Source organism: Gossypium hirsutum, chromosome D03 (assembly GCF_007990345.1).
Source record: "Gossypium hirsutum isolate 1008001.06 chromosome D03, Gossypium_hirsutum_v2.1, whole genome shotgun sequence".
NCBI lineage: Eukaryota > Viridiplantae > Streptophyta > Magnoliopsida > Malvales > Malvaceae > Gossypium > Gossypium hirsutum.
Genome location: NC_053439.1, coordinates 740345 through 798903, shown reverse-complemented (window position 1 = coordinate 798903; position 58559 = coordinate 740345). Strand labels below are relative to the sequence as shown.

Here is a 58559-nt window from a genome sequence, read left to right as displayed (position 1 = left end):
ATGGCCGATCATTAATTAAGAAAGTATAATTTTAGAAGCAAATTCCAAAGGTATTGACAATAATAGCATTTTCATTATATTCTTTATTACGAAAACTATTGTGAATCTTATCTTTTTGCTCACTCTTTTCGAGAAAACGGCTACTAAAAAATGTTTCGGTATGGATTCGGGTTAAGTCTCGATCGATCTGTTTAAGTCAATTTAAATGATTCGTTTTATTGTTTAGAAAGCACAATGATTTAAATAAAAAAAATTCGAATAAGTCAGTGACTATTTTATAACTTTTAAAGTTTCAAAGCGTAAATTTAATAATAATTTAGTGACCTCGGATGCAATTTACTCAGTAAAAAAATTTATTTAAATTTAATTGTAAAGATATAAATATTGATGTAAAATTATTTATATATATTTATTATTATTATTTCTAAATAGTAGAATGAACCAGGGCGGCTCAAGTCGGGATTCTCACGGGAAGCCACCTAGCTCATAAACACCTCGAAACCCGAATCCTTTTATTTTGGAATTGTTGAGATGATTTTGGGTATTTTTTTTAATACAATGGTTAAACTATAATAATCATTCCATCTCTAAAGTAGACGACTTTATACTTTTAAACGTGTTTGAATCTATGCCCTTTTAAGTAGTTTTAAAAGTAATGATGCCGATTCAAATAAGACTCAGTTAGCCATTAATTGCTTGTGTTTAACAACTCGTTCATTTTTTTTCCTTCTAAGTTGCAACGGTTCTTATAGAATCGATTATTACAAGCACCGAATTGAGTAGTTAACAAAACAATTAACTCAAATCCAGATTAATTAGAATAAATCAGGTGAAAAACCCATACATTTACATAGGGGCGGATCTTGACACTATATTTTGGGACCTAACTAAAATTTTCAAAAAATTTAAGAGTTTAATAAGTTTTTTTTAAATCGGGGTGTAATTAAATTTTATACGAGATTAAAGATAATTTTTAAAAAATTCAAAATAATTTAATTAAAACTTAAAAAAAATTAAAACCATAAACAAAATTTCAAAAATTAAAAAAGGAAAAATGAAAACTTTCAAATAATTACCATTACGGTCTACCCTGTATTTACATAATGTAAAATTCAAACACGAGATTTCAAAATTCATGAAACCTCAACTTTAAAATATTCATTTAAATTATTTAAAAATAATAAAATTTTATTCTTATTTAAATTTAATTATAAAATATATAAATTTTACTATAATTTTTTATTATTTAAATAATAAAACCGACAATTCCAACTCGAAAAATCTAAACCCAAACTCGTTCTAACCCATGAAAAACTCTATAAGCCCAATGGTATCAACGTTTTGTTGAGGTGGGAATATATAAGCATTCCACGCCACGACGATAATTTACGAAAGTAACGGAGACTTGCCCCAGACAACAACGAAAGGAAAACCCGATCCAAAACTCTCTCCGAAAAAGGGGAAAAAAGTAAACCGGAAAAAATATGTTGCAGAGACCCGCTCGACGCTGTGAAGGCACCGCTATGGGCGCCATAGTTCTCGACCTCCGTCCCGGTCTTGGCGTCGGACCTTTCACTCTCGGTTCGTTTCCCTCTTAATGATTTTTTTTAAAAATTTTTTCATCGGCGATGTATATATTTGAAATTGTATAATACGACGCGAATTTGAATCGGATGATTAATTGCGATATGTTTTAATCAAATTATTAGGTTTTGTTTATCTCAAGAGCTAATTTTTTTGTTGGTAAATTCGAATAGTTCGTTATGGATGAAAACGATCGGAATTGAATCGTTTTTAATCCTTTTTAACGACATGGAAAGGGATTGTTGCTAGGTTTTATATTGTTTTCAGTGTAATTGTTTACTCGAAAAGTTGAAATTGGTGCTGTTTATTTCAGGGATGCCTATATGTGAAGCTTTTGCTCAAATTGAACAACAGCCTAAAATTTACGATGTTGTTCATGTGAAGTATTATGATGAGGTTTGGACTAAATCATTAAATATATATATGTTTCTTGTCATGTTGTGTTTCAGTTATTTGGTGAATTTTTTAATGTGGAATTTAGATTGACCTAATATCTTTACAGTCCATTACAATTGCAATTGTTTCTTTGATTTGGCTAAAGACATGGTTTAGTATATACTGCGTTTAACTATATCGTTCCGACAAGTTTAACTTTCATGTTGGGCTTATTATGTATTGGTGTGCAGGAGCCATTAAAGCTTGATATTGTTATAAGTTTTCCAGATCATGGCTTCCATCTCCGTTTTGACCCATGGTCTCAGGTTTTATTTTCAATTAACACGCACAAATACATATCTGTGTCTGTGTGTATTTCAATTTAATACTTTCATTTTTTTTTTCTTCCTCATGATTTCCTTATGGCACATTTGTTTATTTTGATTTGGATAATGTACTAGAGGTTGCGCCTTATCGAAATTTTTGATATCAAACGTCTTCAAATGCGCTATGCCACTTCTTTGATAGGGTAAGTTAAGCACTAAGATTTATTTGTGCATTTCATAATTGCATGTTTTGATAGTGAACCGGGTTTCTGCATACAGAGGACCATCTACTCTTGCTACCTTTGTAGCTGTCTATGCACTTTTTGGTCCAACCTATCCGGGAACTTATGACAAGGATAGAGGTGTTTATACCCTATTCTACCCAGTACGTGCGTTGGTTATTTGATTGCTAGACTGCTTTTTATTTTGGTTTCTCGAAATATTTGTCTCCAGATGTGCAGCTTCTTATCTTGTTATTTTTCAGGGTCTTTCTTTTGCTTTTCCTATTCCAAGTCAGTATTCAGATTGCTGTCACGATGGGGAAGGTTTTTGTTCATTTTTCCTGATTACTCATCATGCCTACACTTAAAACAATCTACTCGTAATTGATTTATGCTGTTTTTAATTGACAGCGGAATTGCCTTTGGAGTTTCCTGATGGCACAACTCCTGTTACCTGCCGCGTATCCATATATGATAGTTCTGCAGGCAAAAAAGTTGGCGTTGGATCCTTAATGGATAAGGCATCAGCACCTCCTTTACCTACTGGCAGCATTTACATGGAAGAGGTGCATGCCAAGGTTTGACTTCTATCTTCCTTAATCTTCTTGTTAATTTGAGCAGGTCATCTTGTTTTAGCAGCTGACTGCCTTTCTACTTTCCATCCTTCTGGAGTCAACTTTTTTATTCTGTCTATTGAAAATAAGTGGTTTTCCTACAAAATTGTTGAGGCCTTTGGGGTTTGATATTTTGTTGACCTAATTGCTTGCTTCAGTGGTTCTTAGAGTATGAATAGTCTCTTAATCTGGAGAGTGATCTTTTGAATCCTATGTCAATGTTTCCAGCTTGGCGAAGAATTGTTTTTCACTGTTGGAGGGCAACATATTCCTTTTGGTGCATCACCACAGGTAAATATCAAATTGATTTCATGAGATTAAGCATTATTTCCTTTTCTCTTGTTGGGCACCAACTGCTCTCTGTAGTCTTGTGGGGTAGTACTAATTTTATGGTATTTCCTTTCATGCAGGATGTCTGGTCTGAATTAGGGCGTCCTTGCGGAATCCATCAAAAGCAGGTAGCAATGATAAACTTTGAATTGGGATATGCGGTTTTTACACTGGTTATAAGTTATCACCTAAGGGGAGAAATCAGCCTCTTATACACAAATTGTTTGCATGCTTCCGTCATATCAAAAATTGTTTTTATCCACAGGTTGACCAGATGGTTATTCACTCTGCTTCTGATCCTCGGCCGAGGACAACTCTTTGTGCTGATTATTTCTACAATTATTTTACTCGTGGTTTGGACATCTTATTTGATGGCCAGGTATTCAAAACGTATATCCCAACACCCAAAAGGAAAAAAAGAAGAAGAAAGAACCTTCCTGCATAGTACACTTGTTCTCTGTTTTGGTTTTCGACATGGTTAATAGAGCATTTAGACGTATCTTCTGGCTAAATTCCTGTGTTATCTACATTATACAATCATTGTACTCTTGGAATTAATGTTGTTGGTCAGAAAGTCACAGAATGCTTTTTTGATTTTGCAGACTCATAAAGTCAAGAAGTTCGTTTTACACACGAACTATCCTGGTCATGCAGATTTCAATTCATACATAAAGTGCAACTTTGTTATCCTAGGTTCTGACAATCAGCCCTTTTTTCAGTATTTTGTCATTACAGTTATTGGTGACCATTATTGATCTTATGTTTTTGGTCCTTGCCCGCAGTTGGAGGATCATTCCCGGATGTTAACAACTACAAAAATCGAATTACTCCAAGCACCAAATGGGAGCAGGTCAAGGTAACTTTTTAACCGGTTAAATACCAACCGATAATTTTCCTTAGCATCAACCTTCCACCTTTTGCTTGCTCCTTCAGTGGTCCTATTCCATTCCTGTGTGGTAATAATGGTTGTCACTGAGGGTGATATTTTACTGCAGGAAATCCTTGGTGACTGTGGCCGAGCGGCTATTCAAACACAAGGTTCTACCAGCAATCCTTTTGGCTCTACTTTTGTTTATGGCTATCAGAATGCTGCATTCGAGGTAAAAGTTCCTTAAAATTTGTCGCACGATTTACTTTTTAGTATTTGGCACAACACTTGTGTCGGTAATATTTAGTTTTAGATATCTGCTTAGAGGATTGCCAATGACGATCTTTGCAATTCGCAGGTTATGAAGAACGGCTATATTGCAACCGTGACACTCTTCCAGTCCTGATAATAAGCAATCTCTTGTCCGATAGGTTGTTCCTCTGCACATCTGAAAGGTGCGTTATGCTTACAATCATTGATGCAAAGTATAATTTGAACACTCTTATGGGGAAAGCAACAATAATTGTACATTAATGTATTGATTTGTATAGTTGATTTGTGATTTAGCATACATTGACCATGTATCTTCTGTAATTATTCTTCCTTAAAGTGGAACACTACATTGTTTTTTAAGCTTTTGCTCAAATTGCCTTTGCATTAGCCCTCTTGTCTCCGATGGGGTACTAAATTACTTAAGTGGTTGAGTATGATTCAGACTTATGAGAATTTTTTTCCACGAGACAAATGAGTGGGTGAATATACTTGATAGCTCTCTCTATTATAGGCGATCTACCATTAAATGGATTAATTTAATCTTTATATTATTAAAAAGAATTAAATAAAGTTAAATTGAAATTTAGTTAAACATTTAATGTTTAAAAAATATCAATTATTGATTAATAGAGCGTCTATTTGATAAAAATTTTTGTTTGGAATTGAATTGAAAAAATAATAAATTTTCAAGATAATTTGGACTTATTTGATTCTTTTTAATATTATAAGAATTGATTGGTTTAATATTATTAGATGGATTAATTTATCTAATCTTTATAATATAAGAATCTCTCAAAATACTTTTAACTCTTTTTAAATGGGTTGGGTTATTATTGGTATTTTGGTTTGAGTGTTTTGGGATTTGGTTTGTTTAGATTTGATATTCGAGTTTTCAGGTTGGGTTATTATGATTTGATTTTGAGTTCTAATAACTTCGGGTTTTAATATTATGTTTTTATTTGGGTTATTTTAGGCTTAGATTGTTTCTAAGTTTGAGTTAATGTAATTTTGAGTTTATATTGGCTTTTAGTTTGATAAAATTAATTGAATTGGGTAAAATTTAAATTCAAAGTTGATCTAATCAGATGTTCGGATTCTAACTTCAAAACTGACAGATGAAATATAGTTGGGAGTTCTCGGCATATAATTGCCTGATATTTTGACCATGGGATGGGACCATTGGTGGTGAATTGATTGAGAACTGTCATTGTTAGAAATATTTGCACATAAGGTGTAGAATTAATGGCCACTTGCTCATATTTTGAACTTTGGTGCCAATAGTCATTTATGTAATGTTTATATCGCCTTTTGTGTGATTTTCCTCAAATAGCTAAGGGCCAAACAAATAATAATGACAATAATTGCATATTTAAATTACGATTCATATTTTAAATTTGTTCTTAAAATTTAAGATATGTCAGTATAATTATTAATTTATATGTTAAATATCAGTTTAAAATTGATTTATAGTATTATAACACGTGAACTAAATTGATAAATTATTGAAGATATTATTATTTTTAAATTGCGTTTCTTAATAGAATTTTTTATTAAAAATGTAAAAATAAATAAATTTATAAGCAGATAAATACATACTTATCACTTAGTTCATTTTATCTCTTTTTTATTATTAATTTTTTTTCCCTAAAACATCAACTTTCAGATCAAAATTTTATGATTAATTAAAGAGAGCAAATAGCAAAACAATTATATTATTATTTAAATTAATTATTTTTTAAGAGCTTCAACTCAGATTTGACATTGTTCTTGATATAATATTTATTTTTTTATATTTACAATATTAGTTATGAGGATACTGGTTGATTGGAAAGTGTTTGAAGAGCCTTGTTTTGCTGTATATGATATAATGCTAACAGAGAACCAGTGCATGCTTTGCTAGTGTTATGTATTAGTTCTATTCTAGTCTTTATTCAATAGAAAAAATCATTAAAATTTCAAATTTATTTAAAATCATATAAAATGTTCAAAAATTAAGGATAAAATGTAAATTAAAAAATGTTCGTAACTTAAATTTTACCTTTATTAAACAATCAAATAATATTGGATACTTTATTTTAAGCAAATTTTATAATTTAAATTTAACATTTAATTGTTCAATATTTAAAATTTTAGCATTTAATATGTCAACATTTAATTTTTCAGTTTATCAAATAAGACCTTAAAAAGAAGTAACCTTAAATTTTATTGACATGGTCTTTTCTTTTATACATTAGCTCCAAGTTGTCAATATTGTAAGTACACATTACTATAATTTGACTCGTGTATTTTAAACATGCTTTATATTAGTGATTAAGTTGACAAAAGGGACTCGTTTATACAATTTTAATATTTTGAAGACTAAATTAAAATGTTTGAAACTTCATAGGTCAACTTAAAATTCTGACAATAATTTCAAAATGTTTGGAGTAATTCAAATTAATAGAATAACATAAAAGGTGTTGACAATGATAAGGCACAATGCACTCTAAAAGAGAGAATCCAACTTTAAACTTTGGAGGCGATGTTGTTCAGAGAGGTAGCTACGAACCCTAAAAGAATTAGTCTCTTTGAATCGTAAAACAGGCATGAAATTTACCTTAGTTATAAAAAAAATGAATAATATAATTCTTGGCCTTCTAACTTGGCAACTAGGTTAACTTTGGTACATGTACTTTTTTTTGTTTACTTTGGTCCCTGAACTTGACAACTAAATTCATTTTGGTCCATGTTCCAGTAGCACTGGTCATACCCTCAATTTTTGGCAGTTTTCAAGTTTAGGGACCAAAATGAATTTAATTGTTAAGTTCCAAGACCAAAGTAGATAAAAAAGTACAGATACTAAAGTAGACCTAATTATGAGGTTCAATGGTAAAGAATTATATTTAAAAAAAAACACTAAAAATGGTATATGCATCTCTCTTCAAGCCTTCACCTGTTAGAGACAAGTCCGAGTGGGTTTAAGGGTCAGACCCTTCACCAACTTTCAGTTTCCATGGTAAGGTGCCACCCCATTGCTCGACTCAACACGCGTATTAGCTCGTGAAGATGCTAGTGAGAGATACAATGCTTATTTGAGATTGTTGGGAATGTTCGTAGAAAACAATTGCTTCACCAGGCCGTGGAATTTTGGCCATGGACGAGTCCAGTGCTACCTGCAGGGAGCGTTTAGCCTCGATTGGGCTGGAAAACACAGAGGCTAACCATCAAGCCTATAGGACATGCTTATTTCAGCTTCAGACTCGGGTGCTATCCTTTTTGAGGAAACTCTATACCAATCCACCGCCGACAGTGAGAAGATGGTCGATGTCCTTGTTGAGCAAGACATAGTCCCTGCCCCTATCAAGGTTGCTGTCCTGGAATCTTGGGGGCTCGCATGATATGCTACCGTCTCGCAGGTTAGAATACGAGGAAATGAAATCTTATTATAATACTGCCTTGGTTTTTTGTGGCATTGGATGATGGCTTTTTTATGTTTGGTCATGCAGGACAATTGGTTGGTTTCGGTCGTTGAGCTAGAGATCTTGCTCGATGATGACTTTGGAATCGGCAGGACTTTCGAAGTCGCCAAAAAGGTGTGGGCCAAAGTTCTCTTCTATCTTGCCCAGAAACAATGTGATGTTCGAAGGTATCCTCCTCAAGCCAAGCATGGTCCCTTGCGGTGCAGAGTGCAAGGATTGAGCTAGTCCTGAATTAGCGGTGTAAATAAGATATTAGTGCTCACAAGCTACTCGAGCTCAGTTAAAAAAAAATTCGAACTTGATTCAATAATTATCAAGCCAAGCTCGAGCTACCAATCAAGTTTTTCAACCTTAATAAACTTGACTTAAACAGCTCGAAAGCCTTATATATATCATTAACCCTAAACTTAATTATCAAGCTAGCTTGAGCTTGAGTACAAAAATTGATAAATGAGCTTAATTGACATTGAATTTGAATAGCCTAATTATATCTCGAGTGGAGTTTGAGCTTAAAAATAGATATTCGATTGAGCTTGAACTGAGTATCGAGCTCTGAATTTCGAGTTGAGCTCAAGCTCGAGCTTGGCAATATTCAAGCTCAACTCAGCTCAATTACACCCCTATCCCGAACAAGTTGCTAACCACATCCTCAACCGCCTCCGCCAAAGAATCCATCCAGCTGAACATAGCCCCCTGCAAGTTTTTTAACACATGCCCGGAGGAAACTCAGCAGCTAACGGTTAATCCGTCATGGTTTTCACAGTTTTTGTCCGGTGGGCAGTCTGAAATTGAGGCTACCTTGCTCCGAATCCATGGCATGTGTCATTCTCATATGCAAGAGCCCTTCAAAATACTTGCCTAAAGAAATGGGAAGGCGGACCTGAGAACGTGAAGGTGGCTCAGGATGTGCTGCTTGTTTCGGCAAAGGCCAACTCTCTCGCTCAACTCGGCAAGTACATGGGTGAAGGGTGGTCCGAGGAAGCCAAGCAAGGAATGTTCGTCAAGGGTTACGTTTACTAGGTTGTTCTGAACCAAATCCGTAAAAGAAGACAACAGTTCATGTGTAAGTTATAAAGATCATCTTTGCTGTTAAATCCTGCAAGTGGAACACTAATCATACTCCTTATGGCACCGGCATCAGCCGGCAAACACGTCAAGTTTTCATGTTTATAACAACCATATGATCTTATAATCATAACATTAGTATTTAAGCATTAATCTCAAGCATGATCAAAACATTCCCAAATGCTTTCAACCTACACACGAAAAAAGTGATGTTTTTACGATGCCATTTCAACCTTTACAAGCAAAAACTTACAAAAAAATGGCAGATTACAAATCATTGCTTAGCAGTGAATACGGCTTACATCCTTTTGCCTCGCAGCATGAGCCTCGAAAGCTGTCTGAAAACTAGTATAAAAAGCTAAAAGCTAGTCTAAGGAGATCAAAGCTAACGAGACAATCATCACCACCCTCATCCGAGAAAAATCAGATTATTGTTCCTTCAGACATAAAAAAACATCAAAGGTAATATGTCAACAAAATGAACTTTAAATCAAAACAAATGCATTAGCATTGAAATCATCATATAAGGTTTATGTCTATTTCATACATCGGAACAAAGGTGTGATATCGCACGAGCTAAATGAACTTAAATCACAACCAATGCATTAGCACTGAAATCATCATATAAGGTATTATATCTTTTTTATACATCGAAACAAAGGCATGATATTGCACTATAAGGTTAATGTCTTTTTCATGCATCGAGACAAAGGCGTGATATTGCACGTGGTAAATGAACTTAATCAAAGCAAATGCATTAGCACTGAAATCATCATACAAGGTTTATGTCTTTTTCATACATTGAGACAAAAGCATGATATTTTTGCATGCTAAATGACATTTACCTAACAAGATCATGTGTTTCAAGAAAAAAAGGGGGAAACATCAAAAGCGGTTTTGAACCTGATTATTCGAGGCTTGTCCGTGAATACGATGAGGAGGCTTCATATTCAAATCTATCATTTTAGTACTATCTGTTTTAAAAGGAGAGACCTTATGATTTTGTTGGTTCTCTCCTATTGTTAGTTGATTTTGGCCTCTCCCGTTTTCACTCGGTTCAACCGACGTATCACCCGGAAACTACATAAAACCAAAACCTGATAAAAACCCGAGGAGGAACAACAAAAACATTATTGGATTTCACTTTCAAAGATAAAAGAAGTGATGACAATACCTCGACTCTTTGCCTTAAAAGAAGGTATCTTCCATGTGTTTTTTTACCACCAACATGTACTATCACATCACATTGTAAACAAAGGGAACTCCCATCTATCTCGCAATAAAAGAAAGCTACACGAAAACAATTTTCTGAATAAGAACATACGGATCCGATTATAAAAGCTAAAAATAAAGCTTAAAAAACGAAAGTAAACAACACCTGTATGCATACCGGGTGCATTTTCACATATGTCACAACGAGGAACGGCGCTTGGATTTGCTAGTCCAACACGGACATGACGGCTAGCAAGCTTATTGCACATATGGACCTGTAAAATCATAGGTACCACCATTTTTACCAGGATAAGCTACGAATAGTGTAAGAAATCTAATTCGTTTGAAAAAAGCAAAAAAAATAAAAGATAGCATTAAAAGATCAATCTTGAAGAATAAAAGATGGGTCTTTATAGTGCTTTCCTACAAAGATGAACATGATAGACCAGAAAAAAAAAAACACAACCCAAAGTGTGTAATAACAAGAAGAAAATAACGGTAAAAGTACCCTATAAACCCTTGTACTAGGGGTCGGATTGTATTTTGCACCCTCTACTAAAAAATGGACAAATTAGTCTATGTAGGTTAAATCAAAAAGCAAACCGGTGCTTCTATTAAAAATTCCATCCATATCTACTATTAAAAACTGATACATGGATTGTTAGTTATTCCGTCAAGCAAGTCAGTTTTTAACAGTACAAATAATTAAAATTTTTAACAGAAAAAACCAGTTTATTAATTGAACTAACCTACAAGGACTAATTTGCCCATTTTCTTTGAGCAGAGGGCAATCTGACTCCATGGTACTTTTACGGGAGGTACTACCATTTTTCCTGGACAATCTAGAACAATGTAAGAAATCTAAATTCTAAACAAGGTTACAACGCATAAAAATCAAATAAACCCACTTTTTTAAAACAAAACAAAACAAAAAAAAACAGCATAAAAGATCAATCTTGAAGAAGAAAAGAAGGGTATTGATTGTGCTTTGCTACAAAGAAGAACACAATAAACCAGAAAATCAAACATGAGGGACCGATTAAACAGCTAAAGAAAAACACAACCCAAAGTGTGTATTAACATAAAGAAATCAAAAGAACCAACCTTTTCATCACAGGTACCATTTTCCAGGACAATCTAGAACAATGTAAGAAATCAAAATTCTAAACAAGATTACAATACTTAAAAATAAAAAATACCCATTTTTTTTAAAACAAAAAAAGACAGCATAAAGCATCAATCATGGAGAAAAAAAGAATTGTGCTTGCTACAAAGAAGAATACAATAAACCAGTAGAAAATCAAACATGGGGGACCAATTAAACAGCTAAAAAAAACACAACCCAAAGTGTGTATTGTAATAAAAGGAGAAAAGGAGCAACCTTTTCATCACAAGAATGGCAGAGAGCAGCTTCATCAGCAGCACAGAAGACAATAGCAGGAGCACTTTCACAAGCGTCACAAAGGATTCGCATAATTTTCACTCACTCTCATCCTCTCTCTCTCTCACAATCAAAACTAGTAAAAACAGCTGTTTTGTTTTTGTGTTGGGAAAGGTTGGTGGGTGGGGAGAGTGATGATGATGATGATGATGATGATGATGATGATGATGATGGCAAGGACTGGGATTGATTTTATTTTTTATTTTTGGTTGTTGTTTAATATAAACAAGAGATTGGAGAAGGATCGGGAAAGACGTGGGGCTCTAGTAAGCAGGCAACTAAAAAAATAAAAAATAAAAAAAGAGGTTAGAGGGTTTTTTTACTATTATAATATAAAATTAAAAAAAAATCAAAATGACATGTAACAAAAATTATGTATCAAAATGGTACATTCAAAGTGGTGGAGGGTGGTGCATAGGCGGCACCACCCTAATTTTTGACGCATTTGACAAAAAAATTTGATGAAAAAAAATAAAAAGTTGTGATAGGACAACACTGATCATGCCTTCCCATAGGCGGCACCGATTACTGCAACGATAGGACATGTCATGCATGAAGGCTCGTGACTTGTTTGGGGACCATTATAAGGTCCCCAAGGTCCATTTTTGGCCAGCCGAAAGAGAGAAAAAAAAGAAAAGAAGAGAAGAAGGTGAAGGAGAGGGCGGGATGTGAAGGGAAAAAGAAAGAAAAAAAAAAGAGAATCAGAATAGAGAGAGGAAAAGAGAAAAAGAAGGAAAAAAATAAATAGAAAAGTAAAGGAGAGTGTAGGTGCCGCCTATGGGATGGCGTGACCGGTGCCATCTCTTCCCTATGCGTGACCAGTGTGCTGTCCCATCAATTTTTTTTTTGTTTTTTCATTAGTTTTATTTATTGTTTTTTCATCAATTTTTTTTTTATGTTAGATTCGTCAGAAATTAGGGTGGTGCCGCCTATGCACCACCCTCCACCACTTTGGATATACTATTTTGGTACATAATTTTTGAAACATGCCATTTTTGTTTTTTTTTAATTTTATATTATTTTAGTAAAAAGCCCTAAGCAAACAACTAAAAATATAAAAAAAGGGTAAATTACTCAAAGGTTACTAAACTATTAGTAAGTTTATATTTTGGTCATTTAACTTTAAAAAGTTACAAAATAATCACTTAATTATTTGAAAGTTTTTATTTAAGTCATTGAGTTGTTTTTTTTTAATTTGGCTAGCAAGCTTCAAGTGACAACTTAACGAACGATATAGTAAATCAATACACATCGGCGAGTAGAAAAATATACTTTAGATCTAAATTGATCTAAAGGTCAAATTTGAAAATTAGAGATTAAAACTGTTTGGATTTTGGTTTGCATATTTGTTACGTTTAAAGCTGTTTCATAAAAAAAGAAATTGTACCGTTAAAAAGAATGGGAAGAAAACCTTTTGACTAGTGCAAATAGTGCGAATAGAAAATGTCATACAACATCGATTTTAACAATCTAATTTAGTAGTCATTTTATAATTTTTTAAAAGTTAAATGATCAAAATGTAAATTTACTAATACCTTTAATGGCCTTCAGATGAATTATCCAAAAAAATAATGAGAGAGAGAGAAAGGATTTTTATTTTTGTCAACTTTTGGTTGTATTCAATTTGGTATTTTTGCTCACTTGATGGACACCACTAGTTTTTTTATAAAGTGAGTACTATTAGTTTTTTAGGCCTTGTGGGGTTGAAAACCCCTCTCTCCTTTAAATCTTTTCCGACTTATTAAAATCGGGTTAAATTATTTAATATATTAGTCTGTACAAAGAGATTGAATATATTTTTTAAAAGAATTATTTAAAATTGTTTAAAAACGAAAAACTGAAATAAAGAATCGATAAATTTTCCTCTACTGATCTTAGGAAAAAACCGAAAAAATAAATTTATAATTTTATTGATTCGATCACTAATCCAATTTTTAAAACATTATTACCTACCATTCACATATATGCCATGGACCCCAAATTTTTTTCCTTTCCTTTTCTAGTTTAGACTTTAGTTTCTTTTTTCTTTTTGCTATAAGCCTTGCCACACACAAGGCATCTTCTCTCTCACACAAACACCCTTTTTAATTCATGAAATTATAGTTTTGGTCCTTTTATTATATTTAAACTTTAACTTTCTTCCCTATTTTTTAATAGGACCCTTTACTTTTATAACGTTATTAGTTAATCAAAATTACGTGACTTCCGACCCAAAAAAGTTCATTCAAAGCAGGTATTAACTATGTTTCGTGATATCAAATTTAAACATAATAAAGGAACCAAAATTATAATTTGACCCATTCAATTTGTACCTAATTTGTTCCACACTCTTGTGATTTAAAGCACTTTTTTTCTACATGTGAAAAACATAGTTCCCAATATTCTAATTTGTTATCTTTTTGGTGATTTAGGGTTTATCTTTTTACTATGTGTAACGAACTAAAACCGTAAGAGAATTTAGTGGAAGAAGAAGAGAGAACAATCCAAGGGAGATGGGAGGAGAGAGAGAACAATATTTCCTTTTCTTTTCATAACTGATTATGTTGTCCCTTCCTTATGATGAAAGAGGGAAAACAACCGATCACAGCCTGGTAACAGTTAACTTTCCTTAACCCCAAAACGATGCATTTAGTGCTAATGATTCTAAGCCAATACGCGTCGTTTCATTAACGATCCTAGACCCCCCTAAACGATGTGTTTTCATTATTACAATTAAAACAGAATTAAACTTAACTAACATAACAACTATTTAAAAGTTGATTAACGGTAAAGATATTAGCCCATAACACTATGCTAATAAATCATTATTTTTCATACAGAAAAAAAAATTATATTCCTTGAATATTCTTTAAAAAAACTTACTACAAGCATTTCCAGTTACGTTGAATTAGAGTTTAGTTTGAATGTTCAATTTTGTATACAAGTTTTACTTTGATGTTGATTTTGGTACCTGAGATTTTTTAATCTGGCATTCATTAAGCCACAAGATGTCGTTTAGTTTACTAAATTTAGGTACTGAATTGAAAAAAGAACTTTAAGTATCAAAGTGAATATTGAAACCAAATTCAAGTATCGGATGATATATTAATCCAATAATAATATATAATCTCCTTAGCACTTGCTATAATTGATTTGCTATGATGGGATGAGGTTTAACAAGCAATGAAAAGGGTGCATGTGGCAAGAACCAAACACCAATAATTGTCATTATTTTAATATTAGATGTCTGAGCAATTGAGATAAATTATTTATTTTACCAACTTGTCTAATCTTTTCCTAAAATCAATTGATAAGTAAGAGTTTAGTGGGATGATTTAGACATATTAGTAAAAAAAAAAAACCCAATTTAAAGTTATTAAAATTTTGCGAGTCTTAACTCGACTGATATCGATATTATTACTAATACAAGAGAATTTGGGTTCAAATGCACTAAAACGCATTATCTTCTTATTTTTAAGTTGAGGAAGAATTATGGGTAGTTCTTGATATTGTGTCAATAAAAGAACAGATATGATCAGAACTCATAATAAGATTGTAAGAAAAAAATGTTATTGAAGATTTTAAAAACTTTAGAGATTTATATTTTTAAATTTTTCTAAAAATTTTAAAAAACATTATTAAAAAAATTTTACTTGTTAGAAGAAGCAAGCACATATGAGTAGAACAAATGGATGCAGGCCAATGAATGGCAAGTTCAATCATATATTATATCTATCATATAGTTATATTATATCATTGTTTATGACATAAGGTGGGGCTAATGAAAAATATTATGTTAGTGAGATAAAACACCTTTCTAGTAATTTCAATGAATTAAATCGAGTTTAAAATATGAATTAAGTTTAAGTTTGAATATTTAAGATTAGAGCTTGATTCGATTCGTTTTTTATGTTTTGTTATTTATATATATAAGTTAAATTTATAGTGATATATAATATTATAATATAAACATTAAAAAAATGTTAAGATGATAAGTGAAAAATATATTAAATTAAAAACAATGTAAATATCTTAAAAGATTTCAAAAATTAATATGGGTCGGTCTAAAATGAGTTCAGATTAGCCATTTATAGATATAGGTTGACTTGGGCAAAATTTAAGCTCATATTTTGGACTAAATCGAACCCAAAAAAATACAACAGCTTCTGCGGCATTGACATTTCACAAATAACAATGGCACTCACTTTTTTTACAGATCATTTCTTTCCTTCTTTTGATCCATATATAAGAGGCCATATTTCCAATTTTTAATACATTCACAAGCCTCATATATATATATGTATATACACATATATATGTTACATTAGGTTCACAACCTTATTGAAAAATACCATAACCAAGACAAATTTTTTCATCAAAACCAAACAGAACAGAGTGATCCTTGTGTAATTTTTATGCAATTTCAAAATGAAATGTCCAACATATCCATGCTCAGGCTCTCCATCATCGCATTCTCCACAAACCCGCATTTCGCTGGCCCGAAAACCGCCCTGCCGAAACTACTCATCCTCGGTTTGAACAAGCAAGCCGACAACGGAAGTATTGGAATGTTCTCGCAGTTACAAAGTTCGATCATGTACCCGTCGGGGTCATGAAAGAACACTTGGTCAACTGTGTTACCTTCATCTTCAACTACTGCCGTTACATATTTCATCCCCATATCTTCAAGTCTCCCTTTCACAATCTCAACATCCCTACATTGAAAATGTTGACACCATTTTTTAGGATGAAAAATAGGGTTGACTTGGGTTTTGAAAAAAAGAAACGGGAGTCGCCACCAATCCTCTTTTTTTTATGAGGTGCGATTGGATCACCTCGAAGAGGGGTTGTTTTTAATAAACGGTTTGATTTTATTAAAACAACAAGTTTGGTCCACGAAATTCAGAAAAACGGGTTCAGGAGTCGGTTACGCACGAGGAAGGATTAGCACCCTCGATACGCCCAAAATTGGTACCTAGTTGATTACTTAATGTCTTAATGTCAAAAATTGAGAACCTTGAAGAATTTTAAAAATACGATCCTTGTATTAAAACGTTGAAAATTTTCAGGAAAAAGGGGATATTTCACGTTATTCGAGAAAGAGAATCATATCCAGTAAGTTAGGACACAATGTCTCAAATTCCCGATACGCGGATGAAAAATGCTTATTTAAAAGATATTTTATTATCTTGTTTTTAGAAATAAATCAGACCCAGTAAGTTAGGGCACGATCTTTTCTTAATTCCCGAGATCGTTTAAAAACTTGAGTTTGAAAAGATTCGTGTATTTAGATTTATTATGAAAATCGAAACCCAGTAAGTTAGAGTACGATCCTTTCGAATCTAAATACGAAATATTTTTAAAACAAATTTTGTTATATCGAGTAAAATAAAACACGAAAATCGTAGTAAAAAATGTGAAAGCAAATTACATTGTTGTTATACGTGGTAAAATCATAATACACATAAAAATAAAAAATAATACGAGCAATAGCAACAATATAAAATAAATAGAAGTCATACCTACAATCATATAAAATAACAATATATATAAACAAATAAATTAAAACATTCATTCAAAATAATAACGAAAATGAAATAAATAAGTAACAAATACAATTAAATATAAAAAGATATATATAGACATAAACTAAAATATGTATATATATAAATTAACAAAATGTATAAAGTATATTTTAATATATAAAAGAAACGATAAATGTGTATATATAAAAATATGTACATATATATGGGTGTATAAAACTATGGAATATGAAAATAATAAAATACATATAAAAGTAAGTATATATATATGTTGAAAAATAAAAGAAAGTATGTATGTACAAATTAAAGTTTAAAAATAATGAAAATATACGTATGTATACGAATAAATACGTTAATTTTGATACATGTTAAAAAATATATTGAAAATGTATATATATATTTATGTAAATTAAGATATACAAAAATATGTATGTACGTGCATATAAAAATATATATACTTATAAAATAAAAGGATATGTATGTATATAAATTAATAGTAATATGTGTGTATATACGGATTTATAAAAAAAGTATATTTTAAACTATAAAGATTATATATAAATATGTATATATTTAGGAAAATGAAAATATATATATAGATATATAGATATGTACATAAGTTGTAAAATATATAAACTATATAAGTATATATGTTATAAAAACAATGTATGTATATCACAAAAATATACGCATGTATATGTATATATGTGCCGAAAATTTAAATAAAATAAATATAAACAAATAGGTAATAATAATAATAATAATAATAATAATAATAATAGGACTAAATCAAACGGAAACGAAATCTCAGGGCTGAAATCAAAAATGAAATAGAGTAAAGGATTAAAATGTGAGGCGCGCGAAAAGGGAAGGACTGAAAAGAGAAATATTCCCTAGTCCTAGAGTGCAACGTTTCAGCGCAAAGGACCATACATGGTCAAAGGACCTGATTGAAACAGAAACAAAACTCGCGGCCCAAATCGAAAAAAATAAAAGGTTTGATTGCATTTCAACGCAAGATGGAGGGACTAAATGCATAAATTACCCATTAAGGACAAGCATGTGCAAGATTCCCCACTAATGTGCCGTTCATGATTGAAAAAAAGACCAAAAATGTTTTATATTTTTATTCTTTCACTTTTTGAATTTGCTAGAGGAAAAAGGCTCTGCCTTCTTTCAAACCACCATTTTTTTCAAACACCCAACACTTGGGTTTCTTAACACCTTGAGTGCCACCACGCCACCAAGACCGATGGCCGACGATGGAAGAAAAACCCCGGCGGCACGGTCACGGCCAACTCCGGTGAGTTTCTCCTCTCCTTATTTCTTTTGTTTTTATTTTTGTAAGTAGAAAGAAATAAAAAGAAATCAAACTAGATGTAAAAACACACAAAAATAAAGAAACGAAAATTACTTCTCCGATTCAAAGTTTATGTTTTTATTGTTCTTATGTCCGTAAAAAGAGAGGAAGAGCCCCCTTTGCCGGCCATCGACCACCGCACCGGTCGCCGGACGCCGGCGACGACGCCGCCGTTCGCGGTGGCCGGAAAACCAAAAAAGCTCCCTTTTTCTCCTTTTTGCGAATAGAGTCCAGATCTGGGGTTAGAAAAGCCGAAATCCCGGCGAAAAGGGCCAAAATCGAAAGAGACCTTTCGGTTCTTCCTCTTTCCACCGCCGCCGGAAACAGGTAAACTCCTTTTTACTTTTATTTTTTTATCTTATATATATGTTTGTTGATTGAATGATAATAAAAAAGAGAAAGAAATACTATAGAAAAACCGAAATAGAACGAAAATAAAGAAAACGAAAAAAAAACAAGGTGAATCACCTTCTAAAGCCCCCTTTTTTATTTCTTTCAATTTTTTCAAAAGCCGAATCTTCTCTTTTTTATTACAAAAGTCCTCCCCTCCTTTTTTTTGTTTCTCTTTTTTTTTACCTTCTAAAGCCCCCTTTTTTATTTCTTTCAATTTTTTCAAAAGCCGAATCTTCTCTTTTTTGTTACAAAAGTCCCCCCCTCCTTTTTTTTGTTTCTCTTTTTTTTTTCCCCTGGTGCGATTTTGCTTGTGGCTTTTATAGCCAAAAATACAATATTCTGTTAATGTTTATTGCTCCATTTTTTGTCCTTTTCCTTTGCTTGTTTGCAGGTGCGGCAAAAGGCATGGTGGTGGCAGACAGCATGGGAGAGTGGGAGTGGTGCTGGTGGCAGACAACATGGGAGAATGGGAAGAGGCAAGTGGGAGTCTAGGGTTTTGGGATTGGGCTTGGATGTTGGGCTAGGTTGATTTTAGGTTTTGGGTTTTATTATTTGGGTTATTTTGTTGGTATGGGCCCGGGCAAAAATGGACTTTTTGATGTCTTTGCTCTATTCTCGTTACACGAAAATGAGCAAAGAGGGGCAGCTGTAAAAGTCCATTTTTGCCCGGGCCCATACCAACAAAATAACCCAAATAATAAAACCCAAAACCTAAAATCAACCTAGCCCAACATCCAAGCCCAATCCCAAAACCCTAGACTCCCACTTGCCTCTTCCCATTCTCCCATGTTGTCTGCCACCAGCACCACTCCCACTCTCCCATGCTGTCTGCCACCACCATGCCTTTTGCCGCACCTGCAAACAAGCAAAGGAAAAGGACAAAAAATGGAGCAATAAACATTAACAGAATATTGTATTTTTGGCTATAAAAGCCACAAGCAAAATCGCACCAGGGAAAAAAAAAGAGAAACAAAAAAAAGGAGGGGGGACTTTTGTAACAAAAAAGAGAAGATTCGGCTTTTGAAAAAATTGAAAGAAATAAAAAAGGGGGCTTTAGAAGGTAAAAAAAAAAAGAAACAAAAAAAGGAGGGGGGACTTTTGTAACAAAAAAGAGAAGATTCGGCTTTTGAAAAAATTGAAAGAAATAAAAAATGGGGCTTTAGAAGGTGATTCACCTTGTTTTTTTTTCGTTTTCTTTATTTTCGTTCTATTTCGGTTTTTCTATAGTATTTCTTTCTCTTTTTTATTATCATTCAATCAACACACATATATATAAGATAAAAAAATAAAAGTAAAAAGGAGTTTACCTGTTTCCGGCGGCGGTGGAAAGAGGAAGAACCGAAAGGTCTCTTTCGATTTTGGCCCTTTTCGCCGGGATTTCGGCTTTTCTAACCCCAGATCTGGACTCTATTCGCAAAAAGGAGAAAAAGGGAGCTTTTTTTGGTTTTCCGGCCACCGCGAACGGCGGCGTCGTCGCCGGCGTCCGGCGACCGGTGCGGTGGTCGATGGCCGGCAAAGGGGGCTCTTCCTCTCTTTTTACGGACATAAGAACAATAAAAACATAAACTTTGAATCGGAGAAGTAATTTTCGTTTCTTTATTTTTGTGTGTTTTTACATCTAGTTTGATTTCTTTTTATTTCTTTCTACTTACGAAAATAAAAACAAAAGAAATAAGGAGAGGAGAAACTCACCGGAGTTGGCCGTGACCGTGCCGCCGGGGTTTTTCTTCCATCATCGGCCGTCGGTCTTGGTGGCGTGGTGGCACTCAAGGTGTTAAGAAACCCAAGTGTTGGGTGTTTGAAAAAAATGGTGGTTTGAAAGAAGGCAGAGCCTTTTTCCTCTAGCAAATTCAAAAAGTGAAAGAATAAAAATATAAAACATTTTTGGTCTTTTTTTCAATCATGAACGGCACATTAGTGGGGAATCTTGTACATGCTTGTCCTTAATGGGTAATTTATGCATTTAGTCCCTCCATCTTGCGTTGAAATGCAATCAAACCTTTTATTTTTTTCGATTTGGGCCGCGAGTTTTGTTTCTGTTTCAATCAGGTCCTTTGACCATGTATGGTCCTTTGCGCTGAAACGTTGCACTCTAGGACTAGGGAATATTTCTCTTTTCAGTCCTTCCCTTTTCGCGCGCCTCACATTTTAATCCTTTACTCTATTTCATTTTTGATTTCAGCCCTGAGATTTCGTTTCCGTTTTGATTTAGTCCTATTATTATTATTATTATTATTATTATTATTATTACCTATTTGTTTATATTTATTTTATTTAAATTTTCGGCACATATATACATATACATGCGTATATTTTTGTGATATACATACATTGTTTTTATAACATATATACTTATATAGTTTATATATTTTACAACTTATGTACATATCTATATATCTATATATATATTTTCATTTTCCTAAATATATACATATTTATATATAATCTTTATAGTTTAAAATATACTTTTTTTATAAATCCGTATATACACACATATTACTATTAATTTATATACATACATATCCTTTTATTTTATAAGTATATATATTTTTATATGCACGTACATACATATTTTTGTATATCTTAATTTACATAAATATATATATACATTTTCAATATATTTTTTAACATGTATCAAAATTAACGTATTTATTCGTATACATACGTATATTTTCATTATTTTTAAACTTTAATTTGTACATACATACTTTCTTTTATTTTTCAACATATATATATACTTACTTTTATATGTATTTTATTATTTTCATATTCCATAGTTTTATACACCCATATATATGTACATATTTTTATATATACACATTTATCGTTTCTTTTATATATTAAAATATACTTTATACATTTTGTTAATTTATATATATACATATTTTAGTTTATGTCTATATATATCTTTTTATATTTAATTGTATTTGTTACTTATTTATTTCATTTTCGTTATTATTTTGAATGAATGTTTTAATTTATTTGTTTATATATATTGTTATTTTATATGATTGTAGGTATGACTTCTATTTATTTTATATTGTTGCTATTGCTCGTATTATTTTTTATTTTTATGTGTATTATGATTTTACCACGTATAACAACAATGTAATTTGCTTTCACATTTTTTACTACGATTTTCGTGTTTTATTTTACTCGATATAACAAAATTTGTTTTAAAAATATTTCGTATTTAGATTCGAAAGGATCGTACTCTAACTTACTGGGTTTCGATTTTCATAATAAATCTAAATACACGAATCTTTTCAAACTCAAGTTTTTAAACGATCTCGGGAATTAAGAAAAGATCGTGCCCTAACTTACTGGGTCTGATTTATTTCTAAAACCAAGATAATAAAATATCTTTTAAATAAGCATTTTTCATCCGCGTATCGGGAATTTGAGACATTGTGTCCTAACTTACTGGATATGATTCTCTTTCTCGAATAACGTGAAATATCCCCTTTTTCCTGAAAATTTTCAACGTTTTAATACAAGGATCGTATTTTTAAAATTCTTCAAGGTTCTCAATTTTTGACATTAAGACATTAAGTAATCAACTAGGTACCAATTTTGGGCGTATCGAGGGTGCTAATCCTTCCTCGTGCGTAACCGACTCCCGAACCCGTTTTTCTGAATTTCGTGGACCAAACTTGTTGTTTTAATAAAATCAAACCGTTTATTAAAAACAACCCCTCTTCGAGGTGATCCAATCGCACCTCATAAAAAAAAGAGAATTGGTGGCGACTCCCGTTTCTTTTTTTCAAAACCCAAGTCAACCCCATTTTTCATCCTAAAAAATGGTGTCAACAGAAAAGATATGTGATTGTCTTTGGGATTAATTGGCCTCGGCTCGATGATAGTATCGAAATCGTCTATCAATGGATTCTCGATTAAGTGTATACCGATACTGTAATTGTACAACCTACATGACATATAAGAGATCGGCGATTCATTTAACAATTTAACATATTGTTTCATTTAGTGTAATGTTGGATGGTGTAAAAGCTTACCAAGCACCATTGAACTTGAAAGAAGAGGGGCGTTTGATCGGAATGAAACCTAATACTTCCTCGTAGAATCGCATCGAATCCCAAACCGATCGACACAATAACGAGACGTGGTTCAACGAGAGAAGCGGCAACGATACGTAGTTGTTTACTTCCTCGATCTCCATCATGTTTGATTCTTGTTTTCCTCACTTTGTATGTGAGTAAGATTAGTGGCTTGAGAAGTCTATTTATAAAGCACAATTCATTTTCTTGAATTCAAATTCAAGAAATAGTGAGGAACATTCCTAGCAAATTCTCTTTGCTCCCTTGATATATACATATCAAAGGAATTGTCTTGTTACCTTTTATTTTTAAGGAAACGTCCATAAGAATCGGAACTCGGATTTCGTTCAATTAATCTATATAATCACTTTTAAGAACTAGCAGTGACGGGTTTAATTAAAATTTTTAAAAATTTTAAAGGGTATAATGAGAATTTCCAAAAATTGTATGGATCCATTAGCTTTGATTTAGACATTAGACCTTCTTCCTCCATGTTGCCATTCCATCAGTTTTGGTGCTACACAATACTGCTTTATAACGCGTTTTCGGCACTGCTCATGAGAGGTTGAAATCAAAGTTAAAACAATAAACAAAGTTGTAGACAATACCTGTTAGATAGAGTACCAAAGTCATTCGTTAATGGGTCGGGTTATTCATCCAGGTTTGAATATTTATCCGAAATTTGGGAAGGTTCGGGTAAAAATATTAGGTCTGAAAATGGGTTTGGGCAAAAAAAATAGATTTATTTAAAATATGAGTTAGACTCAAGCTTGAACATTCAAGGCCCAAGCCTGAGCCCGTTTTTAAGTTTATATAATACTACTTTAACGTAAACATTAAAATAATGTTAAGATGACTATATGAAAATTTTCGATAAATAAAAATGTATAAAATTATTAAATATTAAAATAATATAATAAATAATATGAGCAGATTTAAAACAGATTTGAACAAAATTTTAAACTCATATTTCAAGTCAGACCTAGACAAATATAAAATATGTTAATATTACACGTAGATCTGATCCGACCTATAAACAACTTTAGTACCAAACTTTTTGTTAATGGTAAAGATGGTGTTACAAGTTAGAATATAACAATTATGGTCCATTTGTTGCCAGAAAAAGGAAAACAGAGCCCATTTAGGCTTTGGTGGTATCCTACGCAAAGTGCAAAATTCAAAAGAAAAAAACCAAACTGAGAAATTTCTATGATGTTTCCCAGTTTTCACAACATGACAGCATCTCTCTACGTAATGCATACATGATGGAATCACATGATTACTAAACCTTAAACTTCCGCGGGTTGTATTCAAAGAAGTAATTCGTTGATCATGAAATATGTTTCAGTTTTATAGGTGGAGATTGAACCCTCAACCACGTGAATAAAGGATAAAGTGAGTAATTATCTCTCTCTACGTAATGTATGCATGATGGAATCACATGATTGCTAAACCTTAAATTCTCGTGGATGGTCTTCAAAGAAGTAATTCGTTAATCATAAAATATGTTTTAGTCTCATAGGTGGAAATTTAACCCTCAACCATGTAAATGAAGGATGAAGTGAGTAAGTATCTCTCTCTCCTTAATGCATGCATGATGGAATCACATGATTGCTAAACCTTAAATCCTTGCGGGTGACCTTCAAAAAAATAACTCGTTGATCATGAAATATATTTCAGTGAAATTTAACCCTCGACCAGTGATTATATAAACATTGGGTTTTCCTTGTCAGCAGCAGGAAAACAGCTTAAGAGTAAAGCTTAATCCATATCAAAGCTGTCAAATTCAATAGACCAAAAATATGCCCACAAATGGGCTTTGTCGTGGCTTTTGTTTCTAGGCCGTCTAAGGGCTCTTTTCTAAGCTATAGGTGTAGGCTTCGTTAACAGGGTGGCACTGGTATTAGAAGGAGATATACAAGGGTCTAAAATGATAAAATAATAAAATTATATTTCGACTCTCATAAAAAATTATAATTTAATTTCAGCTCCATCGATTATTTCTTTTGGCTTCACCCATACTTCTTACACCTAGTAAATGATCTCGATTTTATGAAGTTCCAGCCTCTTCAAACATTTGGATACACTTAAATTTTCATCAAAATCAATCACTCTATAAATCTATTTGATATCTCGGCAAAGTTAAAAGACAAAATTTCCATCGTACTAGGAGGCTTTGATCTTTAACAAGGAAACCAAATGGTTGAAAAAGGTCGAGTATTTATACCTGGTTCAACGTAATTGTTGTATTCACCTGCACGACCAATGCTTTTTTTTAGGATAAAATACTCCAGTAGTCACTCAGCTATGAAAAATTACAAAATAGTCACTTAACTATTTAATTTTGTCTTTTTTGGTCATCAACTAGCTAATGGTGGCAACTTTTAAAATTGCTGTAATAGCAATTTAACCCTAAAAAATTATAAATTATGTCAAATTAGTCTTGATTCTAAAAAAAATTTCTCAACATTTATGCACTGTGTGTATATATATATTGCAAATTTGGTTTTCTTTATGACCATTTCACCTAAAAAGCTCAAAAATTAAATTTATCAACTAAATTTTATTGAAAATATACAAAAATGGAAACACCAAAAAAAAAGCACAAAGAAAAGCAAAATTACAAAAAAAAACACTAAATTACACAATGTGTAAATGTTGAGGGTAAGATTTTTAGATTCAATACTAAATTGACACAATGTAAAATATTAAGGGTTAAAGTTGTTATTATGTCAATTTCAAAAACTATCACCTGTAGTTCGTTGGTGACCATAAAAGACAAAATCGAATAGTTGGGTGACTAAAAAATAAATTTATTAATAATTGAATGATCAATTTGTAAATTTCATAATTAAATAGCAAAAAAAACTAATAATTAAGTGACTACTAATATGTAATTGAAATATAAGATGGTTTGGACAAAAATATTAAACTTGAAAAATGGATTTGGGCAAAAAATTAGACTCATTTAAAATATTAATCAATCTTGGGCTCCAACATTTAAGGCCTGAGTTCAGTGCGACGCGTTTTTTATTTGTATTATAAATTTTATAATTTATATCCTATAAAATTAAAATTTTAAACATAAACAATTTAACATAATTGCAGTATTATTTAAAATTTTAATAAAAAAATACAGATTAAAATAATATAAAATCTGAAAAGAATAAAAAATATATTATATGCGAACTTAAAACAGTTCAAGTTATCTTTTTACAAATATAGACGAGCTTAGTCAAAATTTGAGCCTGGAACCGAGCTTATATAATTATAAACTCATAAACCCCACTTATTGCACCTAATGAGCATAGCACATTTAATAAAAAAGAAAAAAAAAGGTCAAATTATGATTTCAATCCTTCTACTATGCTTAAATTTATTATTTAATAATTATTTTGTAATTTTTTGAAGTTTAGTGACCAAAACATAAATTTACTAATAATTTAATGACCTTGAGTGTAATTTACCCTTTAAAAAAATGGATTATTTCAATTCTTCTTTCTTTTTCAATCAATGGGTCCATTGCATGATTGAATAAGTGTAGGGACTACCAATGATAGTGACCCACATTATTGACTAGCCTTTTGTGTGGTGGGCTTATTTGCTTTTGGGTACTTTTTAAGCCAAATTTATCATAAATCCAATTGAAAAGAAGGCGTGACAAATATTCGTGTTCATCCCCCCTTACTAAATATGCAATTTTTTTAGAGTAAACTATAAAAATAGTCATTTTTGTTTGCATCTGATTACATTTTAGTCACTTATGTTTGAAATGTAAGGTTTTAGTCACTTACGTTATCATTTTGTTACGAAGTGGTCACTCTATTGTTAAACTCCGTTACTTCCCTAACGGCAGTCCTATGTGGCTGTCCAAATAGGTTTTAAATGCCAACTTGGATGTCTAGTTGCTGGTTGAAAATAGGTTTTTAATTAAATAAATTTAATTTGGACTGCCATGTAGGGCATCTAATTTGGCATTTAAAATCCATTTGGACTGCCACATAGTACTACCGTTAGGGAGGTAACGGAGTTTAACGGTAGAGTGACCACTTTGTAATAAAACAATAACGTAAGTGACTAAAACGTAACATTTTAAACATTAAGTGATTAAAATGTAATCTGAGGCAAACAAAAGTGACTATTTTTGAAATTTACCCTTTTTTTGTAGCATCTGGACCTTTTTGAATCAAATAGTGGAAAAAAGAGAAAAAGGGGAAACCTTAAAGTTTGAAAAGTGAAATCCAAATCATAAAAATTTGAATAAAAAAGATAGCAACAAAATGTCAAATAAGAAGAAAAAAAGAACAGATAATTTGACTTTGAAAGGGTAAAAAATTAAATAAGGGATAATTACATTAAAAGCCCACAAACTATCTTATTCGGAATGGGTCTTTGAATTTTAGAATGTTTTAATTGAATCCTCAAAGTATTTGTATTGTATCAATTAAGTCCTTTCATAAAATGCAAATTGGGCTTGAAATGAAGCTAGAAAATTTTTCTAGGAAGGTCGGAATTAAGATGTATATTTTTGCGAGAGTTAAATGCAATTTCATCATTTTTAATAGCTTATATATTTATAATCTTTAAATGACTAAATCAAATTTTTACCATATCCTAACTTAAAATTTTATAAATTTTAAAGGGTCGGGGCCCTTGTTTACCCCCCTTTCACTGCCCTTGGTGGGTACGTATGTGGTTACAATACAGTCCATGTGTTTTAATTATGCCCCGTTTCATATTTGACCTGACATTTAATGCTCGATTTAAATAGTCAAGCTAAAGAAAGTACATGATTGATATGATACCGATACTTGGAGGACTCAATACGAGCATGTTGAAATTCAGGAATCAGTTTAAAATCGAGACCATAGTTTAAGGATGCATGTCGATATTAACCCGAGATAGAATCAGAAGTATTTGCTGGGCATGAATAGGAAAATGAAGATGAACCTTCCTACTTGATTCAACCAAGTTTCCCCAAATGGTGGGTTTAAGAAATCTTTGAGGAGCCGAAAGTGAAAAAGACATTAAAAATACTTAAAACAAAAACAGAGTAAAAAGAGAAAAACAAATGAAAGATTACAACAAAGCAAAGATAAGATCCCCCCATCACATAAACTCAATCATTCTCCCCATTTCATATCTTTGAATTTTTTATAGGGTAAACTGCGTTCAAGCTCATTAAATTATTAGTAAGTTTACGTTTTAATTATTTAACTTCAAAAGGTTGCAACATGATCACTGGACTATTTGAAAGTTTTAATTTAAATCATTGGGTTGTTATGGTTTTTTTTTTAATTTGACTAGCGAGCTTCAAGTGACGATTCGACAATCGATACAGAAGATTAGTACCTATTCACGAGTAAAAGAATATACTTTAGATCCAAGTAGATATGATAGTACTGGAGATCATAGAACAAAGCTATTTGAATTTTAGTTTGTAGATTCGTGACATTCAAAGCTGTTTCATGAAAAAACACTGAATTGTAGAAAAGAGAGGGAAGAAGAGCTTTGATTGGCACATACGATGTGAACAAAAAAGGCTATACAACAACAATGAATTAAATAAAAACTTTTCAAATAATTTAGTGATCATTTTTGTAACTTTTTAAAATTGAATGACCAAAACGTAAATTTACTAATAATTTAGTAACCTTTAATATAATTTGCGCTTTTTATTGATATTAGCCTTGCAATTTAACCTAATTTTTTAGGTGATGAACTTGCATAATATCGTAGTATCATGTGGACAAAAAAAAAATTCAAGGACTAAGTTAAGAAAAGCTACTAAATATAGGGATTAAATGGTATATTATACCTTAAAAGAAACCATCCCAACCCTTTTCCAGAACCCCACCACTTGTTTTTTGCTTCAAATAAAGTGCTTATTCAAGGCGTTTCTCAAGGAAAAACAAAGCCCACCCACCACCTTACCCCCATTGTTAACCAGTAAAAGCATCTCTCAGTTCTCTGCTATGGCAGACGCTCCTTTCTTTGTTTTGTTCATACATTTTCACGCCCTTTAATCTTTTAAACCTTAAAAAGATTTGACCTTTCTTTGATTTTCCCCAAAACCCAATCTTTTTTCAGTTGCTAAATGCTAAATTGATGGCTAAAAGTTTGATTTTTTGGATTTTCTTGGTTCTATGGTCGCCATTGTTAATGTTACAAGCTCAACACCAAGCTGAGATTCAAGCATTAATGTCTTTCAAGCTTAATCTTCATGACCCATTTGGAGCTTTAAATGGATGGGATCCATCAACACCATCAGCTCCATGTGACTGGCGTGGTGTTGCATGTACTAAAAACCGAGTTACCGAGCTCCGTTTACCTCACCTGCAACTCGGTGGTCGACTCAGTAACCGTCTCTCCGACCTTAAGTTCCTCACCAAGCTCAGTCTCCGTTCCAACTCGTTCAACGGTACCATACCGGCCACCCTCTCTCAATGCAGGTTCCTACGCGCTGTTTTCTTGCAGTACAACTCACTCTCCGGGGGGTTCCCGTCGGAGATAAGTAACCTCACCGATTTGACCACCTTAAACTTAGCTCAAAACCAATTTTCCGGCGAAATCTCCGGTGATCTTCCACGGAATATTAAGTATCTTGATCTTTCTTCGAACTTGTTTTCCGGTTCTATTCCTAAAAGCATTGGTAATTTATCTCAGCTTCAACTTATTAATCTGTCGTATAATCAGTTTTCCGGAGAGGTTCCGGCGAGTTTTGGTGAGCTTCAACAACTTCAATATCTATGGCTTGATTATAATTTATTAGAAGGAACTTTGCCTTCAGCTTTAGGCAAATGTTCTTCACTTGTTCATTTTAGTGCTGAAGCTAATAAGCTTAGTGGGGTTATACCAGCTGCCATTGGTAACTTACCTTATCTTCAAGTTGTTTCAGTTTCTCGAAATAATCTCACCGGAACGGTGCCGGTTTCTTTGTTCTGTAATGTAACCGTTCGGCCACCTTCGATTCGGATTGTTCAATTGGGGTTTAATTTGTTCAACAATGTTGTTGGCCTTGAACAATGTCACAGTGTTTTACAGGTTTTGGATCTTTCAAGGAACCAGATTGGTGGGGTTTTTCCAATATGGTTAACGGAAATAACGACGTTAACGATGTTGGATGTTTCCGGGAATTCATTATCCGGTGAAGTTCCGGTTCAAATCGGGAATTTGTCCAAGTTGCAACAGCTGAAAATGGCTAATAATTCATTCTATGGGATGGTCCCTATTGAGATCAAGCAATGTAGTTCATTATATGTTCTTGATCTCGAAGGAAACCGATTCTCCGGCGAAATCCCGGGCTTTTTGAGCGCTATGACCGGTTTGAAGGTTCTATCTCTGGGGGGAAATCTGTTTTCGGGCTCCATTCCGAGTAGTGTTCGGAACCTTACCCAGCTCGAAACCCTGAATTTGGGACATAATAACTTGAATGGAACCTTGCCGGAGGAAATAATGGGGTTGAGCAATTTGAGTATGTTGGACTTGAGTGGTAACAAGTTTTCCGGTGAGATTCCCGCGAGTATTGGGAACTTGAGTCAGGTTGTTGTATTGAATCTAAGCAATAACGGGTTTTCAGGGAAGATACCGGCGAGTTTAGGTGCATTGTTCAAGCTAACTACACTCGATTTAAGCAAGCAGAATCTTTCGGGTGAATTGCCATTTGAGCTTTCGGGTTTACCTAATCTACAAGTCATTGCGTTACAAGAGAATATTTTATCCGGCGATGTTCCCGAAGGGCTTAGTAGTTTGATGAGTTTGCGATACGTGAATCTAAGTTCAAATTTATTTTCCGGCCATATCCCGGAAACTTTCAGATTTCTGCATTCGTTAGCTGTGCTTTCATTGTCTAATAATCGCATAACCGGGATGATCCCTCCTGAGCTTGGGAACTGCACTGAGCTTGAAGTTCTTGAGCTTGGATCGAATTCTTTGACAGGTCATATTCCTGCCGATCTATCTGGCCTTTTGAGGCTTAATGTGCTCGATTTGGGTGGTAACAACTTAACCGGAGAAATCCCGGAGGAAATCTTCAAGTGCTCATCGTTGACCAGTTTGTTACTCAATGGTAATCGGCTTTCTGGGAGCATACCGGATTCATTGTCCGAGTTATCGAATCTTACAATGCTGGATCTTTCTTATAATAGCTTGAGTGGAAACATTCCGGCTAATCTCAGTCTTATACCCGGGTTGGTCTACTTCAATGTCTCGAGTAATGACCTAACCGGGGAAATTCCGGTTAGTCTCGGTTCTAGATTTAACAATCCATCAACGTTTGCGGGTAATCAAGACTTATGCGGAAAGCCATTGGATCGGAAATGCGAGGATGTAGCGGTGAAGAACAGAAGGAAAAGATTGATTCTTTTGATTGTAGCAGTATCTTGCGCTGCAAGTCTTGTGTCATTGTGTTGTTGCTTTTACGTTTTTAGTCTTTTGAGATGGCGGAAGAAGCTCAAGGAAGCTGCCGGGGAGAAGAAACCAAGTCCGGCTAGGGCTAGTTCCGGAGCAAGCGGTGGTCGGAGCAGCACCGACAGTGTAGGGCTGAAGCTTGTTATGTTCAATAACAAGATCACACTCACCGAAACAATCGAAGCAACTAGGCAATTTGCCGAAGAGAATGTACTTAGTAGAAGCCGATACGGGTTAGTCTTCAAAGCTTGTTACAATGACGGAATGGTACTCTCTATTCGCCGCTTACCAGACGGATCACTCGACGAAAACATGTTCCGTAAAGAAGCAGAATTTTTAGGCAAAGTCAAACACCGAAACTTAACCGTCCTCCGCGGTTACTACGCAGGACCACCTGATTTAAGACTCCTTGTATACGACTACATGCCAAACGGCAACCTCGCAACACTCCTCCAAGAAGCATCACACCAAGACGGTCACGTCCTTAACTGGCCAATGCGTCACCTAATCGCTCTTGGCATTGCACGCGGTCTAGCTTTCTTACACGCTTCAAACATGGTTCATGGAGACACCAAGCCTCAAAACGTGTTGTTCGACGCCGATTTCGAAGCTCACTTATCCGATTTCGGCCTCGATCGGCTCACAACCCCCGCCGCACCCGAAGCTTCCACTTCTGCACCTGTCGGAACATTGGGTTACGTATCCCCTGAAGCTGTTCTAACCGGCGAAACCACCAAAGAATCAGACGTATACAGCTTCGGCATCGTATTGCTGGAACTACTCACCGGAAAAAGACCGGTAACCTTCTCTGAAGACGAAGATATCGTAAAATGGGTGAAAAAACAACTTCAAAGGGGTCAAATTGTCGAACTTTTAGAACCAGGGTTACTTGAACTTGACCCTGAATCATCAGAATGGGAAGAGTTTCTATTAGGGATTAAAGTCGGGTTACTTTGTACGGCACCAGATCCTCTTGATCGACCAACAATGGCGGATATCGTGTTCATGCTCGAAGGTTGTCGTGTAGGAGCTGATATTCCTTCATCAGCTGATCCCACTTCTCAACATTCACCGGCATAAACCCGAAACGAATATGAATTTGTTTTTTGTTTTTTTTTTTTACTTTTTTTTCTGTCTCATGAAAATTTTTTAACCATTTTTTTTAGTTTCAGAGAAAATATTAACAGTAGGGTGAATTATTGTTATTATTATTAATTTTTGGACTTAATTTTTAATATTTTATTTCGGTTTCATCATTTTGTTACTTTATGTTTACAACTTTTGCCAATTTACTCCTCCTTTTCAATTGATGCTTTGCCGCCCTTAAAAGGAAAGTGAAGTTTCAAAAAGGTTAAATTTTTGTTTTGCTCCTTCTATTATATTAAAGTTTGAGATTCAGTCTCATACTTTTTCGGTCAAATACTCGGGGCAATTATAAAGCTGAATCAAATCAATATAAAGCATAAATAAACTAAGAATCGGAATGATTCGAACTAAATTTGACCCATCAGATTTAAACTTACATATGATAAGGCGAAGCGATATTGGGGCTAAAATAAAGTTTTAAAAGTTCGGAAGGTCAAAAGCAAACAAAAATTGCTTAAAGAAGACTTTAAATATCTCTCATTTAAGAGGGGCTAATCACATGTGATATGGGTGATTATTTTGTAATTTTTAGTAGTTGAATGCTAAAAAAAAATAAATTACTAATAGTTGAGTGACTGCTAGGGTAATTTTTTTTTTAAATTCTCATCAGTAATTTAATAAGAATGGAAAATAATTAATAGTGTTAACAATTTGATCAAATTATATCAAATTAAAAAAAGAGAGCTTAAATTTTAAATATTGGTATAGTAGAGGGACTAAAAATAGAAATTAACCAAAAAAGGTTCAAACTTTTAAGTAGTCAACGGAATTAGACAAAAAGCTCAGTTTGAAAAATCAATATGTCTGACAGCAGACAACAGCCGTTGGGACCCACATGGATGTTTGGCGCCAAACGCGTGGCACTATGTAATAATATAGCCGTTAATATCGTAATCCCCGAGACTTACACCCTGTCTAAACCAATTTTTTTAAAAAATAATCACCATTGGATTTTAGGGCAAAACCAAATTGATTACATCTTTTAATTTTAAAAAAATAGTTTAGGACTCTCGTGATGCCACATGGAATTCTCGTGTTTTACCATTATATTTTAAATACTTTACTCGATTGAGTCTTAACTCGATTGGTATCGATATTATCGTCAGTGTAGAAGGATATGGGTTCAGGTGCGTTGAAGTGCATTATCCTCCTATTTAAGAGTGGGTGAAGAGCTATGGGTAGTTTTAGATATTATATCAAAAGATCAGATGTGATAAGAATCTATAATGAGATTAAAATTTTAAAAAATTATTATTTAATAGAGGTAAGATTTTAAAAGTTTTTTATAGTTGATTTGCAAATGAAAAAAATAATAATATTCGTGTTATCTTTTAATAATTTGATTTATTTAATAGTAATTGGACTAAATTGATTTGATCTTTATAACAGGAGGACTTGGAAGGTACTTTCACCATTAATTTAGTCGGCAATTTGTGTTAAATGTTAGTTTGGAAATGAAGTTAGATTAGATTATATTTTACTCTCTCCACTGAAAGCATGCATAAAATTATTCATTGTGCATCAAATCATAGAGCAAATTAATCTTTTTATTAAAAAATTTATCCATTTTTTAATGTTAAAATTTAATTTTATGTGTTAGAAAAAGTTACACGTGACATATCACGTGTATCTGTCTGATTATTGTATCAACATCGCTAATTTTTAACTGTGGAAATGAATAGTTCAATATCTCCCTGTGTTTTCCATGGTTTTCAACTTCAATGGAGGAAAAAAGGTGAGTAAGAAGAAGACAAAGACCCAAATTTTCAGGGTAACTGAGAAAAAGTGTCAGGCGGGTGATGGCTCACTGCCCTAAGTTACTCTTGGGTGGGTCACCAACTCTATTAAAGGGAAGTAGGGACGAAATAGTATAATTTTTAGGATGAAAAAAATATAATTTTATTATTTTAATTATTTTTTAAAAATTAAATTAAATTTTTTATTTTTAAGAGAATTAAAATGTGATTTTATTTTATTAATTTTAAAATTTTTTATTTTAAGAGTACCGAACTCGTAACTAAGCCCTTATTTTAGAAAGTTATACTTTGATTATAATTGAAAAGGCAACCAATACATTTGCCAAAAGCTAACTACCTGTTTCTACTTCTAGCTTTTTTATTATTATTCGGATTTAGAAATAATGATAATATACATTGCATTCCTAAAACGAGAATGCAAAATTAAAATCTTTTAAATCGATTTCAAAGTTTGATACGTTCTAATTGAGTTATCAAAGTATTATTATCATATCGATCAGGTCTTTTGGCTGGTGTAATCATTACATTGAGCACTGATTATCAACTCGGATATTCAGAACACGTGAATCAAATTCCATGGGTTAGTACTTGATACATTATCCGTGGAATTTAGTTTATCATTTGATCTGCGTGTTTTAGATATGCTCGACGTCAAGTAAGAGCTCTGACATTCAATCCTTACATACAATACTAATACCTTGAAGACTCAATTAAAAATCTTATGAAATATTTGGGATGTTTTGTGCAATTAACCCTTTCTCGAAATCAGCAAGAAAATATGGGGTATTTAAGAAATGGAGAAGACGACATTGAGAAATGAACCAAAGAAATCCAAATCTGAAGCAGTGACCGTTAAAGGGTTTTTTATTTTAAACTTTATAATAATTTTAATATATAGTTTTCTTGGATGGTACAGTTTTTAGGGTCAAATTGAATTATAATAATGTCCAAATAAGAAATTTTCAAAGATTATAATTTTGTTGCAGGTCATGTTCTTCAACTTCAATAAAACCAGACAAGATTACATCATTTCCCCATTGTCTTTGTATTAATTTACTAAGGAATTCTTTGTCCTAATTAAGACAAGCAAAAGTACTTGAAAATGCATTATTATTGATTTGATCTAATTAATAACCAGACATGAATGTGGTTTTATTGTTTGTTGAATCATGGTGTTGGGGTTGCCCATGCATTATTATATGATGTATTGATTTGCAAAAGGTGGATTGGGGTAATTAATCATAAAAGGTTAATAATCGGAATTCAAAATGTCATAGATCGATCGGCATCGGCATTGTTGCCAGTATAGGAAGACGTGGGTTCGAGTGTGCTGAAGCGCATTATCCTCCTGTCTAAGGGTTGAGGAGAGACTATTAGTTGTTTTAGGTATGATATCAAAAAGAGTAGATATGATAAGGACATATAATGAGATTAATATTAAAATAAAATAAATTGTCAACAACCCGAATCAAAACTTGAACCTAAACTAACCTAAACTTAAAAGAACCCGAACCCAAAACAACTTGAATCTAAAAAATTTTATAGCTAAATTATGATTTTTTTAATGTAATTTTTTTAATTTCACATTTAACTCAAAATAACCTGAATTTAAATAAATAAGAAAATTTACCATAATCGACCTAATCCGAACCCAACCCGAACCATCCAATTTATATATCTAGTTGTATCATTTCTCAAACCTAAAGCTTAAACTTGGGATGTAGTCCACTAATGGAGTATAAAATTTTTCATTCATTTGTCTATTTACATAAACAATTATGCTTTTTTGTATGGCTAGACATTTTCAATCAATTTATTAGAATGCATTATTAATTAAAGCTGTGCCCACATGGTCCAACTTGCTTAAGTAGCACCCTAGGGACTAGGGTTCATAGGTTGGTCCAAAACCCAACTTTACAACTATTGACTATGAAGTGTATCGATTTGAAAAGATTGGTAGATATACTGGGCCCTTTTGAAAATTCTAAAAGATATTGACATTTTATTCCATACGGTTGAAAGCTTCAAATAGAGCCATGGGTGTAAAGCCTATCTCAAAAGTTAGGTTTAATTGTGGTTTAGTCCCTCTATTAGATTGAAGTTTCAGATTTAATCAGTTATATAAAATTTAATCCCTTTAGTTTTATAATATTATTAGTAGGCCCAAATTAATAACACTACTAATCAATGTTATTAGAGTGGTGATGAAAATTTTCTTTTTAATGTTATTTGATCATCTAATAATCCGTTTTCAACTGACTATTTTATAATAAATTTCACGCCATTATTTTAACGACACCAACTAATGACGATAAGTTTAAACTCTTTCAAATTTGTAAAGTTTTAAGTTAATATATGATAATTTTACAGTTTGCTCCTCTCAAAACGATAAAATTATTATTTGATCCGTATAAAAATGATGATAAAATTACATTTTAACTGTAAAAAGAACTATTTATTACTTTGCTATTAACATTATAGGAGAGTAACCTATAATAAATTAAAGTAAAGGAACTAAATTTTGGCAAAAAAATAGTGGGATCAAATCTCAAAAATTATGATAATAGAGAAAGTAAAACCGTAATTAAACCCAATGTATAAAACCTTAATTCTCTATCATCTCATATATTCATTGAGAGCTGATGCATTTGAGGAAACACATATAATTAAAAAAACAATTCTAATGAAATCAATTATCACAATTATAACATGAATAACTAGTTCAATCCAGACTAGTTAACTAAAATAAAACTCGAACTTGAGATCTTAATATACTTGCCATTAACATATATGCATATACATGTCATCTCTGTTTTCCGTGGTTGATCTCCTCATCCATACATGGCCTTAAATGACTTCACACAACGAGCATGAAAGGATAAAAGTACCATGCAAGTCCCCGTATTAGGATTCAAATTATATTATCTTTTTAATTTAAAAATGAATAAATTAACCCCTATACATGATCAAAGAGTAAACTGATCTATTCTGTTAAAAAATTCACCCATTTATATTGTTAAAAACTAATATAGCTAACAAAATAACTAAATAATTACACTTGATATGTCACGTGTACCTAATTTTGACATACGGAAACCAATAGATGAAAATTTTAACAGAATGACCAATTTACTCTGATATACAGAAACTAATTTGCCCATGATTTGAGTAGAGAAGTCAAAATGCAACTTCCATTTTTACCGCATGCAAGTGTATATCCAAATTAAGAAAGACAATAGAGAAGTGGGGAAGCTGATAGTAGAACTTCATTATTGCAATGCCAATTGCAGAATTGAGTGAAAAATATCAACATAATGGTCTTTACAGTACACTGAACTATTTGATTCCAGAAATAGAGAATAGAAACAATGTAAAAAACGAATTATTTCGAATCGAATCTATGTTCTAATCTTACAAACAGCAAATGAAAATGAATGAACGGATACAAAATCCCGAGTCTTGGAATATTGCACTCTATTCAGCTCGGGATTGACCGGCACGAGAAGAGAGGATGATACCGACGATGAGCCCATACAGAGCCAAAGCCTCAGCAAAAATGAGGATAAGAATCATTCCAACAAAAAGCTTTGGCTGTTGGGCATTGGCTCTGCAAATAAATGAGTAGAGAAACTAAATCAAGCAAGGCATGTTCTCACAATTGCAATGAATCTCGAAACCGAAGACAAAGCAAAAACCTATTGCTATAAAGATAATGCACATAAATATACAAGGAAACAACCAAGGGAAAGATCAATGATTATCAGTAGTAAATGGATGAAACCCACAAATCTTTATAACTTCTAAATACCTTAGTTGAATCGAATTAAACTACATTTTGTGAAACAAGTCAATTTCCAGCTAATCTAGGTCAATGAGCATATGATCACACTTATTATACAAATGTACTTCCATCAATTGTAGCAAAACCCTAAAACTAAATCCCTTCAAAAAATTTGTCACAACATACAACACTAATTTTCTAAAAGAGTTACATACTATTCGGCACTTGAGTTTGGTTCAATGTTCAATTTGGCCCCTGAATTTGGCTTCCATGTTCAATTTGGTACCTGAATTTAGCTTTAATGTTCAATTTGGCTTCAATTTGGTACCTAAGTTTTTCAAACTGATACTTAGTTTTCTTTTGTCCTAGTTAAGTACCTAAGTTTGGCTTCAATGTTAAATTTGGTACCTGAACTTTTTCTCCCAAGTAAGTACCTATGTAGCTATGTCTTTTTATTACTAGAGCATTCGTGTAAAACATTCATTGGGAACAAGATGACGTTTGATCTAGGTACCAAATTGAACATTGATGCCAATCTCAGGTACCAAATTGGGGGGAAAAAAACTCAGCTGCCAAATTAAACATGGAAGCCAAACTCAAGTACCAAATTGAACATTGAAGCTAAACTCAGGTATCAAATGGTATATGACCCCTTCCTCAAATTACATATGTTACTATTCCCAAAGTTCAATTCTCTGTCCTACTATTACAGCAAATGGAATTTGAATCCCGCAAACAACATTTCAATTCTAAAGAGTTTAAATTCAAAAAATAGCCAAAAAAAAATCCAAGCACAATTAGATCACAATACCTAACGCCAGCATCGCCGACGATCCCAATAGCCATGCCGGCGGAGAGACCAGCAAGACCACAAGCAAGGCCAGAGGAAAGATGAGCATAGCCATCGAAAAGGTAATAAGATTTAGCCTTTGGGTTAATCCCAGTACTGATAATAACCGCAATAATCAAACCATAAATACCCAAAACACCAGCCATAACAACGGGAACGATCGATTTCATCACCAGCTCCGGCCTCATCACTCCCATCGACGCCACACCAACACCGCTCTTAGCCGTCCCATACGCAGCTCCCATACCTGAAAAAAAAAACCCAATTGGTTCAACAAAATAGAAACCCATAAAGAATTGAAAATTTTAGCGTTAGGGTTAGGGTTTTTTTTACAGGAGAAAACGAGGGCAGCAGCGGCACCGAGGAAGCCAAAAAAAGGAGCAGTTTCATCGCCGCTGAATGTGGACGACATTTTTAGATTTCCAGATCAAAATTTCGCCGGCGATTTGAATAGAATTTGGGGAACTTAGATCGGTGATGGATTTTTTTTCTTCAAATTTTCTTTTCACCGATCAGAGGAGAGAGAATTGGGAAATTTTCTTAGTGGATACCATTAAAAGAGTCTCGGCCTTGATTTGGGCTAAATTTTTATGGGCTTTCATTGCATTATCTTTACAAAAGGCCTCACTATTTGCTTTCATAAAAACTTTTACGAAAAATATTTTCAGTTTTTTTATTTTTATTTTTGATATTTGTTTTATATAAAATAAAATCATCGACATAAAAAGTTTTCCAATCAACGTAAATTATTCCCTATTCTCGTAAAATGTTTTAACAAAGCAAATTTTTTGTAAAACTAATTTTTTTCGTAAAACATTTTCCGAACTATTCGAGTTCGAGCTCTTATCATGTGCAATTACAATTTTGCGTACATTTGTGTATTAAACCGACAATAAATATAGCTCAAATAATAATGTTCAACGACATAGGCATCTCTCTACATATTTCAGTAACCTAACTGTACACAATATACTTCAAAAACTTTTTGTCTGTACTAATAAACGAATGGAAGAATGGCCTGCCGATTACGAGGATAATTCTCGAACTTCCGGAGGTACCATCGGTGAGTTTCTGCCGCCGCAAGTACAAGATTAGCCACCTGAAACTAGTTACAATTACAAAGTGTTCGGCCAAGTTCGAGAAAGTGGATATAAGGAGGTATGAAATACCACAAATCCGAGAAGTAGCCATATTGTAAAATCGGTCCCTCCGCTCGCAACCAATAAACCGGCATATAATATCTGTATAGATACAAGTAATGATCATAACTTTGATCAGCAACAAATGCACATACCAAAGCATTAAAGAGAATCACCATCTCGGATAAATAGTGTGGACTCGAGACAACTTCGAACCAATCTCCATATGGAATCACGTATTTGTTGGTTCGGTCTCCGCGTTCTCTAAGTGACCCCTGTATAAAAAGCAAAAGCATACATCATAACCGGGTGATGCATGAAGCATCGATATCGATTCTCTAACATACCATTCATTTAAACCTCAAAAACCAGCACACAACGATACATACAGATAGCGATAGATTTAAACAGGCGGAAACACATACGAGAATTGCATGACAACGAAGTTGATGGAACCATCCCCAAGCAAATATAACAGCACCGGTCCATTGGCACCAACCGAGCCTTGTTAATGGCTTCATATATCCCCACAAATCAAAATCTGTAATTGACACCATTTCTTGGCCTTCGACTTTAAATTCAGCCACTTGATCAGCTGCAAAGTTAAAAGCCTCGAGTACACAAAACGTACAGAGCGACAATGGTGCTGCCGTATAGAAACTGCCAATACAATCAGAACCAAATCAATTCATCAAATGGCAATTCATAAACATATCAAATCGTGTTCATCAACTCACTAGATATGAGAGAAGTATCCAAAAACCTTCATTCGAGCTGAAGATGCTTTCACATTCTTACAAGTACACTAATTTTCACAAGCTTTAAATCAACGAAAGAATCAAATAAATTCATCAATGGCAATCCACAAACATATCAAATCGTGTTCATCAACTCACTAGATATGAGAAAAGTATCCAAAAACATTCATTCAAGCCGAAGATGCTTTCACATTCTTACAAGTACACTAATTTTCACAAGCTTTAAATCAACGAAAGAATCAAATAAATTCATCAATGGCAATCCATAAACATATCAAATTGTGTTCATCAACTCACTAGATACTAGATTTTTTTTACAAGTACAAGCTTCAATCAACAAAAGAAATCAAATAAAATCATCCAATAGTAATTCATAAACATATCAAAATGTGTTAAGCAACTCACTAAATACCAGTCAAGTATCCAACAATATGCATCCGAGCTGAAGGGCTATAATTGAAAACTTGAAAGGTCTCATAAAGTCGCCTCAAGACATGGATTTCCATCAACAACAACAAGAACACAGCTTTCCAAACATTGAACCTGTCATCAACAGAACTAAACCGAGACTTGTGTAATGAAAAAACAAGTGATCCTCCTGTTAAATGATTAGCAGCTGCAAGGTAACTCAACGACTCAGTACTCAAAGGTGTAACTTTGTAAGCAAAATACCAAGTACCCATTAACAAGGTGGTTGTCCAAATCAAAGCCAGCAAATAAAAGTGAAGAAAGAAACTCTGGGGAACTGTGAACCTCTACATCCAAAAAAAAAAAAAAACCAGAATGAAAAATAAATTAATTGTTTGAAAGATTGAAACTTTATGGAAAAAGATGATAAAAAAAAAGTTCTTACGTGTGATGAAGATGGCATAATCTTACCCCTTTTAGCAAAGCTTAGTAAAAGGGAGTGAAATGAATTGAGACATGGAGAAGGGAGTGAAGCTATGAGGATGGGAAGGGTTCCAACTATCCATGTTGTTCTTAGAAGCCAAATAAGGGTTGTTTTAATGGGGTTTATTGATTGAGAAGCTAAGGCTTCCATTAAAACATCAAGTGAGTTCATTCTTTTCACAGGCAGGAAGAAAAGTTGAAAGTCGCCGTCGAAGAGGGGGAAGCAACGTAGTGTGATGGCAAAAATATAGTAACGTGTGTCAACAACGTAGCGTCAGCTCGGGGTTTTTACTTTGAACAAGCAAAAAATTGCTTATTTGGGCTTTTAGATGGATTGAATGCAAAGAAGGACATTAAGGGCATGTTTAGTATAGCTAAAAAATTGTGTTAAACAAATTTTTTTGGTTGAAATTTTATTTTTTTAAAAGTAATTTTCAAAAACATTTCCGAGAGAAGTTAAAAATTTTACCTTTTCTTCCATCAATGCTTAATTACTTTTTCATCCCTCCAGTAATATAATACATTCTCTCTTTTTTTGGTGTTTAATTACAAATGTATTAAAATTATTAATTAAAAATAAAAAAATATTTTTTTAAATACTAATTACAAATATTTAATGGTTATATTTAAATATTTAAAATATGGTTTATATATTCTAATTAAATTTTATAAATAATTAATATTTATTACTTAAAAATATTTAAAATTTATATTTCATATATTAAAATATTAACAAGTTATAATAATTTTTTATATTCTTACTAAAATATAATAATATTAACTAATTTAAATATTATTTAAATGCATATTTATTACTTGATAATAACACGTCTAAAATGAATATTTTATTTCTCAAAAATATTTTTTGACAACAGTACTAAACACTTAAATTTTAAACCAAACTTTTCAAGAACACTTTTCAAAAGTACTTTTTAAAAGTATTGCCAAAATAGCCCTAATAAGGAACCAAAAAGCTTGAGTCTAGGCCTTTAATGAAAAGAAGAAAAAGCTTGCATGATCTATTGGGTTTGGGCATTGTTTAGTATATGGGCATATCTATCTCTATTGACACTAGATTTATTAATTGGATGGGTCGGGGTTAGATGTGTTCATGAATTAGACCAGATCGAGCAATATCTAAGCATGATATCAACATACTTTATGTTTGCTCAAACTCGGCCATACCTAAAATATAAGCTTAAAATTTTACCTAAACTCACCCATATTTGCAAAAGATTAACCTAAGCTCTTGCCCACATTATTTTAAATTTTTTTTAAAAATATTTATATTATTTAAATTTAAATTTAATTATTTTATTTATTTTTATATAGTCATCTTAATATTATTTTAATGTTTACATTAGAGTAGATATATTTAGTATAGATTTATTATTTTAATGTGTTATAAATTACATAATATATAAAAATAACATAATATAAAGTATTATAAACTTAAAAATTGGTTGGGCTGGGTCGGGTTAGGCTTGGGCCTTTAATGTTCAAGCCCGACCTCGAACCATATTTCAAACGAGCCTATTTTGGCCCGAACCCATTTTTCAAGCAAATTTCAAGTGGGCCTAGGCAGCCTGAGCCATGAATATGTCTAGTCGGGGTTGATTTTATTTTATATTAATTTGAATTTTAAGATTTTTGGATTTTTATTTTGATTTTAGCTAGTTTTGACTTTTGAGTAGATGTGGCAAAATGGGCCTGAGTCTAAACTCATTTTGAATCCAATTTGATCGAAAAGTCAAAAACTTGAACTTTAAAAAATCTCAACTCGAGAGTAACCTGAACCTAAACTTGGATTTAGTAACAAAAATAAAATAATTAAACTGCAATTAAATATCTATACTATTAATAAAACCCCCTGACTATGTTGGTGTCATGAGTTAATCAAGTACCAACTCGGTTAGGAAATTACGAAAATGTTATTCCGTAATTAAAATTAGTCATATTATCGAGGGTATTTTAGTATTTTCATTTTAACAAAACCCAAAAGAATATGGATATGTAAGATTTAAACCCGCACTAATTGAATTAATAAAACCTTAAATTTACCGCTCAACCAAAGCTTTATTTTATTTTTTTATACATTTTTTAATATGTAGAATTTATTATCTCCACTAATTGTATGTATTAATAATATTGTTAATTGAGTTGGTGTTACAAGTCAACTCGAAACTAACTCATAGTTGATGAAAAAAGCACAATAAATGATTGTTTATTTAATGCTTAAATAATCAGCTTTGGGGACAACGGGTGACTCGTGAAAATGTGTCCAGCACGGCACATTTTTGCCATGTATCACCTGACGTCCCCAAAATCAACCTATTTTTTTTTAATTTTTAAAAAATTCGACCTAAATCCCTAATTACTCTTAAAAAACAACATATTTCCCTAATAAACCCGCATATAAACTCTTTTTTCTACCCAAAGAGATGAAGGAAAATAAAATAGATTAGTGCTTTAAATGCAAAATTGACCGTCAAATTATACATTATTCTCATTTAAGTACTTAAAAAATTTATTTTAATCAAAAGTGGTACTTAAACTATTAATTTTGTCTTATTTTGCTCCAAAACAATGAAAACATTATATCAACCAATAAAAAACATGACACATCATCCCCTTTTTGAATAAATGAAATAGATAAAATCGATAGTTTAAATACCACTTTTAACCGGAAAAATCTTTAGTTACCTAATTAGATGAAAAGGGTACAATTTGAGAGTTGATTTTGTAATTAACTTGGACTATTCTTTTTACTTTATGCATGGGAGTTTGAAATTTTGATTTAATTGATTTGAGAGTTAAAATCTATTAATGGGTAAAAAGTCAATAACTCGAATCTATGAAAAGAATAAAATTTAAAAATAATTTCAACTTAAAATGATTCGAATAAATAACTGAAATTAACTTGAATATGAAATTATATCACATTAAAAAACTATTGATTTGACCTAAATTTATTTAATCCAAACCAACCCGATAATAGATTTAAATATAATACAATAATTATTTCCAAAGATTTCATGCAATGCATGAAAGGAGAGTAGCTGGGGCTGGCAAGGCCTCGACCCCTTAAAATAGAAAATAGTTTATTTAGGTTCTTTAAAGATTTTAAAATTTTAAAGTAGTAAAAGTAAAACTGCACTGTGGCCCCCTTAAAAATGATAAAAAAATTGATTTAACCTTTTAAAAATTATAAATATATAGACTATTAAAATGATGAAATTATGTTTTTACTATTGTAAAAATTACAATTTAATTTCGGCCCCCGTAAAACAATTTTTTAGCTTCCCCATTATCATGAAAGTGGTTAAAAGAAAAGAAACTAATAATTTGTTTCTACCAACAAACCTTGAAAATTTCATTAAAATAGGGTCAAAGGTGCACGAATGCTTAACATGTAATGCATTGTGATTAAGTTTTGGATAAAAATGATGATTTTTTTACTTGATGATCCTACTAACTTTCATAATTGCATTAGGTAAATTTGTAGATCACAATAATGTGATGGGTTAATTTCTATAATGTTTAATTATGGTTTTAGTCCCTTCATTATGCTAAAATTTCATATTTCACCTTTCTACTTTAATTTAGCGTAATCTGATGATTCTATTTTTATAATCTTATTAGTAGGTGAAAATCGATAAAACTGCTTTTTGTTGTCATTAAAGTGATTGACGTATTTTTTTTGGTTTTTTAATCACACAGTCAAAATCATGTAAAAATTTTTGTTAACCATGTTAAACCGATAATAAATTTATATGTCACTTGGATGTTTAAGGTTGATGTTTCTTTTAAAAAATTTCACGTCGTCATTTTAACAAGATCGACTAAACCTATACAAGCGTAAAGTTTCATCTGAAATTTGGGAAGGTTTGGTAAAAAAAATATTAGACCCAAAAAGTGGTCATGGAATAAAAATTAAGCCTGTTTAAAATATAAGCCAAGTTTGAACTTCATTATTCAAGACCTGAGCATTTATCAGACATGTTGCAAGCACCCTAGATGAGAATCGACAAGTAACTAAAGAAGGTCGAAATAGGCCCAACGTCGAGATGACGCGATGAACTCCCAACTTAAGGTAGCAACGACATCGTGACGAGCATGCACGGGACGTCACGTTTTTCACTCCAAGCAGAACTTTTTCTCCTAGTCGAATTCTGATTATTTCAGGGATATTTAGTATGATTAAAACTTTAATCTTATCCTTGTTTTGAGGGTCCAAAATTAATACGCCAATCAGCAAGGGCTTTTCTTGAAGGCGACAAGACGTAGTCGCACACGAGATTTGTTGAGAGTTTCGTGGTAACCACGGATAGAATTTTGTTCTCGAGTTAGGGTTTTGTTTTCGAGGTTTGGGTTTGTACGTTTAGTATATTTAGGTTCATTTTCTCCACATTGTACTCTCGTTTGTTTACTCATTCAGTGAAAAGCCGAAGTCTTCTTTGTCTATGGTTTTTATCCTTTCAGAGGAGTTTTCCACGTAAATATTTATGTATTTGATTTTCTTTACTTTATTGATTCGTTATTTATACAAATCAGTCCTAACAATAATTAACAATATTATCAATTTTACCACTCTTGTAGTGTGCTAATTGAGCAAATCGATGATTAATCTCAACTTACTTTTTAAGTGGAAATGTAAATCACTTCAATCGAGCACAATCCACACGTTGGGAATCATGTAACTAAAAGAGTAAGTTTGCAAAAAGGGAACCCCTCAAATAATTAATGCCCCCAATTTTGAAATAATTACATGGGAGTAATGTGGGGGCGAACCATCCAAATATAATCATTTTATTTGTGCTCTCTTATGAGTTTTGTGCTTATAGGGAATATATATAGAGGGACCAAATTAGAAAATATTTTGGGTTGAGATTAATTTGTACATTTTTATGAGAGTTAAAAATGTGTGTTGATATATATATATATCAGCAAATTGAAACAAACTATGTGTGCATAGGTTTTTTTGGCTCGGGCACAGTTCGACCCGAATTTGCAATAAAAAAGTCATGTTGTTTTGCTGCTATATTTCCACTTTTTGTCACTGTTTTATTACTATTTTACTATTATGTTGCTACTATTTTATTGTTGACGTTTGGATATTGTGTAACTCTTATTTTATTGTTAATTTTACTACTAGTTTAGAGGCATTTGTTTGTTAACTTGTACTTATTTTAGTGTTATTTAAGTATAAAGATTTTTAAAATTTATTTTCAATTTGTTGAGAAATATTTATTTTAATATTTTTAACGTGCATGGGGTAAATATTTATGCCTATTTTTCGGGTCGAGTCGAGTCTGAACCTATCAATCAGGCCTAAAATTTTATTAAGGCTCCATCCAACTCGACTCATAAACAACTCTTTTTAAATAAAATATTGAATTTAAACTTTTCCTCTTATTCAAAAATCCAAGTTGTTTCACCTTCAAAAGAATATAATTGATTTTTGGGGTCTTAGGGTGAGTTTGGATGGCGGTGGCGGTGAGATTAGATACTATAGCGATACTGTAACGTGAGACAAAAAGTAACTTAAACGCACCGCACCGCACCCAATCGTCCATTCAAATTCATCCTTAATCTTATCAAAAGCTTATTAAAATTGGAATAAAGTGAAGGGAACACCTTTTTGACAAACGAAACACATAGTCTCTAGACCCCCATACGTCCATCACAAACATAAGCAAAACTAGGATCTAACAAGTCAAATCAGACGCGTTATAATCGATGCCTAATGATCCAATTGTAAACCACCACCTCCTGTTTGCAATGACCCCATCATCAGCTCACACCTGTGACCGTCAATGGCATCTATATCCATGGCCCCATTTCCTCACCATATTTGTGTGTGTGTGAGAGAGAGTTCTCAGCCAAGGAATGTGGTCTGAATTTTATAATCTTTATCAATATGTCTTGTAATAAAATTGTAATCCCTGCTGTCTTTCTTCCAAGACATTACAGGCGACCAACTAATGAGTATATGACTCGTTGTGAAAGGTAAAACACAGGCCATAAAATTTGGGTAATTCTCTTTGGAGTATTTAGAAATTTGGTTTAAGAGGGTCATAGATGAATTATAAATTTTTGAGAGTTTTATCATTATATTAATATGTAAATGACAAATCCACCATTTGAAGGAAGGGCAAGGAAACTTTTTGTTCCCTTTTGCCTTTGACTCTCCGTGTTGATATGTCTCTACCGTGTATATAAATACTAACCCTCTAATTGTACAATATAAAAAAAAACACATGAACATTTAAACACAATATCGAAATGGATAAATTTAGTCATTGTACTATTAAAAAGGAATCAAATGAGTTAAACATTTATTGTTTAATAGAATCACATTTTATGATTCTGCAGATTTTACGTGGAAAAACAACCATACAAGAGGTTTTCGACTACACACATTTAGAGGGTTCAACTTGTGCGGATCCCCTATTTTGCCTTTCTTTTTTTATTTCTTTAACAAGTGCGTTGCGCTTCGAATTTTTCAAGTCGGATCAAATGAAATTTAGGTCACACAACTCTAACGTCTCACTAATAGTTTCATGGGGTTCAACCTTGGACACTTCTCTCTGAGTGGATATTTTTGAACTGATCACAATGATTCTAATATCAGAAACCATAGTTACTATGCAACCCATTTTGAGGGAGAAGTGTTAGTTTGGGTGTAGTTTTCCATCAATCACTAGCTCTATTTTTCCCAAATATGATGATGATGATGATAATAATGTATGAATTAGCCATATGATGATATCCACTCTAATTCACATGATGATGATCAATAATAATTTCCTATAGAATCACATATTAGATGTACCTTTAGTTTATTAATCCCAAAAATCCAGAAAAATGTCTAAGAAAATGTACATATTTTACCAAATTCTACCAAATGGTCCATTTAAGGTCCTACTCCTAAAATACAAATAAAAGAAAAGGATTGAGATTTCTAGATCTTTTATTTGATTGCCAATACAATATATTTATTTATAGACTCTAGGAAGTGTAGCATATTTTTATTTGATTGCCAATATACAAGGGGTGTGCAATCATAGTTTGATGTCCCCCTTTGAACGAAGCTTATGTTTCACACCTTACAATAAAATAGAGTGTGAACAGTTTTTTGAGTGCAATTCAAGAGTTTGGATAAAAACCTTTACTTTATGTATATAAAGGTACGAATTTAGTAATTGTTTCCATATTGGGACCTGAATATTTTTTTTGAGTTCAAATTTTAATGTGGGTATAATTGTCGAGTTCAAAGACTAACTTAGACAAAAAAAAAATAGACAACAATTAAGGAAGAATTGTCTAATTTAAACCCTAACATAGACAAAAAGAAATTCAAATCCGAATCTGAGATTAATTATCAAGTTCAAACCTTAAGTAGATCTAATTCTCATATATATAATAGGAAAGTTTGGGGAAATGGGTGTTTTTTTCCTTCACCAACCAATGTGAAAATGAAGCTATAAGAGATACTAATGAACAAGAACTTGGAAGGGTAAGGTGTTGTTTATGGATTGAGAAAGAAAAAACAAGGAAATAAATAAAGGTGTTTGGAGGGAGGTCTATGTCAAAAAGGAGTTTGAGATCCTAATAGGACCCTCCCAAGGATCTGCTTTTGCTGGTTACGTTAACTCTTATGATATAAGCTTTTTTTTAAATTTTATTTAGGTTTAAATATGTCATCGGTTCTTGTACTTTCGATTAAATTTAAGATTTTGTCCTTGAAACCTTTTTATTGTTTTGATTCAAATGTCGTAATCCATAGTATTTTTCGTCGAAATTGTTTAAATCGGCAATGTTGATTAGGTTGCTATCGTATGTTGTGGCACACAATTGACGTACAATAAATGTGCTAAGTTAATAAATTTTGACGAAAAATGCTAACAATTTTTAATTTTTGAAGTATAGAGATAAAATTTTAAAATTTATCAAAGTACAGGGACTGACGGTAGATTTTCACCTTTTACTTATTATTTGTTGTTAAAACTGTGAGAGTAAGGGTTCACCGCCCCAACTTTGATGGTGGGGTTGAGGGTCCACAAGGAATGGGGTTTTAATGAACTCAATGATGCCCTCCGCCGCATGATTGGCGACTACAGCCGACCCACCACCGTCCTAAGTGGACTTCGCCTCCACCTCCCTAGCCAATTCACTGTTGGATATGGCAATTTATGCTTTTCACCTTCGCATCAAACCATATGCATGTGTGACACTAGCTTATGGCTAGCAAAAGCTATATACTTGTAGCCAAACTATGAACTAAACTTTCAATTAGTTCTCCGATTTCAAAATATTTTAATCGAACTCTTAAAGTATCAGTGTTATATCAACCGTATCTTTTTGTTAATTTTGAATTAATTTATGCGTTATATGCTGATTTGGTATAGGACATATTTAAAACACGAGTCAATTTGTAAATACATATGTACCTATTACTGCCAAAGGTATAGCTCTACTCGGCTAAATAGGAAAATTGCTTTTTAACTCCTCTAAAAAATTATAATCTTTAATTTAAACCTTTTTAATCTTTGATTAAATGAAAATTTTGAGCTTTTATCCTCTTCGAAAAATAATTAATTTAATTTAAGCTTTTTTTAACATAATATTTTCAGCATTCTTCCCTCAAAATTTTATATTTTTATCTCAGCCACCTTGAACAAAATTTCTTGCTTGTCCCTCCCTAATGCTTGAAAGACTTAGATCTAATGGTTAAAAAAATATTAAAGAATTATGCCTCATAAATTTTAATGATTTTTTTAACAAATATCCATATAATAGATATACGTGTTTACAATTTGGTCCACATGTTCTAAAAACATTTCATGTCATACCTGAACTGGCACTTAGCGTCTAAACTAATAGTTAGACTAATAGAAAGACCTAGTTAATACAATACCAGTACTTTGAGGACTCAATTAGAATATTTTTAATTTTAGGGAGTAATTTAGAATATGGACTATAGTTTGAGGATAGTTGGTGAAATTAACCCGAAGTAGCGGAGCAACAAAGACACATGCCCTTTAACGATATACTTTTGTAAATTCCACCCATTGTTTGTCTTCTACGTAAAGAACGATGTAAATCGGCCAATGGATTTTTGCCACGTGGATTTCCACTGTGTTCTTTGACGTACCTTCTCGTAAATACTTGTCTGAGAAAAATCATTCGGAGGCCCTAATTTCTACTTGAAATGACTGAAATATCCTTAAAAGTGTCTCCGGAACAGCTTTGGGATTGAAAGGAGTTTTTGGTAATTTAGAAAAAGAGATGACATGTCAGCAAGCTAGGGAAGAAAAAGGACAGCTCGGACAGGGCGGTCGTTTGGCGGCAATAGGTGGCCGAGGTTGTGGTTATGGACTGCCAACGTGGCAAGTGTGTCAAGAAGATTGAAAATGAAAGGGACTTTATTGAAATATTTCGATAAGTTCGAGCAACTATAAAGAATTCAATCAATACAAAATACAAAATGTAAAGAGTCGAATAAAACTCGTTTAGATTAGAAACCCACACATGGAAAACAGAAATGGTGAGACTCAGGGGCAAAGTTAAACATTTTATTATGGAGGGTCGAAATCAAATTGTAAAATTTTGGAAGGTCAGAATTAAAATTTTACCATTTTATTATGTATATTCAAGGGCTTATAAGGTAATTTCACTAAATTAAGTGGGTGAAGGCTCCTACCTACCCTTTTTTATATCATGTGTAGTGAGATTTGAACCTATGTGCCCAAAGGCTTACGGTTTTAGTCTTAACTAACAATGTCAAAGCTTCATTGGCACAAGAATTTATATTTATATAAGTTCATACACCATTAATGAATCATAAGATGTCATTTGAAAAAAAATGAATTTATTTATCTTTAATGATTTTTAAAATTATTTTTTAATTTATTAATATATAATGTGTTTTAATATGACATCACTGGTCATGTATAAATCATAGGAATGTGTGTTGTCAATGATTTGTGAACTTGAAATGATTGAAACCCGTAGTGAGCTGATCAAAATAACCTTAAAACTTAAAATAATTTAAACTCAAAATTACTTAAACTGAAATAATTTAAAATTTTAAAGGGTAAACTACATTAGTAGTCACCTAGTTATGATTTTTTTTAGTCACCCAACTGTGAAAAGTTATAAAATGATCATTTAACTATTCAATTTTGTCTTTTTTGGTCACCAGCTAGCTAATGTAAAAATAGAAACACCCAAAAATCTAAGATAGTTGGGTGATCATTTTGTAACTTTTCATGATTAGGTAATTAAAAAAGAAAAAGAAAACCATAATTGAGTGAGCTTTATTGTAATTTACCCAAACGAAATTGACACTATCTTTTTTAACTAGGTAAACTACAAAAATGGTCACTTTTGTTTGCCTCAGATTACATTTTAGTCACTTATGTTTGAAATGTTACGTTTTAGTCACTTACATTATCGTTTTGTTATGAAGTGGTCATTCTACCGTTAAGCTCCTTTACCTCCCTAACGACAAGGCTACGTGGCAATCTAAATGGGTTTTAAATGTCAACTTGAATTGAAAATTTTTAAATTAATTACACCTTAAACTGGAAAAGAAAAACCGTTCGTCTCCTTTTTCTTGTAGTTTTCTTTTTCATGTTGATTGAAAAAACATTTCTCATCCCAATTAGATATCCAACTTGGCATTTAAAACTCATTTGGACTGCTATGTAGGATTGCCGTTAGGGGGTAACAAAGCTTAATGACAGAGTGACCACTTCGTAACAAAACGATAACGTAAGTGACTAAAACGTAACATTTTAAACATAAATGACTAAAATGTAATCTGAGTAAAACAAAATTGACTGTTTTTACAGTTTTACCTTTTTAACTAAAACTAGTTTAGCTATGCATTGACGTAAGCGAAATGGGGAGTGCCATCAATCAACCCCCATGCGCAATATAGAGCGGTCCTTTCCCTCCCCATCCCTTTTATATATTCTCTTCATTTCACTCCTCCATTTTTGTCTCTCTATTCTTCAATTCCCTTCCCTTTTGTCTTCTTCTTACTCATTTCTTCTTTGTCTCTCAAACTTGAAACACGACCGCCAGTTAACAAAATCGAGGTAAGCTTCTACATTTCTGCATGAAAAAGAAAAACTCATCTTTTTTCAAGTTTAGTATCGTGTTCGTGTCATGTCACCATTTGGTAATGTTAGAGCATATACAGAAGATAATATCCTTAACTGGTCTGAAATCTTACAAGATCGTAACTGGTCTGATTTTCCCTATGAAAACATGAATGCCATTGACATTATAACCTTAAAAAACCAGAATATAATCAGTTCAGAGTGTCATATTTTGGATTTGAATGTATGAAAAACTGTATACAGCAAAAACCCAGGAACTATTTTTTCTGATTTTAGGTCAGTTGTTGTGTTATGGGAATCCTCGACTAACAGATAAAAGTTTGACAGTGGCCTTTCATTTGCAATGAGACAATAACTTCTGCAACTGACAAGTGAAAGAGGAGTCGGGGGTTTTTTTCTTTCTTTAAAATCTCTTTTCACTTTTGTCAGGTTTTGATCCGATGGAAAACTGTGTTCTGTCGAGAAAAAGCTTTTCATTTTTTTATGGTCTCTCTTTCAAACCAAACGCGTGCTTAATTGTGATAACGTCATCCACCTTGTTCCATTTATACAACTTTTTAGGGTTAATATAATTTGTAGTCCCTAAATTTGACAATTTAGTCTATTTTAATCCCTAAACTTCAGGGTTTGATACGTGTCATATCATCAAATCCTTATAAAATCCAAATTCTTAAACTAAAATAGACCTAGTTACCATGTTTAGATACCACAATAAAGTTAATTATCAAATTTAGGGACTAAAATTACATTTTCAACTTTTTCAAATCAGATCATAGAAAAACTCGAAAATCCCAAACTTATTAATATATATTCTACTCTCAAAAGAGTAATTTTTGTTTGTTTCGAACCCTTTTTATTACACCCTTTCTACCTTGCTTATAATTGCACTTTAGATTAATATAAATTTGGTTCTTTTACTTTTATAATACTTTTAGGTGGCTAGAATAGTTAACACTTTTTTTTAAGTTCCTACTCAAATTTGAGCATAATAGAGGACCAAAATCATAATTTAACAAGTTTTTTATATAGTAATGGAAAAACCCCGTTCTTGATACATCATTTCCACCATTCACCAACACAAGACAACATCATTAGCTCAAACATCTAGTTGTCCCTTCCAAGTGTTCTCTTAACAAACACACCCCTCATGCATTTTTTTTCTTTTTTTGCCTTTTTCCATTTGCACATCTAGTTTTTTAATCTATGAAATAATAGGTTTTGTTTTATAGTCATGCCTTAATTTTGCTTCTAAGAGGGTTTTAATGTTAATTACTATTGATTATACATATAGGTATGTATGTATATAATGCTTGTCAACTTGGAGAAACTTTTCATTACTTTCTTCAACCTTTTTCTAATTATGATTTAGGGGTGAAGAAGCTATAAAAGAGCGGATATTGTTATTGGTGTGTTAATATTGTGGATCAATGGAGTCATGTGTCCCACCCGGGTTCCGGTTCCACCCGACTGACGAAGAGCTTGTCGGCTACTATCTGAGGAAGAAAATTGCATCGAAGAAGATCGATCTCGATGTTATAAGAGACATCGATCTGTATAGGATCGAACCATGGGACCTTCAAGGTACAAAGCACCATCCCACACTTCAATTTCATTTCTCCTTTTAGGGTTTTCATTTTATGTAAAGAGTTGGATATTGGTGATTGGAATGTAGAGAGGTGTCGGATCGGGTACGAGGAGCAAAACGAGTGGTATTTTTTCAGCCACAAGGACAAGAAGTATCCGACAGGGACGAGGACTAATAGAGCGACTGTCGCCGGTTTCTGGAAAGCAACGGGACGGGACAAGGCAGTTTACGATAAATCGAGGTTGATTGGGATGAGGAAGACCTTGGTTTTCTACAAAGGAAGGGCTCCGACCGGGCAAAAAACAGATTGGATCATACATGAATATAGGCTCGAATCCGATGAGAATGGCCCTCCCCGGGTAAGCATTTACATACACACACACACAGACGTAACATATATGTATACTTATAGTGTATAAATATTGACCATCAGTCACGAAACAGAAAGTATTTTAAAGTCTCTACCCTTTATTAGGACAAGATGATTAGAACCCTAACTTTTTTTGTGACGAAATAGTTGGTGTTTATTTTTTCAAGGAAAATTTATTTTCCGAGGGTCTATAAGTTTCTTTTTTTGTGATTTAGTCACAAATATTCTGGGGGTTATTAATTAACTAAATAAGTGAAGGATTTTTTAAAATTGAAAAACATATGGTATGTATAGTGTTTATAATTTCTATATTAACTTACACGCCATGAGAGAAAAAATATATAACCTAATATTTTTTAGGACTTATTTTGTAATTTACCCACTATTCAATCTATATGAGAAAAGGAAGCAACTTTTTTTTTGTTTTTTTGCTTAAATGTCTAACATAATATGATTTCTAGGTCAAAAAAGATGATTAGTCTAACTTTCAAGCATGGGGTTTTTTTTTTTGAAAAGAAAAATTCCATTTCTCCTCTATAGCATTCATATATAACCACCACCATTGCTATAATATCTACCTCAAAAACACATTTGAAAACTAAAAAAGTTAGTTACATCAAGTGTTTCAAAATTATAGTCTCGATTTTAGATTGGTCCTCAGTTACATCAACTTAAGCGTTAAATGTTAGTTCAAATATAGTACTGAGCATATTTAAAACACTGTGATATGTCTACCGCATGGATAGTTTAGATTGACTATTGTGTTAAAAAGAAAAAAAAAGAACTAGGGGCGTGGATAAACGTAAGAACTTAATTGAAATTGTACTAATACGTCGGGTTCTCAACCTAGGACAAATTTAGAACCTAGTCCATAGTTTAGGGACTCCATGTGCAATTAACCTTTCGTGAAAAATGAAAAAATTTAGGTTGAAATATGCTTTAACTCCTTATTCTCTTTGTATATTTATAATTTAGTCTCTAAACTTTCAAACTTCTTGCAGGAGGAAGGATGGGTGGTTTGTCGAGCATTTAAGAAGAGAACCAGTAGCCAAAACAAGACCATACAAGGGTGGGACACGACCATTTTCCAGGATGAACCAAGTGGGATTACCAGTTCCGCCATTTTTGATCCACTAGCTGACATTTCAAGACAAACCCAGAATTTTAAAAAAGAGATTATAAAGGCAAACAATTTGAACTTTATCGATCACTATGATCAGTTCCTACAGCTTCCTCAACTAGAGAGCCCTTCAATGCCATTAATAAAGAAGCTGCCAAACACTAAGGAAGTGACTGATTGGAGAGACCTCGACAAGTTTGTAGCTTCTCAGCTGAGTCAAGAGATTAGATACGGTGGTGGTGATGAAGGTGGTTCGAGCTTTGGAGCTGATACAAATGGTGAAATATCAGATATGGCGGTGCTGTTGTTGCAGTGTAGTAATAATGGTGGAGATGAAGAAGGGAATAAGTTGAATGAGTTATTGACTTCAGATATTGGAATCTGCTTATTTGATAACTGAAAGTGCTTATATTGGTTTTAGTATATTATAAATCTTGATGGGTAATGATACATTTTTAAAATTTTGTAAAAATTTGGTTGTGAAATTAGTACTCCATTCAATTATTTTTGTCGGCTTTTAAACTATGTTGTGTGTTGGTCTGATGTTCAGGGTATTCACAATTTTAAGTGTGCTCTGAATTCGAGTTAGGCTAGTTGTTTTGTTGTTAAAGTTTTACCCACCTCTTATAATTCACCAAAAAAAAAGAAAAAAAAGCCATTAAAAGTATCGAGTGGGTCTCACGAATCCTTCACATAGCAATTAAGCATAGTAAGATTCAAATCTAAATACGTAAACAGTCCTATGACTTCATCCTTTGTCAATATTTCTAAGACCTCATTAGCACAATCCCGAAATCTTTTATTTGATGCCGAAGAATTCTTATAAGTTGAATTAGTTGTATTGAAACAATTCAAACTTCAAAATAATGCAGTAGGAGTCAAATTATATTTTGCTTCCTATACTTAAAAAATGAGCAAATTTATCCCCGTACATTAGATTGATATTTAAAATTCCATCTATTTGTACTGTTAAAAATTGGCATGGCTAGCAGAATAATCAGACAGTGAGATATGACATCCACATGTATCTTATGTGGATATACAGAGACCAGCTTTTAACCATAAAAATGGATGAAACTTTTAACAGAATGACCAATTAATTTATTATTTGGTCTAATATATAAGAACTAATTTACTCTTTTTTTAATAAAAATACAAAATACAACCTGATTCCCGATATTTTACTAAAAAATACATAGTAAAAACAAAAAGACAAATATTATCTTAAAATAATTACATTTTTTTAGAAAAGAAACAAATTTGATTGATTCTTTTTATTTATTTTTTTGATTGATTTGAATTATCAAAGGTTTTAGTTAATGCGTGAACATCGTGGCCCCATAGCTTGTCTCGCATGCGATAGCCATGCATGCCTCCTTTTTTTTTATACCCGTTTTATAATTTATGTTCGAGATTTATGGATGTCTTTACTAACAATGTCGTCTTTATGATTCGAACCTGACTCCTTCTTTTAGGAGTGTAATGTACTTACCAATTTTAATTTTAATCAAAGAAATTATATATACCTCGATTCGAGCTTCGTACACTTTTTTAATATACAAAGTTTTAATTTTAATTTTTATAATATAAAAATAAATATTTTATATTTAAAATAACTTAAAAATAATATTTAAAAATTATTTTAAAAAATATTATATGAAAATTTATTAATTTTTTATTTATTAAATAATTGAATTTTTTTTAAACAGATAGAGACATTTCAATGAGAAATGACATTTCATCTTTTATTTTTTGCCATCATATTTGACCAACAAAGATGTTTAACTTTATTCATCAAAGTTTAACTTTATTCATCAAATGACTATATTGCATTATCTGTTTATATCTTTTGTTAATTTAATTTTTGTTTAAATTAATTAAATTTGGTATTTAATTTTTTTAAAAAAGACCAACAATCTTTTAAAAAAATTTTGAATCGTTGTTGTTTTTAACAGAAATACTGGTTAAAATGTTAAATTTTTAAACATCGCAACGCAAATAACAACTCACATGTACTTCATGTTAATTCTTTTGAAATTTTATAAAATTTTTATATATTTTTTTAAAATTTGAATTTATTTTATTTTTGATTATTTTTATAAATTTCAAATTGTTTGTTGGCATGACATATCAGACAATTAGTGTCATGTCAGCATAAAGTATACGTGGGTTGTCATCTGAGTTGTTACGTCAACATCATTAAAAAATTAATGTTTAAGTTAACTTTTAATTTTAAAAAAAACAATTTAACTCATTTTAAAAATGTTATTGATCCAATTTAACTTGAAGAAAGAAAAAAAAATGTAAACATTTAGTGCTAAACTACGAGCTTTCCCTTTTGGTGGATTCAAAGGGTCGTGGCCTCCCTCTCTACTATCGGTTTCCAAGTACATCGAGAGAGTTCAGCCAAAGAGATTCTTAATTTATATCCATAACAAGGGGGTCAAGTTAGAATTTTTTTTCATGGTGAAGATTGAGTTATATATTTATATGAGAGTTAAAATGCAAATTTAACATTGTATCG

At 32.3% G+C, this 58559-nt stretch overlaps 9 protein-coding genes and 1 pseudogene across 17 annotated transcripts; 5 read left to right on the top strand and 5 right to left on the bottom strand.

Moving 5' to 3' along the window:
* The first annotated feature begins 1351 nt into the window (after nucleotides 1-1351).
* On the top strand, nucleotides 1352-4951 carry LOC107909436 (UPF0183 protein At3g51130). The gene is made up of 14 exons (XM_016836943.2): nucleotides 1352-1581; nucleotides 1898-1980; nucleotides 2211-2285; nucleotides 2421-2488; nucleotides 2565-2670; nucleotides 2770-2830; nucleotides 2918-3084; nucleotides 3349-3411; nucleotides 3531-3578; nucleotides 3716-3829; nucleotides 4053-4143; nucleotides 4233-4306; nucleotides 4446-4550; nucleotides 4677-4951. The coding sequence occupies exons 1-14, from the start codon at nucleotides 1485-1487 to the stop codon at nucleotides 4722-4724; spliced, it is 1200 nt and encodes a 399-aa protein (XP_016692432.1). The 5' UTR covers nucleotides 1352-1484; the 3' UTR covers nucleotides 4725-4951.
* Nucleotides 4952-7499: 2548 nt separating this feature from the next.
* On the top strand, nucleotides 7500-9075 carry LOC107907816 (fructose-bisphosphate aldolase 1, chloroplastic-like; annotated as a pseudogene).
* A 155-nt stretch (nucleotides 9076-9230) lies between these two features.
* Nucleotides 9231-12470, bottom strand: LOC107909437 (B-box zinc finger protein 19). 8 transcript variants are annotated; one of them, XR_005910994.1, is made up of 6 exons: nucleotides 11708-12017; nucleotides 10505-10601; nucleotides 10289-10404; nucleotides 10018-10194; nucleotides 9417-9551; nucleotides 9231-9305 (listed from the first exon to the last, which is right to left on the bottom strand). XR_005910994.1 is itself a non-coding variant. In XM_016836946.2 (5 exons), the coding sequence occupies exons 1-5, from the start codon at nucleotides 11798-11800 to the stop codon at nucleotides 9543-9545; spliced, it is 504 nt and encodes a 167-aa protein (XP_016692435.1). In that variant the 5' UTR covers nucleotides 11801-12470; the 3' UTR covers nucleotides 9231-9542. The 8 variants fall into 8 exon arrangements, 4 of the variants coding, with proteins under 4 accessions (XP_016692435.1, XP_016692436.1, XP_040945468.1 ...); XR_005910993.1 differs by having other exon boundaries at nucleotides 10493-10601; nucleotides 11708-12016; XR_005910995.1 differs by having other exon boundaries at nucleotides 9231-9551; nucleotides 10018-10211; nucleotides 10493-10601; nucleotides 11708-12089.
* Nucleotides 12471-16169: 3699 nt separating this feature from the next.
* LOC121215268 (uncharacterized) lies at nucleotides 16170-23340 on the bottom strand. Its single transcript, XM_041089533.1, has 3 exons — nucleotides 23056-23340; nucleotides 22860-22967; nucleotides 16170-16473 (listed from the first exon to the last, which is right to left on the bottom strand). Exons 1-3 carry the CDS (start codon nucleotides 23220-23222, stop codon nucleotides 16170-16172), a joined length of 579 nt encoding a protein of 192 aa, XP_040945467.1. The 5' UTR covers nucleotides 23223-23340.
* On the top strand, nucleotides 18424-19656 carry LOC121215266 (uncharacterized). 2 transcript variants are annotated; one of them, XM_041089530.1, is made up of 3 exons: nucleotides 18424-18592; nucleotides 18753-18976; nucleotides 19434-19656. In XM_041089530.1, the coding sequence occupies exons 1-3, from the start codon at nucleotides 18542-18544 to the stop codon at nucleotides 19564-19566; spliced, it is 408 nt and encodes a 135-aa protein (XP_040945464.1). In that variant the 5' UTR covers nucleotides 18424-18541; the 3' UTR covers nucleotides 19567-19656. The 2 variants fall into 2 exon arrangements, with proteins under 2 accessions (XP_040945464.1, XP_040945465.1); XM_041089531.1 differs by having other exon boundaries at nucleotides 18426-18592; nucleotides 18877-18976.
* On the bottom strand, nucleotides 19690-20878 carry LOC121215267 (uncharacterized). Its single transcript, XM_041089532.1, has 3 exons — nucleotides 20735-20878; nucleotides 20350-20574; nucleotides 19690-19897 (listed from the first exon to the last, which is right to left on the bottom strand). The coding sequence occupies exons 1-3, from the start codon at nucleotides 20776-20778 to the stop codon at nucleotides 19765-19767; spliced, it is 402 nt and encodes a 133-aa protein (XP_040945466.1). The 5' UTR covers nucleotides 20779-20878; the 3' UTR covers nucleotides 19690-19764.
* Nucleotides 23341-29000: 5660 nt separating the features above from the next.
* On the top strand, nucleotides 29001-32759 carry LOC107907817 (probable LRR receptor-like serine/threonine-protein kinase At4g36180). Its single transcript, XM_016835131.2, has one exon. The coding sequence runs from the start codon at nucleotides 29206-29208 to the stop codon at nucleotides 32584-32586; it is 3381 nt and encodes a 1126-aa protein (XP_016690620.2). The 5' UTR covers nucleotides 29001-29205; the 3' UTR covers nucleotides 32587-32759.
* A 4894-nt stretch (nucleotides 32760-37653) lies between these two features.
* LOC107909439 (V-type proton ATPase 16 kDa proteolipid subunit) lies at nucleotides 37654-39654 on the bottom strand. The gene is made up of 3 exons (XM_016836950.2): nucleotides 39374-39654; nucleotides 39002-39287; nucleotides 37654-38016 (listed from the first exon to the last, which is right to left on the bottom strand). Exons 1-3 carry the CDS (start codon nucleotides 39450-39452, stop codon nucleotides 37884-37886), a joined length of 498 nt encoding a protein of 165 aa, XP_016692439.1. The 5' UTR covers nucleotides 39453-39654; the 3' UTR covers nucleotides 37654-37883.
* Nucleotides 39655-39882: 228 nt separating this feature from the next.
* On the bottom strand, nucleotides 39883-42074 carry LOC107907818 (polyprenol reductase 2). The gene is made up of 6 exons (XM_041089529.1): nucleotides 41791-42074; nucleotides 41343-41692; nucleotides 40605-40839; nucleotides 40356-40454; nucleotides 40210-40281; nucleotides 39883-40139 (listed from the first exon to the last, which is right to left on the bottom strand). Exons 1-6 carry the CDS (start codon nucleotides 41998-42000, stop codon nucleotides 40035-40037), a joined length of 1071 nt encoding a protein of 356 aa, XP_040945463.1. The 5' UTR covers nucleotides 42001-42074; the 3' UTR covers nucleotides 39883-40034.
* Nucleotides 42075-52822: 10748 nt separating this feature from the next.
* Nucleotides 52823-56539, top strand: LOC107909440 (NAC domain-containing protein 37). The gene is made up of 4 exons (XM_016836951.2): nucleotides 52823-52936; nucleotides 54330-54541; nucleotides 54633-54904; nucleotides 55917-56539. Exons 2-4 carry the CDS (start codon nucleotides 54388-54390, stop codon nucleotides 56433-56435), a joined length of 945 nt encoding a protein of 314 aa, XP_016692440.1. The 5' UTR covers nucleotides 52823-52936; nucleotides 54330-54387; the 3' UTR covers nucleotides 56436-56539.
* The last annotated feature ends 2020 nt before the right edge of the window (nucleotides 56540-58559 follow it).

Excerpts from the sequence above, each read along its gene's own strand:
- LOC121215268 (XM_041089533.1), bottom strand. The coding sequence starts at position 23,222 with ATGATGGAGATCGAGGAAGTAAACAACTACGTATCGTTGCCGCTTCTC. Across the intron at positions 22,968-23,055 it reads TTCAAGTTCAATGGTGCTTG|GTTGTACAATTACAGTATCG; the intron begins GTAAGCTTTTAC and ends TATGTCATGTAG. Across the intron at positions 16,474-22,859 it reads CCCAAAGACAATCACATATC|TTTTCAATGTAGGGATGTTG; the intron begins TTTTCTGTTGAC and ends ATGGTGTCAACA.
- LOC107909439 (XM_016836950.2), bottom strand. The coding sequence starts at position 39,452 with ATGTCGTCCACATTCAGCGGCGATGAAACTGCTCCTTTTTTTGGCTTC. Across the intron at positions 39,288-39,373 it reads TGCTGCCCTCGTTTTCTCCT|GTATGGGAGCTGCGTATGGG; the intron begins GTAAAAAAAACC and ends TTTTTTTTTCAG. Across the intron at positions 38,017-39,001 it reads GTCGGCGATGCTGGCGTTAG|AGCCAATGCCCAACAGCCAA; the intron begins GTATTGTGATCT and ends ATTTATTTGCAG.
- LOC107907818 (XM_041089529.1), bottom strand. The coding sequence starts at position 42,000 with ATGAACTCACTTGATGTTTTAATGGAAGCCTTAGCTTCTCAATCAATA. Across the intron at positions 40,840-41,342 it reads GGATACTTGACTGGTATTTA|TTTCTATACGGCAGCACCAT; the intron begins GTGAGTTGCTTA and ends TTGTATTGGCAG. Across the intron at positions 40,140-40,209 it reads GGCTACTTCTCGGATTTGTG|GTGGCTAATCTTGTACTTGC; the intron begins GTATTTCATACC and ends AACTAGTTTCAG.
- LOC107909437 (XM_016836946.2), bottom strand. The coding sequence starts at position 11,800 with ATGCGAATCCTTTGTGACGCTTGTGAAAGTGCTCCTGCTATTGTCTTC. Across the intron at positions 10,405-10,492 it reads TGCACCCGGTATGCATACAG|CTTTCTTTTATTGCGAGATA; the intron begins GTGTTGTTTACT and ends GTTTTCGTGTAG. Across the intron at positions 10,195-10,288 it reads TTTTAAGGCAAAGAGTCGAG|TTTCCGGGTGATACGTCGGT; the intron begins GTATTGTCATCA and ends GGTTTTATGTAG.
- LOC121215266 (XM_041089530.1), top strand. The coding sequence starts at position 18,542 with ATGGCCGACGATGGAAGAAAAACCCCGGCGGCACGGTCACGGCCAACT. Across the intron at positions 18,593-18,752 it reads CACGGTCACGGCCAACTCCG|AGAGGAAGAGCCCCCTTTGC; the intron begins GTGAGTTTCTCC and ends GTCCGTAAAAAG. Across the intron at positions 18,977-19,433 it reads TCCACCGCCGCCGGAAACAG|GTGCGGCAAAAGGCATGGTG; the intron begins GTAAACTCCTTT and ends GCTTGTTTGCAG.
- LOC121215267 (XM_041089532.1), bottom strand. The coding sequence starts at position 20,778 with ATGATGGAAGAAAAACCCCGGCGGCACGGTCACGGCCAACTCCG. Across the intron at positions 20,575-20,734 it reads CACGGTCACGGCCAACTCCG|AGAGGAAGAGCCCCCTTTGC; the intron begins GTGAGTTTCTCC and ends GTCCGTAAAAAG. Across the intron at positions 19,898-20,349 it reads TCCACCGCCGCCGGAAACAG|GTGCGGCAAAAGGCATGGTG; the intron begins GTAAACTCCTTT and ends GCTTGTTTGCAG.
- LOC107909440 (XM_016836951.2), top strand. The coding sequence starts at position 54,388 with ATGGAGTCATGTGTCCCACCCGGGTTCCGGTTCCACCCGACTGACGAA. Across the intron at positions 54,542-54,632 it reads CGAACCATGGGACCTTCAAG|AGAGGTGTCGGATCGGGTAC; the intron begins GTACAAAGCACC and ends ATTGGAATGTAG. Across the intron at positions 54,905-55,916 it reads ATGAGAATGGCCCTCCCCGG|GAGGAAGGATGGGTGGTTTG; the intron begins GTAAGCATTTAC and ends AACTTCTTGCAG.
- LOC107909436 (XM_016836943.2), top strand. The coding sequence starts at position 1,485 with ATGTTGCAGAGACCCGCTCGACGCTGTGAAGGCACCGCTATGGGCGCC. Across the intron at positions 1,582-1,897 it reads CGTCGGACCTTTCACTCTCG|GGATGCCTATATGTGAAGCT; the intron begins GTTCGTTTCCCT and ends TGTTTATTTCAG. Across the intron at positions 2,671-2,769 it reads TTTATACCCTATTCTACCCA|GGTCTTTCTTTTGCTTTTCC; the intron begins GTACGTGCGTTG and ends GTTATTTTTCAG.
- LOC107907817 (XM_016835131.2), top strand. The coding sequence starts at position 29,206 with ATGGCTAAAAGTTTGATTTTTTGGATTTTCTTGGTTCTATGGTCGCCA.